The 68,578-nt window shown below is 51.4% G+C and overlaps 3 protein-coding genes and 1 non-coding gene across 4 annotated transcripts; all 4 read left to right on the top strand.

The window, feature by feature from the left end:
* The first annotated feature begins 17,045 nt into the window (after window positions 1-17,045).
* On the top strand, window positions 17,046-21,128 carry LOC142027635 (T-cell activation Rho GTPase-activating protein-like). The gene is made up of 7 exons (XM_075021931.1): window positions 17,046-17,156; window positions 19,127-19,288; window positions 19,373-19,482; window positions 19,613-19,808; window positions 20,036-20,153; window positions 20,307-20,449; window positions 20,895-21,128. Exons 1-7 carry the CDS (start codon window positions 17,046-17,048, stop codon window positions 20,988-20,990), a joined length of 936 nt encoding a protein of 311 aa, XP_074878032.1. The 3' UTR covers window positions 20,991-21,128.
* A 3,271-nt stretch (window positions 21,129-24,399) lies between these two features.
* On the top strand, window positions 24,400-24,493 carry TRNAN-GUU (transfer RNA asparagine (anticodon GUU)). Its single transcript has 2 exons — window positions 24,400-24,437; window positions 24,458-24,493. It is a non-coding gene; the product is annotated as a tRNA-Asn (tRNA).
* Window positions 24,494-29,589: 5,096 nt separating this feature from the next.
* On the top strand, window positions 29,590-39,962 carry LOC142027636 (maestro heat-like repeat-containing protein family member 2B). Its single transcript, XM_075021933.1, has 19 exons — window positions 29,590-29,765; window positions 30,344-30,495; window positions 30,824-30,967; window positions 31,486-31,578; window positions 32,073-32,142; window positions 32,254-32,367; window positions 32,827-32,900; window positions 33,225-33,344; window positions 34,357-34,464; window positions 34,658-35,344; window positions 35,523-35,664; window positions 36,353-36,405; window positions 36,845-36,952; window positions 37,201-37,320; window positions 37,521-37,643; window positions 38,476-38,637; window positions 38,865-38,987; window positions 39,316-39,383; window positions 39,722-39,962. The coding sequence occupies exons 1-19, from the start codon at window positions 29,693-29,695 to the stop codon at window positions 39,927-39,929; spliced, it is 2,742 nt and encodes a 913-aa protein (XP_074878034.1). The 5' UTR covers window positions 29,590-29,692; the 3' UTR covers window positions 39,930-39,962.
* Window positions 39,963-39,980: 18 nt separating this feature from the next.
* Window positions 39,981-47,506, top strand: LOC142027637 (maestro heat-like repeat-containing protein family member 2B). The gene is made up of 11 exons (XM_075021934.1): window positions 39,981-40,058; window positions 40,516-40,620; window positions 40,834-40,957; window positions 41,893-41,999; window positions 42,441-42,593; window positions 43,703-43,848; window positions 44,095-44,257; window positions 44,552-44,727; window positions 45,342-45,479; window positions 45,676-45,787; window positions 45,962-47,506. Exons 1-11 carry the CDS (start codon window positions 39,981-39,983, stop codon window positions 46,010-46,012), a joined length of 1,353 nt encoding a protein of 450 aa, XP_074878035.1. The 3' UTR covers window positions 46,013-47,506.
* Window positions 47,507-68,578: the final 21,072 nt, after the last annotated feature.

The raw sequence follows: 68,578 nt of genomic DNA on the forward strand, positions 1-68,578 counted from the left end.
TCCTCTCTATCCAGCTGGTTGGTTTTCTTCTTCTAGATTCCTAATATGCAGTCTCACAAACAAAAAAACCAAGATCCTTACTTGCTCCGCCCTAACTCTTACTATATGCTGCTGGTGCATCTGAATGAAAATATTTCACTGTATGAAAAACATATTTTTGACAAGCCAACAGCAATTTTTAAAAAAATTATAAATTCTCAGAATAGTAATTTATCCCACAGTTTGGATTTAAAAAATTGAAAAAGATCTCATCTGATGAGGTATTCATTTTAAGCTCACAACTCATGTATCAAATCAGTTTTCATAAATCTGAAAAAAAAAATAAAAATCATCTCTTTGCTGAAAAAAAAATGATAGACTTCAGCTAAAAGAGTTTTTCAGAAAGTCATGTGTGTCTGTAAAGAGATGCTTACAATAAAAGTGCCTCTTAGCTACAGTGGTCTTGTGTACTTAAGCACATCTCCTTTGATTTGCAGCCAATATCCTGATATCAAACCAATTGTCCTTCTATGTTTTTCTTCTACTAAACTGTTGTTTGGTTTTTTTGATGACTGTAAGTAGTAGTGCACGTGACAGAGCTGATAAGGAATCCAAATTTCTGCCAGCCTGTGTCTACATCCTGTTTAAATAACCCCCTGTTAACTCCTATGGAAGCTGACGCAGCTGCAAGGAAGATACTATATAGTTCATTATGCCTTAAAAGACCTCGTCTGACTTGATCAGCTCATCCTAGTAGTACTTCTGGTAGTACTTCTGAAAAATAGCTTTATGGATAAGGACTTCAAAGTCAAGTTCTCAGGAACGTTTTTATTTCAGGAACCTTAATGAAGCATCACAGCTACAGCAGTTGCATGTTTCTGTTCTATCATTTCATTTTCCCATACTTGATGACTGACCACTTGAACAACCACAGTGCATTTAAAATTCATAAATGTATGTTAACATAATACTAGGGATGAAGTTCTTTTGCATGACATTGAGGGCAGAAGACAGGAGCAGAAAAGGGCTTCACAGTTACAAGAAGAACAAGGTTTGGATTAGAAGCAACTCAAGCAGCCTGTTAACTCTTGAAGCACAATTTTTGTGAATTTCCCTTGTCATCACTTCAGAAACACTCTCTAAATTATGAGCACGTGCATGGTTTTGCATTCCCACTTTCTATTACCCATTGATATCAGAAGCTGAATTAAGTCTGACACTTTAACACTAATGGAAGGGATTACCCCATTGCATTTTGTCTAATCTTAATTTTCTTCTGTTTAACTTCAGAGTTAGCTATTCATTTTGCTTTGGTATTATTGTTTCTGGTTTTTGTTGTCTTGTTTACCACTTCCTTTAACTTTGAATTCCCCCTAGGGGTTGATTAGCAATGTGCAATTTAATGGGGAAAATGACTACTTCCTTGCCTTGCAAGATTTAGAAATGGCAATTATAAAAAGTTCCCATTCCAGCTTTTGCTCTGAAACCAAGTCTTTGAAACAAAACTCATACTGCCTATCTTCAGCAATATTGTTTTGTGAGCTCTTCAGCAAGCCATTTCTTATAAAATTCACAGTAAGGACGACATTTTTTGCTTTGTGTCCATACAGGGACACAAATTTGCTTTTCAACTCTCAAAAATTCCACATCTTTACAGATTTTAGACTAATTTCAGGCTGCCTGACTGCCACAGTTTGTGTGCTGCCTGATTTGTTACGTTTGCTGCCAAATCCCCTGTTCAACTACGCTTATACGTCCCAGTAGCATTCTTCATGAGGACACATTGCAGGAGACGAGAAACTTTATTCCTTGCATTACCTCAATTACACATGTCCATCCTTAGGTTCTTTACAATCATATAGTATCTGCAGATATACTGATGATCTGCGTACTGGTATATGCAATGTACATTGTTTCTTTTTATAGCATTAATGATACTCAGCTTATCAGATGGAGAACATTTTCCTACTATGATGACATTTTTTAGTGCATCATAATACTTGTGTGTATCTTTCCACTCTCTTCTAAATATCTCTATGTTTTTTGTTTGAATTTCCTGGTATTTTCACATTTCCTTGAGCTTGTTTGCAGTCATGGTTTGAGACTCTCGAGTTTTAAAAAAACATGAGATCTTGTAATATCTTTCAGGCTCTTGAACAGGAGCCGGATCTCAGGGAGCAGGAATGGATGGACTCTCCAAGGAGATGTGGAAGGTTCATCTGCAATAGTTTGGGAACTCCGATAGGACCCAAAGGGATACTGTAAGGATAGTAAGGATTCTAACATTGTATGTTCACTCTCGAGATCTCCATATGACCTAAATGGACCTAAATTTCAAAACAACTTCTACTATATGAAAATGTTAATACGAGAATGCTCTCAGGGAAGGATCTCCAGTCAGTGAATGTACTGCTGAGATAAAGAACACCATCTGGACTAAAGAGCAACCTGTGAGAGATACTAGGCCACTAGATAGTCTCAACTAACTAAACGGACAAGAGTAATGTCCTGTATGTATCACACAGCTACCACACTCAAAAAGCCCCACAGATAGACTGTATCACTTCCAGATAAATCCCTGATGCTTTTGAGATTGACACTGGTCTAGAGAAGGAAAAGAGTAAATAAAATGGGCTAGGGACTAATCTCTGGTTCGCAGGTTGGCAACACAGCAGTTTCTACTCACTTGCCAGAATTTTTTTTGTCCTCAAAATAGTACAGTAACATCTAAAGTGCCTATTGGGAACAGATCCTAGCATATGCTGTTGACTCAAGCCACTCCTGAGAACTGTCTGGGAGATTACTAGGTTGGAGCAGATCAAAACTATGCCAGAGTATGCTAGCAATAAAAACGCATGGATGACTTCTCAGCAGTGCTCGAGCCCTTGCCATTCACTGTTTCACTCACTTGTAAATACACAAGCTAGGTGACCAAGACTAATGCACTGAAGTTGTCTTACTGAAAACAGCAGTACCAAAACTGTCACTGCTTTTCTAACATACAGCATGATTTCTGTATGCCTGCTATGATGCATGTGCTTATACAAGACTCAGCAGGACTCAGTTGCAGTATCGAAGTCAGACTGAGGAGTCTTTAGAAAAGTATTTCTTGGCACAAATTTCACCTCTTTTTGTATAAGCACTAGCTGGGGTCCCAATTTTCACATGTCAAGACAAGTGCTACTTTTCATATGAAGATTTAAGTCATACAGCCTTATGCAGATCTGGCAAGAAACTATAAATGTAAAGACACAAGAACTGATGAAGCTGAGGTTGACAGGGAACATCCTAGCTAGAATATTATCCAGGGAACTGCTGAAGCTGCCGATCTCTGTCATCTTTTCAAAGTCACATGTAGCACAAAAGAGGGCCTTCTTCAGAAATTAATGGCTCCATAGATAAAACAATGGATTAGATCAGTTTCTCAGGAACTCTTTAAGTTCTCTGTCCTCTGCTCTGATAGGTGTTGATTCAAGATCTCTCTGTACTCAGAAGCTCTACAGTTGGATATCCTGGCAGGAGCAGTGGGGGACAGCAGCCAGGCAGACCAACACCTACTCCTTGTTCTCTCCATTAAGTCAATAAACCTGAAGGAGCATAAAAGTGACTCCTCTGAGAGCAAAACCAGAATGGGATGAAGGGGCCTGAGATTTTTAGAACTGGTCTCCCATATATCAGAACGATGTAGCAGGAAACACTTTCTTTTGATCCCAATTCACAGTTCCTTCATAGCCAGAAGAAATTTCATTACAGGAATTTTCAAACCACTAAACTGGCAAAAAGGCATACAAGCCTTTTTATTCCTTCTTCTCCTTTTATACTTGTTCCATAAAACCATTTCCCACTCTCCAGCTCACGATCTCTCTAAGCAGGAAAGTCCTATCTGCCACACACTTGTCATAACCTAGGTAGGATATGACAAAGTTTCAAATACATCAGTATTTATAAAATTAGAAATGTCAAACTGCAGAAAAGAAAAATAAAAAGGAAAAAAAGGGTGGTGGGGTAAAAATCAGTTTCTACCTTGACTGTTAGGCTCTTAAGCTGCCAGTATTTAACATTAATGTTTCTACTTCAGGCTCATGATTGCTACAGTTCTGCCATTTGTGGATATCAGTGTGAGATTATCTGCCTTTCACCAGCTCAGGCAATCCACTTCTTGATGGATATGATTTTATTTTACCTTTTAATGTTTAAAATGGTGAGAATCCAGCCCTCCAAGCTATCATTACGCTTCTCTTGATTTAAATACAAGAAGTTAGCTCCACTGGTACATTCATCCACAGGAACGTTAGCACTTCCAACTTCATAGACAACCATAAATTATTTCTGTCAACAGCAAATTACTAAACATAGTACAACACTCTATGAAAGACAAAAAGAATGCACACAATCAGCATTTCCCTTTATGACTATGAAAAGCTCTAACAGCAGATAAGCCTGAACTAAACATCAATCAAATCTGGACCCCAAACAGGGTACGGCTTATGATATGTCACACATCTGGACTCGACTATCGAAAGCAATCATGCACTTAGGAAATTTGAGGCTGTTATGCAGAGGTTTAACTAGAGTCTTGGCAACTCAATTTGGGACATGAAAGGTATTTGCACTACAGTACCAGGTGCAGTAAAGGAAACTGGTCTTGCAGTTCGATTCCAACACCACGTCCGCAAACAAAACAAGGCAGCTACGTGTGAGGAACATGGATGGAAATCTCACCTGCCATCCTGAAGTTACGCTGTGGCATTTCGTCACTTCTTGTCACTTTCCTCGGGCTTGGTAAAGCCTTTGCAGAGTCTGAAGCAAAGGCCCATAGCTTCTTCCCGTTTGTAACAGTGGATGCCTGGGTTTTGGCAGGTTGGTTTGCTGTGGGGCACCACTTGTACCCTCGATTTGCCTTCACACATGCGTCCTTGTACTAAAAAAGGAAAATTGCCAGTCATGACGTTATACTATCCACAGGGCAATAGAGTGCACTGCTTGTAAGAGCATTTAATACAGCAAATAATCCTTAAATATCTTGATTTTTTTGACAGTTTAGTCACGTGCTTAGAGTCTGACCGCCAACACAATCTAACAAGAAGAACTATTAAGATAAGTAGAGATGCATTTAAAAAAGTGGGGGTTCTCTTTCCTCTCCTGAGGGTTTATCACCCAGAGCAGGCTGAAGTTCTGGTCCTGCAAACTGCTCCCCAGTGCTTGAATGCTCACTCTGGGAAACAAATTCTTTGGCAGGTCCAATCTTTGTTTACTTTCTAGTTTGAATGAAATGAAAGCAGACGTTTAGCAATAAATGCAGCATGATGCTCCTTACCTCATACTCCTTTTCCTCTAATAGCTCTGTACCTTAGACTAGTTGAGGATATTCTTTCCCAAAGCAGGCACTGAAAACCACTTAACCGTTTAACTGTGAAACACGTTACCACATCAGGTGTGTGCCGTTGGTGGAGCGGAGACTCCCCGGCCACCCAGCGCTGTTTTGCCTGCTTGTTACTTGCTACAATAAACCTTGATTGGATTATCCCCGGGCTGGCGTACAAATTTTCATCATAACTTATAACAATTTGGTGCCGTGACTCGGATAAGGTTAACTTCGTTTGGAATCTAAACTCTGGGGAGGCGCCCCATCCTTGGATGGCCCTGGAGTGGACGATATCCTTTCCAAGACCCTTACCTCCGAACTCTAAATTTGGCAAGCAGGCAAAAGAACACTGCAGTACCCCATAATTTTCGTGCACGAGGATCCGGACGAAGACTCCAGGTTAAGTGAGTATTGAAAGCGTTTCCCGTTCAGTCGGGGTGGGTTTCCCAAAGTGTGCATAAACGAGACGCTCCCGAGAGGAGCGAAGTGAGTGCGGACCCTCTTGTAGTGCGGTTCTCATTTCCCACGAGGGCATGAGCCACGAACGAGGGGCACATGTGTGTGTGTGAGAGAGAGGCACTTCGGAAGATGGGGCAGAAGAAAAGCAAGCCTTCTGACTCCATGGTGGGTTCCCCGGGGTGTAGGTCGCCTGGGAAGAGGGATGACTCCATAGGGAATCCTAAGGTCAGTCTCCCTATGATACCGCCAGATAGTCCTTTAGGGTAATGATTGCCCATTGGGATGACTGGCTGCCCAGACAGGGCAAAAGCAGAGAGAAAATGATATATTAATGCATACAGGGGTGGGGTGGTAAACAAATCAGAGGAGATCAGGTATTTCGGCCTGTTTTGGGGACGTTTGACGATTGGATATGTCAAGCCTTAAACATATATGTAAATTCTAAGGAACCCTTGAGTTTAGAAGAGAGTGAATATGCTCATTTATGGATAAAATTAGATACCCAAATCCATGTATTTGCTCTAAGTGAAAAGAACCATAAAAAAAAAAAAAAAAAAGAACTAAAAACCCCGAAGAACTTCCCACACCTCCTCCCCGTTATGTTCCCCCTACACTCGCACCTGACCCAACCCCCCCCTTCCTCCTCTTCCCCGACAGCCCCAGCCCCAAACTTAGACCCTCCGAGTTCCCCTGAGGAGAACAGGGGAATAACGAGGAGTCAGACCAGAAAGAAAAGCAGTTAGAAGAAAGATTATACCCCTTGAGAGAAATAGCTATAGGGGGTCCACAGCCTGGCATGGGATTTGTGTCAGTACCTTTGAATTCCGGAGATGTAAGGGAATTCAAGAAGGAGATGGGGAACCTTTTAGAAGGCCCCTTGGGAGTATCCGAAAGGTTGGACCAGTTTTTGGGTCCTAATATATATATACCTGGGAAGAGTTACAGGCAATTTTAAGTATACTATTCACAACAGAGGAAAGGGAAATGATTCGAAGAGCAGGAATGAGAGTTTGGGATCAGCAGCACCAACACGGTCCAGGCGCAGATATTAAATGGCCACTACAGCGGCCAAACTGGGATAACCAAAATGCAGAACATAGAACTCATATGGCAGATCTGCGCATTATAATTGTTCAAGGCATTAAGGAATCTGTTCCTCGAGGACAGAATATTAATAAAGCATTTAGTGAACACCAGAAGAAAGATGAGACCCCCACTAAATGCTTAAAGAAGATTAGGGGGGTCAGGGGATCTATTTGCTGGGGACCCCTAAGAAAACAGAGCCCTTGATAAAATTAAAATTACGTCCCCAGCATCAAGAAGTAGAGTTCCTTGTGGACTCTGGGGCAGAGAGATCTAGTGTCCAGTTAGTGCCCCGAAGATGCACACTGTCCTCGGAGAAATTACAAGTAATAGGAGCAAAAAGGGAACCGTTTCAGGTACCACTAATAAAGGGAGTAAAAATAGAAGCTCCATCTCGACTTGGAATAGGATCCTTTTTGTTGGTACCTGAAGCAGAATCTAATTTACTGGGAAGAGATTTAATGATTGAATTGGAAATTAATTTGGAAATAAAAACCAAAGAAATAGCAGTAAAATTGTGTGTCTTGACAACGGAGGATGAAGCTAAAATTAACCCCAAAGTGTGGTACGCTCCAGAGTCAGTAGGACGATTAAACATTGCTCCATTTGAAGTCACTATTAAGAACACGGAAATTCCAATTAGAGTCAAACAATATCCCATGGCACAAGAAGGTAGACATGGATTACAGCCTGTAATCGAAAGGTTGTTACAGCAGGGATTATTAGAACCTTGCATGTCACCACACAATACCCCCATTCTGCCCATAGAGAAGTCAGATGGCTCCTATCGCTTAGTTCAAGATTTAAGGGAAGTAAACAAAAGAACTGTTACCAGGTTTCCAGTCGTAGCTAATCCGTATACGTTGTTGAGCCAACTCTCCCTGGAATTGAAGTGGTACAGTGTTATAGACTTGAAAGATGCCTTCTGGGCTTGCCCCTTGAAGGAGGAATGTAGAAATTATTTTGCCTTTGAATGGGAAGATCCAGAAACCCACCAGAAACAACAATTAAGGTGGACTGTACTTCCACAAGGATTTACAGAATCACCAAATTTGTTTGGGCAAGCTCTGGAACAAGTACTAGAAACTTTTGAATCAACCTCAGAGGTAACTTTAGTGCAGTATGTAGATGATCTGTTGTTAGCTGGGGAAGATCAAGAGACTGTTAGAAATGAGAGCATTAGATTATTGAACTTTTTAAGCCTGAAGGGGTTCAAGGTTTCAAAGTCTAAATTACAGTTTACTGAAGAGGAAGTAAAATACTTAGGACACTGGCTGAGTAAGGGAACTAAGAAATTAGATCCTGAACGAGTGAATGGTATCTTATCCCTCCAGGCACCAACAAGCAAGAGACAGATAAGGCAGTTGTTAGGACTTTTAGGGTACTGTAGACAAGGGATTGAAAATTACAGCAACAAAGTGAAGTTTTTGTATCAGAAATTAGTAGGAGTAAGATTAATAAAACGGACTCAGAAGGATGAACAGAGTCTAGAAAGCCTCAAAGCTGACCTTGTAAATGCTCCGGTATTAAGTTTACCCGATACTAAACGACCGTTTTATTTGTTTGTGAATGCAGAAGGAGGAACAGCCTTTGGGGTATTAACCCAAGAATGGGCTGGAAGAAAGAAACCTGTAGGTTATTTTTCCAAATTATTAGATCCAGTTAGTAGGGGATGGCCTACTTGCCTACAAGCTATAGTAGAAGAAACATTTGACTAAATTAATCATTGAAACTAAAATGAACCGGATAAAATGTTTACCATTAGCACTATTAAATGTAAGGACGCAACCCAGAGCAAACACTGGGATCTCTCCTTTTGAAATGTTATAGGGGATGCCCTATGACCTAGAAATGCCGATTGAACACCCAAAGATAGAAGAAAAATTCTTACAGGAGTATATCATTAAACTCATGAAGAGACGGCAAGAACTAATAAAGAAGGGACTGATAGTGCAGAGGCCACCATTAGATATTGCAATACACAAAATTATGCCTGGAGATAAGGTATTGATCAAAACTTGGAAAGAATCATCTCTAACTCCCTGTTGGGAGGGACCGTTTCTTGTTCTGCTTACTACAGATCCTGCAGTCCGGACTGCCAAAGAGCATGGACTCGTGCAAGCAGAATCAAAAGACCAATGCAGAATTCTCACTGGGAGGCGACCAGAGACCCTGACAGCTTGAAAATTAAGTTCCGAAGAAAAGCGGATGAGTGAGACTATCTTTTGTAAAGATCCTCACTGTATATGTTATCCCTTTGTATGTTACAGGTGTAAACTCTGTAGAGAAAAGTGGTGCACACATTGCTCCTATGGGTATTCCCCTCTAGTGGTATTTGCCACGAATGTTATTATTACAAACGGGAATTAACTGAGCAAGCATTACGTGTGGGAGTATCAACCGGGAAAATTACAAAGGACTCCAAAGAGTGGTGGGATATTTTTGCTAAAGGCATAAACCCTGAGAGGTGTTGTCTTTACGCCAACGAGCCGTGTTCAACGAAGGCTGAAATACTGCCAATATCTTGCAGACGAACAGTGGTCAGAGTGGGGTGGGGAGCTTAGAAAGTGAAGGATAAAAACTGGGACGCATATAAGTCAAAGCGAATCAAATATAAAGGAGGTTCCCCTGAAGAATACGACTGCTGCCGAGAAGATGGTACACCTCACTGCTCTAAGCAACAGAGTAGGCAGAGAAGAAGGCAGAGACGTACTGCTGTTCGGATTAAAGTTGATGAACCACCTCCAGAGAAGGCTCACGGAGCCTCTTGACTTATTACTCCCAAACAAAACGTCCTCAGAGCTTCCCCGAAGTCTCCCATCTCTCACCAGGGGTAAAGACAAAAACCAAAATGATTATCAACAACCTCGGAATACCTGTCGCAAGGGTAAGGGTACACCACTTTTCTTGAACTTAAGATTAAGCATTTGGATGATAAGACTGTTACTAATGCTGATAGGGATAACCCAGGGTAAAGGGAACCCCCACCAACCTTATAAATGGACGCTCTATAGGTGGGAGGATCAAATGATATTACAGCAAGTAATTGCTACCGGGGCCCCAAGTTTTAATCAATCTTTATGTCAACTCGTACCCAGAGACCCATGTCTACATAACTTAGGCTTTTAGTTTTGTCCTAGTTCTCATAATGTTAATATTAACCTTTGCACCTTGTATATTGAATAGAATTACTGGATTGATAAAAAATCGATTAGAAGCTGTACACCTAATGTTGATAAGAAGACACTATAAGCACCTAGAAGAAGACGAAATTGTTAAAGAAACTCCCCTTCTCTCCCTAGCTCGAGAAGCTCTTGCCCAGTTTGAGGAACAAAATAAGAAAAACAAAAAGGGGGAATTGTAATAAACTTTGCATAACCAATTTGTTCACCAAACCTGTTGATTGTTAAAATATATTGATCTCTACAACTTAGTAACTAAGCTGCTTTTAACTGTAATAACCACAGTAACAAGTGCAGAAACTAGATATTGAGCTAAGTAAGCAGGATGAGCCAGTCTTGATTACCTTATCCTATAGCTCCTCAAGAGCAGTTTTCTGAGAAAATAAGGAACTGGTCCCAGAAACCGGCCAAGGCCGATTCCGTGGCTTGGATAGATAAACTTGAGGGAGTGTCCCCTTGGAACTAATCGTAATACCTCTCGGAACTAATTGTAATACCTCTTGGAATTAATTTTAATGCAAAGCGGGAATAGGTCATGCATATGTATAGGCGTACCTGCAACTCCCATACATATGTAACACTTAACTGTTTAACTGTCAAACACGTTACCACATCAGGTGTGTGCCGTTGGTGGAGCGGAGACTCCCCGGCCACCCAGCGCTGTTTTGCCTGCTTGTTGCTTGCTACAATAAACCTGGATTGGTTTATCCCCGGGCTGGCATACAAATTTTCGTCGTAACTTATAACAAAGACGCAGCGTGCCTTGTGGCAGGATCACCATCGCAAGTGTATCGCTTGCATTCATCTCCATCTTAATCTGCCGGCTGGCACTTGCTCCCTCCAGGCTGTAGCCGGGATAAAAGCGATGCAGTTTACAAGAAGCACAGCACCGTGTGAGCCCGCTGTGTATTTATAAAAACGGCTACAAATACTAAAGCTCTGCAGGGACCGCTGACCCACACAGAGGCTGTGTTTTCTGAAGAGGGAGTCTGTGTGAAACCCACAAACCCAGGACTGCGACCCCCCTCACCCTGCCCCTTCTCTCCTTCCCTCAGCCGGGCCCGGCTCCCACACCCCCACGCCCGCCCAAGGGCCTCGCTCGCCTCACGGGCAGCCCCAGCCCTCACCTCAGCCGGGCCGCAGCTGGAGCAGAGACTGCAGAGACCAACATGGCCGCCCGGCAGCCCCGTGCCCCAGGACTACAGCTCCCAGCATGCCCCGGGAACCACCAGGGCCCCCGGCAGCCCCGTGCCCCAGGACTACAGCTCCCAGCATGCCCCGGGGCGCTCCTTCCTGCTGCCTGACCCTGCAGGGACACCGGCCCCGGCCCGGCCCCGGCCCCCGCAGGCCTCATGGCCGCCTGCCTGGGGGAGGACGAGGGCGAGGGCGAGGACGAGGATGAGGACAAGGAGGAGGGGAAGGACAAAGGGGCAGGACGATGAAGCCCCGTGGGGCAGGAACCTGTGAGTCAGGTTCCCTTCTGCACTCAGCATGAAAGGCCTTGTGAGATATTGTCCTGACACAAAGAACCCCAAACATTCATGAAATGCAAATCAGACCCATACCCCCAATCCCACATGTAATGAGGTAAGAGAGATTTTACAATAGCCAATATATTTTCAGCCTGTATCTCAAGATAAGATGATAGCTTTTTCACAGACTTTGAGCAATACAAAAACCAGGACTAAAACACCCTACCAAACACCACAAGATCCAAGATAAAAATCACAATTTTTGCTGGGTAACATCAGCACCACCTTTTTTCTTTCCTTCTTGAAAGACTTCCATTCCTCTACCGATTTTAGTATTTTCCCGTGAAACAAAAGTGTTCTAGATGCTTGTCTTATAAAAAGGCTTTAGTGAATAACTCTAGTTTTAAAGATTACAACCAAATGATCTTTTTCTTCTTTCCTGCTGAGATTCCTGACTTTTGTAAGCCTCTGGATTTCACCTCTACTGCAGGAGAACAATAAAAAACGTCTTGCTTATGAGTTTTTAAAATGTGAAATGCAAGTACAAGATGAATAGAATTTTGAACACACACTATTACACTATGAGCGATTACCCACAAAAAGTAGGGAACACATACAAATGCTTAGGCGTTTAAGATGATTGCTACCCCTGTCTCACAAAGCCGTTTTTTTCCTGCTGCTTTATTCCACATTCCCTTGGTTGTAAGTTAGTTCGGTGCATCCTTCTTTTCACTGTAGCTGTTTTCTTCCTTCAGAAATGAAGGGGAAAAACCTATGTATGTTCTTTCTGTTTATCCATCGGTAACATACCTATAGCTCCTCTGCTAATTTTTTTTAAACTTTTTGTGCCTTGAATTCACTTAAAGTGTATATTCCATATAAACCCCATTTTCCCTTTATAAACTATAAATAACTGCTATATCAAATCTTGTTGACTGGATATATGGATTTCTGATATTTTGGTTTATGAAACAAAAGCAGCCACCTGAAAACTTCACAGTGTTTCATGTCTAATTGCCTGAGTTATTTAACTGTCACCTCACTTCACTTGCTTCAGGAATGATACGTGAGGATGTACTTACTGATTAAAATGACAATTAAGGTAGGTTACCATCACATATCTGTACGAAACTTTGAACATGCTGTGTTTCTCAGCTTTTACAAATGCTGCTATATTTACATGCAACATAGCTGAAATTTGACCATGAAAAATGTATCCCTCACACATAACAATACAAAGTGTTGAGTGAGGCACATTAAAACAAAGATGTGTTCACCTAATTCTAACGTCTTTATAGTTTAAAAATCACCTACTAAAAAGCTATGAATGTTTTGCCTGTGAATACAAGAATTAGCTGCTTTTTTTTCCTCCAAAGAAAGCAACAGGCCTGCCTGCCAGTTTCCCGGCAATTGCAGTTGGTATTTGAACAAGCTTTCTCCTTCTGAATACAAAAGAACAATTAACTTGAAATCTAGAAGTGAGACTAGAGTAAGGGGGTATATACCCACTACAATCTATTGCAAAGCCATCTGCAAGGTTCCACATGAGATGATTGTTTTGTACAGAACAAAAAATAAATAAACAAAAAAGCACACGCAGCATTCACTTCACCTCCAGACTTCTAAATGAAAAGATGTATGTAACCTGGGATGCAGTGAACTATCTAAGGGAAATCGGGCCTGATAATCAACCTCTTTCATGTTTGTCTTACAAAAGCAAGGCTTATCTTTCTATTTGTTTGACAGACCCCAATTAGAATGAGTCCCGATTTTAACATGAGTTCTGCAGAACAAAACTCCAGGTAGTTGGGTGTTTGTATTGCAATTCTCACTCCAGATCAGCCCTCTTCTATTTATTGAGGAGCAGGTGCTGAGAGAGAAAGCAAAATGTATTGCCTTGTTTGGAACAACAACATCGTCCTTAGCAATGATGTACCTTCATGAGTAAATTGACTCATGTGGGTAACTTCTAACTTGGCTGCATAATTATGCAAGCAACTTCATGGGATTAGTGGCATAAGTAAGTGCTCACTAGAGTAACAAAAAGGGCTTCATACATTAACATTGTTTTTCTTTCCCTTCAATGTAAGGCTCCTGTAACTTGTAATGCAACACAACTGCAAGCAAACATCAAGAAAAAAAAACCAAAACAAACAAACAAACCCAAATATGGGCTAACTTAACAGAACATGCAGGCAGTAAAACTTCTTACTCAGAATCATCCTGGCAAGACGGCCATTCTGTAGGATGAGCTAGCATGAACTGTCCAAAGAGTAACCGCAGTGTGCACTGTTGCTATCCTAGCAGGAACTCTGCTGCACACAGTGAATTTTTCCTGCTGGAAAATGTCAATTGTATCCCAAAACATGGTGTTTTCATTTTGTTTTTTTCCTTCATGGATGTGTAAGTACTTTACCAAAAAAAACCTGTACTCAGTAGTTTATCGTATTTAGTTCACATCCCACATTTCTCATGTCGTTAGAGCTTATGGGACTGTTATTTACTCACAAAAGCCTACTGAAGTGATGTTAACCTGTACACTGTAGTGCATTGCTTCTACTTCTGAAGACAAAGTCCAAATAAAAGGCAGGAATGCCCTTCATTGCAGAGGAAAAAATACAGCTGCCACAGTGATTCCTTCTGTTGCTCCTGATGCTGTATATATTAACATCAACATCTGCTGACATTGGCAAAGAGCAACATGGAACTAGACTTACCATCAAGAAATCATGTTTTTGTGTGATAAATAGGCAGCAGCAGCTGTTTTTACAGCTGGGAGATTTCATCTAACTGTGGGACCAGACACAGTCACTTCTTGGACATTCCAGATTGTCTTGAACAGTGCTAGAATGAACAGAGAACAGAAAGAAATGCTGAAATTGCAACTTTTCTTATGGTAAATTGCAGTATTATTGGCATTCTTCTGAGTCTTCTTCCACGTGCTGCCCAATTCTTTTTTTGTGTGCTGTACTATGAGAATGTCTTCAAGGCACCTTGATAAAGGACATGCTCAGGACTACACTTCTCTCAGATTCTGTGCTTGACTGCTTCCTCTGTGTTCCCGACCAGTTAAGTTCTCAAGGTTATACCCCAGCTTCATCCCACTGGCCCAGAATAGGAGAACCACAAATTACAGTAACTTTTCTGGGTATGACGGGAACAGGCAGCCCCACGCTCACCGTGCAGCTCATCTCCACACATTTTCTTGACACGCTTTTCTGACTGCAGCACCATGAGCGCTTGGAAAGCCTCTCCTGCTTGTTTTGCCTGCCAACAAACCACTTCAAAGACTTCAGCCCTCTGTTGTCTGCTCACATGCTACCCCACGGGATGGCCACGTGCTTGTACCTGTAATGCACTCACAGAAGAGGATCGAGAGGGCTGTGAAAGTGGTACCAGCTGCAGGTGAAATGACTTACGTAAGGGATTTTTCTATTTGGAGAAGATCATAAAACAATAATATTTTGGGCTACCAATAAAAAGACAGTTTTGTGATAAAATAGGAAGTTTTAGGCTCCCTTCCTCCCTCCAAACAGTGAGCAGCAGCCTCTAGACAGGAGCATGGAATAGTCGTGACCAGAGTCAGCATTGCATCACATGGACCTGGTCTAAAATAGCTCTAACAAAATCCCAGCCTCAGAGGAGAAAGCAGCAGCAGCAGCAGCAAAGATAAATCCTGTGATTATAACCAGAGTGAAGTTGTAAAGTCAGTATCTCTCTTCAGGAAAGTGACCATTAAGACTATGGCTTCAGTTTCTGTCCTGGGGCCTTTTCAAGCTGGTTAGGTCATTGTTTTAGAAGTTTGAGGTTTATTCAGGAAGAGATCAATTCACGAATGGATCATATATTTTAGCTGATCAAGAGAATAAGTGGCACATGGCTATGTCTGTTAGTGTGTGAGCCCATGTCCGTAGAAGCCCCGTCGACAGCTTCACCAAGATTACCTTCTCACAAGGCCATTCTTCAATGACCTTCAGACGGTTCAAAATACACAGCCTATCTTAATGCCACTATCCAGGAGAGGATGTTTGTCCCAGCTAGTGTTGCATGGTCTGAGAGCTGTCTTTCTCAGGGACGAATCGTCTAGGGTGAAAGTGTTTTTCGTCTTAATGAGGGCAGAGCAAAAGTGTGATGCTGCACAGACTCTCCCTCTCGTGGGGAGGGAGGTCCATATTGGTGTCTGGGTCCAGACCATGACATTCCCTTTCTCTTGCAGTGTGAAGTGTTGAGGCACACAGAGCAATGCAGAAAGCACAAAACACCAAGTTACCGTTACCAAGTTGGAAACTGTATCTGCACCCTATCAGCATGGTCATCTTCTTTCTCACTGTCCCATGCCAAGAGAGAGCCTCCCCAATTTGACCACTGCTTTGGCTAGAGAAAACCCACACAATTCTAATCCTCATCGCAGTGGCACAGGGAGATGTGCATGAAGGGCGGGAATGGGAAGGGTGCTACATAGACAAGCAAGGGGAATCCAGGGATAGCCACACACTTCTGACTAAGACACAGTGGCTTAGGGAAATGCACAGTTCTGGGGCATGAAGGTCCTAGCAAGAAAGACTGCAGAAGTCCCAAGCCCTTCCCCTCTGCTCTGTCGAGCCCTGGGCTCCCCAGTGCCAGGCAGAGACGGCCACATTGGAAAGAACTCTCCCCCCAGTGCCCCTCCCACTTTCCGTTGGGCTTAGAATGTTGGTCGTTGGGCTTAGAATGTTGGTCGTTGGGCTTAGAATGTTGGTCGCTGGGCTCGGAATGTTGGTCAGTTGGAGCCCACGGCCGCCAGAGACAGCAGCACGGAGCTGTGCTGGCACGCAGGAGCGCTGGGAGGAGGCAGGATCTGACCGAGCGGCACCGAACCGGCACCGGCACCTCGCCTCCCATCCCCGCTGTCGCCGACTGGCCCGCGTCCTCGGTCCACGGCGAGGGTCCTCCTCTCCCGGGCAGGATGGGCCAGGCCAACTGCTGCTGCGGCTCCAGGTGAGCTCTCCCTGTGCCTCGGGGGCACGGCCGGGACCCGCGGTGGCAGCGGCCTTTCTCATGCCCGCCGCTCTCTGCTCTGCAGGGAGGCTCTCGCCGACGCCGAGGCGGTGCTGAGCGCGGACGTGCGGCTGACCCGGGGCCGCAAGAGGAGCGAGAGACGCCTTCTCCTCCTCCAGGAGGAACTGGTGATCGCCAAGTTGCAGTAAGACCCTCAGAGCCCAGCTGCCTTTCCCCCAGCCCTGGCCCTGGCCCCAGCCCCGGGACACCCCGGCCCCAGCCCCAGGCCCCGGCCCCTTGGTGCTGGATGCGCCCATCGATGTCTGTCCCAAGGGCAGGTGGGGGACAGGGCTCGGCCCGGGGGGACCCCGAGGAGGACACCCCCAGCTCACCGCCTGCCTCTCCTCTCTGCTCTCTGCAGACGCGGCACCAGCCTGCGCCCACAGCTCCGCCTGGCCCTGGACCAGCTGTGGGTGCTGAGCGGCGGAAAGGAGGCGGCGGGGGACGAGGAAGAGGAGGAAGGCGGCGATGAGGACAGGACCTCCATCCTCCTCGTCTGGCCCAGCGGCTCCTGCGTCGCCACTTTCGGGTGAGTGCCACGGCCAGGCGGGAGACGTTCCCAAGCACACCCGCACCATCGTGAGAACGGCCTCTGCCCTGCGTGCAGAGCCTGGGCAGGGATCGAGCAGCACGCCGGCAGGGAGGGATGGGGGCATGGGCAGGTCCCGCATCCCCTTTGGGTCCCCAGAAGGGGAGGGCGAAAGCAGCTGCTCTGGCAGGACATGAGGAGCCAGGGCTCGGGCAGCGCCTCTGTCCTGCCCCACGGGGCTTCGTCCCGCTCCGGCGTCCTTCCCCACGGGGCAGGGCTGCGCAGGCACCCGCCTCTGCCCACGGGCTGGGAGCAGCAGGGCCTGCAGGGCCTGACGCTGGTTCTCCTCTCTTTCTGCAGCTCCCGGGCGCTGAAGGAGCTGTGGGTGGGCACGCTCCTGGGGTAAGCCGCGGGGATGCTGCAGGTGCAGCTGGACGGGGGAACGCAGCTCCTCAGCTGGGGAGAGGTGCCCCCGTGGCTGCCGGCAGCTCTCGCTCGGGCAGAGCTGCCGCAGGAGGGAGAAGAGGCAGCTTGGGGCTCAGCCAGCTCTCTCCCTGTCCCTTCCCGGTGCACAGGATACCAGAAGGAGCCAAAAGAGCCCGGGTGACGCCTGTCCCGTCCATCAGGCTCCTGGAGAAGGAGCTGGGCCGCCGCCACACCGTGAGTGCCTGCCCGGTCTGGGCTCTGCCCCTGAGCCCTGGTCCTCCAGCCGAGCGAGCGGCAGAGGCATCGCTGCTCACCTGCCTCCGCTCCTTCTCTCTTGCCCAGTGGAGGACATTAAGCGCCGGGAGCCTGGAGAGGCTGATGGAGGGCCAGGCCGAGGTGAGAAGGGCTGCCTTTCGCCCGCCTCTGGCTGTGCCGGCACGTGCGGCCAGTGGGGTGAGGGATGGAGGGAAGGGTGGTGCCGCTCGGGGAGCGGAGAGGGTTGGGGAGCCGCCGGGAATGCCGGCACATCCTGGCCGGCGGTGCTGGGGGGAAACCTGCCCCGCGGGGCAGAGAGCCCGGGAGGGCAGAGGGTCCCGGCTCTGCCACGCTCAGGCTGCCGGTGCCGGCTGGCAGCTCGCCGGCGGCCCTTTGCGCCGCGGGGCTGCTCTCTGAGCGCAGCCTGGTTCTTGCAGGCTGGTCCCAAGCAAGGGCCTCCGACGGTCCCGCCGAGCAGCGGAGGGGGACTTTGCCACGCACCGGGTGAGTTTCGGGAAGAACGGTAAGCTCCTGCAAGCGCTGGAGCTGTGCTCACTTGTCCCTCGAGTGTCGCCATGCAGGTTGGGCAGCCCGAGGCAGGATGTCACCTCCAGGAGGAAGGAAGGACGGACACCCGCTGGGCAGCGGCCGCTGGACGTGGTTCTGCGGGGACACGGAGCCTCTGCTGCTGCCCACAGCTTGGAGGAGGACAGGGCGAGGGCTGGGCCAGGCTCTCCTCTCCTGGTGGCGTGCCGGCTCTCAGGAGCCTCCCAACTGGAGCTGCTGAGCCGGAGCTCGGAGGTCCAGCTGCTGGCTCCCTGCCCGTCCTGCTGCACCGCTCAGCACCACGCTGCGGGCAGGGCAGGCCCCGGGAGCGCTGGCCCGGCGGTCTCCGTTGACGGGCTCTTGCTCGGCTTTCCTTTGCAGCAGGAGGGAGCAGCAGCAGGAGGAGGAAGAGGAGGGGGCTGCCCTGGCCCTTTGCTCATCGGAGGACCCCGGCCGCTGCCCAGGCGCCAGGGCAGGTGGGCTCTGGCTGCAGCAGGGCGCTCTTTGGCCAGCCCCTGGCAGCCCTCTGCGGGGAGGACGGCTCCCTGCCCCGGCCCATCCAGGTAAGCCAGCCTGGCCGGGGGGGTCCCCAGCCCTCCAGATGCTCCCTAGAGGCGGTAGGAGCCCTCCCTCCGGCTGCTCCACAGGGGACACGGGTGTCCCCAGGAGCTCCGGGGATGGCGGCTTGGGCTCTTCACCCCCAGCAAGGAGCCCGCTCTGGGGCAGTGCTCTGGCCACCGCTGTCGGAAGGCAGCTCCTCGGCCAAGCAACTGTCCTCCTGCCTCTCCTGCAGGAGCTGCTGGCTGTCCTGCGCCAGGAAGGACCGTCGACGGAGGGGATATTCCGCAAAGCTGCCAGCGGGACGGAACTTCGGGAGCTGCGGGAGGCCCTGGACCGCGACGCCGATGTCGACCTGGGCAACCAGCCTGCACTCCTGCTGGCCGCCGTCTTGAAGGTGAGCGCTTCTGACCTGCGGCTGGAGGAGCTCCTGGCCGGCCTGGAAACTTCAAAGGCTCACCCAGAGCCCTTGGCATTGCAGGACTTCCTCCGAAGCATCCCCGACAAGCTGCTGGTGACCCACCTCTACGAGGACTGGATGGCAGCCATGGAGAGGACCAGCAAGGAGGAGAAGGTCTCCGAGCTGAAAGCGTAAGTGCGGGCAGCAGCCTGCCTGAGAGCACCTGGAAAGCTGGGCAACTCAGCCGCTGGCTCCCCCCTGCCTTGGACAACAGGCCTGGGCAAAATCTGCTTTGTCAACCTAGTGTCCCTGTTTCCTCAGGGTGGCCGAGAAGTTGCCTGCAGCCAACCTCTTCCTCCTCAAGCGGCTGCTGTCCCTCCTCCAGCACATCGGCCGCAACGCAGCCACCAGCAGGATGAGCTGCAGCAACCTGGCCATCTGCCTTGGGCCAAACCTGCTGAGCCCACCCGACGAGGACCTGCTCCCGCTCCAGGCCATGCTGGAGGTGACCGAGAAGGTGCGCTGTGTTGGCAAGCCGGCTGCAGCCTTGCCGGCCTATCCGAGCTTGGCTGCTCAGAGGTCCCTGGCTGCCTCCTCCCTTGAGCAAATGCCGGTGGGGTGGCTGCCTGCAAAGGCAGCCCCGCAGCCACAGCCATCTGTGCAGAGGCAAGGGTCGGGAGTGGGAAAGGCTGCTTGGGACAACTTCAGGCAGCTGGGTTGAGAGCAAGGGTTTGATGTGTGCAGGTGAACACGCTGGCGCTGTTTATGATTGAAAATTGCGGCGACATTGTTGGGGAGGAGGTGGCTGGCCGCTCCTGTCCATCAGCTGGGGAGTCGCCAGCCCCCACGGACGGAGCCACAGGTATGAGGAGGAACTGAGGGCTGTCCCAGGCTGGGGCTTGGGATACCAGAAACCTCAACGTCAAGAAGAAAACCGGTGTAGGGCTTGGGGTGGGTTTTGCTTTAGGTGTGCTACTTCCAAGGCGTCACTGCAGCACATGGTTTTGCTTTCTAGACCTGCCTTTGGAAGAGCAAAGTGGCCCTGCAGGCAGAGGAGACCAGGGCCACCAGGCAGAAGCCATTCTGCATGCATCCCCCTCTCTGGGTGTCCTCAAAGGAGCTGGGGGAGACATGGTGGCGGAGTCCAAAACGACAGAGGTATGTCAGCTCTGCTCCACAAGCACCGTGACAGTGTCTCTCGGGTAGGAGGGTAGTTTCTGAGGAGGCCAAGTAGCTGCTGGGCCTCCTCCGGCCAGCCGATGGCTTGTGTGTTTGGGGTTCCTCCTCCTCCCCCACGGAATCATACGTTGTATGGAAAACTGGAAAGGTCCTTTCTCAAATGCATTAAGCATGTGCTTAATCCAACCAAATACCTACAAAAAGACAGCGGGGAGTAGCTGTCAACTTGAGAGGGCTTTTGCTCGGATCCTACTTCATCACAGTTTCATCAAGTCTGTTTTGGGGCAGGTGGACTGTGCAAAATGTGGATGGATGATGCAAAGCAGCATCTTCCCCAGAGAGCTAAGGTGGTAATTTGGCAAGCAGTCCCTTACTACTCCAGGCCGTCCCTTGCCACCCCTGAACTCCAACAATTCTGGTTTAGGCACCTCCAGCTTTGCCTCCAGCCACCCTCGAGAGCACGGCAGAGCCCCTGCTACGCCCGCAACAACTGGGCAGCCTTTCAGAGGAAAGAAGGTAAAACGAGTCACTTTGGGTTAAAATCAGAACTGTCTCCGCTGGATCGTGGCCTTACCTATCTAAGCACACTGTGGGATGGAAAGGTTTGCAGGCTCTCCTCGGGACAAGGAAAAGAGAAGGAACCGAAGGAGGAAACAGGCCTGGGGAGATGAAAGCTGTGCAGAAAAAAAGAGGAGGAAGAGAGAAAACAGATTGGGGGATCGCAAACGGAAAAGATGCAGGAAGGTCCGGCAGGTCAAGAAGCCCAGGTGTGTACCAGGCTCTGCTGCCCATCCAACTCTCAGCACTGCTCTAAGTCAGGCCAACCCGCTGGCAAGGCACGGCGAGGGATGGTGCTGCGCAGGGTCTGGCAAGAACCCCGTGGCCGCTCCCCAGGGGCTCCCCATCGAGCCCTGCTGCGTGGCACAGGGGCCCTGTGCATCTCTGCGCGCGCACAGCTCTCTAAGGGCATTCCCCGTGGGGATAAGGCGCCAGAGCCCTCCCCTCGGCAATGCCAGCCGTAGCTCGCTCTCTTCTGGGCTATGAGCAATTCCTCGTCAACGGTGTTCCCCAGAGAGAGGGCAACCAAACCCTGCCTCTTCCTGGCGCTGTGCATTCAGCAGCGCTCTCTGACTCTGTCCTTGTAGGTGCCGTTTTCCTGTTACTGGCTGAACCCCTGTGAGCCCTGGGCCCGCCCCCCACCGCAGTTAATGTTCTCAATAAAACGGTTTTTCTCTCTTCTGACTGTGTCCGCCATCGGCTGTTCTGGAGCGGGCAGCTGCTGTTTGAGGATGACCCCTCGGGGAGGAGTTTGGGATTGTGCCTTGTCCCAGCATCCTTGCCGGCGCGCATGAGGGCTGGGTTCAGGTGCTTTAGGAGTGAAAGCAAGGCACAGAGTTGCACAGGAGGGTGGAGGTTGGAAGGGAGCTGTGGAGGTCGTCCAAGCCCTCTGCTCAAGCAGGCTCCCTTAGAGCAGGTTGCCCAGGACCACGTCCTGGTGCGTTTGGGCTACCTCGGAGGAGCAGCCCCATGAGCTCCGAGCGAGGGCAAGATGTAGGCAGACACGGTGGCCAGGAAGGGCTGAAGGTCCGTATGCAGCCACCGTCACCTGCAGCTTGCTGCTCCCTGCGGCCATCACCCTTGCACAGCGAGTGCCGGGCAGTTTCTGCAGAATCCCCTCGCTCATGGCAACGGTATAAACCCAACCGCCGTGCTGGGCGGTAGGAATGCGTCAGCTCGCCCCAAAAAGCTTTGGAAGGGGCTCCAACAGCAGCCGGACTGCTGAGGCTTTTGTGCGCCCCGGTGTGATACAGGGGATGCCTGCACCCTGAGGGAGGAGGAAGGATGAGCACTCTCCCCGTCCGTCCGTCCGTGGGTAGGTAACTCTTTTGCTCACAGGTTGTGGTGGTTTAAGCCTGGCCGGTGGCTGAGCACCACACAGCCACTCGCTCCCTGCCCCCCAGGGGGATGGCGGGGGAGAATCGGAAGGGTGAGAGCCCCGACCGTATCGCCACAGCAGGCTTCGCCCTCCCGGTGTCCCATCACGCTGGGACCCCCCACAGCACTGCCCAGTGACACACTGGGGGGAGTAGGGGGCACTGGGGGGAACCGAGGGGGTCACAGGAGGTTACAGGTGTGTGGGCAGGGGGCGGAAGGGGGGCACTGGGGGACGAGTGGGGAATGGCGGGGGGACCTTAAAGGGTCAGCAGCGGCACAGGGGCCGAGCAGAGGGACGGAGAGTAGCATCTGGCTGGCCCATCGGACCCCTGCCCGTTAACCCAGGCCCCACTGGTGCTGTTCCTCACCCCCAGCGAGCCTCCGCACATCTGCAGGGGGCAGGGGCAGCTCCACACAGGGAGGCCACCAGCAGAGACGTGGTTTTGTCCCTTGGGCTGCTGTGCACGCTGGCCCGGCTGCGAGCCCACGTGAGCCTCAGCCCCCTGTCCCGCGGGTCCCACCACACGCGCGTGACCCAAACGGAACGCTCTGCAAAGTTCGCTCAAAGGAAGCACGTGCTTCCGCCTTGCCCAGTCCTTCCTAAAGGTGTTCCTTGGTAAAGGTGAGGATGTAAGCGGGAACGGAGCCCCTTTCTGGGTTGAACAGCAGGCTGAGGGGGGCTCCTGCTGTGGCGGGGGCACCGGCAAGGGCCAAGCTGGCCAGTCTTCCTTCGTCCCGGTCTTCAGAGGTGGCAACCTCCTGCGTGCTCTGGGCTGGCACAGCCTTGCCCGTGACCCAGGGGAAGTTTCCCTCTCCCCGAGTCCAGAGTCCTGCCCCATACACGGCACCCTGGGGCAAAGGGCAGAGGAACCAAGAGGTTCCCCTCCTTCGCAGGGTCCCCAGCGTCAGCTGTAGCATCGCGCCTATCCTTTGTAGTGCCCAGAGCCTCCTGTTTCGGGCCGAAATCCTCGGTTTTCGGGTCCAAACCCGCCTTTGATGACCCCCAGCCTTTCCTCAGGGCCCACAGCTCCATGCTGAGGCTCTCAGCCCTAAAGGTGGAGTTCGTTGCCTGGCAACCTCCACCCAGCAGTCCCTGGGGAGTCAGTGGGCCCAGGACAGCCAATCGCATTTGAGGAGGCGGGGGCAAGGCATGTGATCGATAGGTAACCCACCAGTCAAGCTTCGAGGCCTGCAGGAGAGGTGGCAAGAGGGGAAAAAGCCGGGCTCCCTGCCGGGTGTGTGTGGGGGGGGGGGTGTTGGTTGGAGGCGGGGCATGCCCGCTCCACCAATCACAGCTGGCAAGAGCAAAGCAGAGATGACTGATGAGCCGCCTGACCCATCACTGGATGGGAGGAGCGATCTCATGCAGCCAATCGGAGGAAACATCGCCTCAGGGAAGGGCGGGCCCCAAAGCAGGGCACAGTGGCAGCCGAGGGGACCGATCCTCCGAGGCAGCACCGCCTGAAGGGAGGAGACTGGCAGCCCTCCCCAGCTGTGCTGACCCATGGGAGAAGAAGGTGGGGCCTTCTCCTGGGGCCAGGAGTTTCCTCTAGGCACCTGCAGTGCCGAGGGCTCCGGCAGTCCTGGGAGCTGAGTGTGCCAGGCGCAGGGCAAGCGGCTGAGCTGGGCGTTCTCCAGCGGCAGGCATTTGGACGAGGGGGGCTCGGCGGGAACCCGTCTTGCCCTCCCGCTTCTTCTTGTGCTTCTTGAAGTGGAAGCACTTGTGCAAGGCTCCAGGAGGAGTTCATTTGGTGCCCGCCCTTGCTAATTGCAGGTGGGTGGTCTGCAGCGGGCAGGGAATGGGACAGGACTGCTCGCAGGAATGCCGTGGGAGGGGAGGTCCGTCGCTCAGGGAGACAAGGATGAAGGGTGGGCATTGAGGGTTGTGGTGCTTCTCTTCCCAGGTCACTATTACGCGTGAGGAAGCTCTGCTTCCCTGGCAGTGGCCGAACATCTGCCTGCCCTTGGGAAGCCCTGAGGAGCTCCCTTCGGGAGTCTCTGTGGCGCAATTGGTTAGCGCATTTGGCTGTTAACCGAAAGATTTGGCTGTTAACCGAAAGGTTGGTGGTTCGAGCCCACCCAGGGACACCTCTCCCCTCTTGCCTGCCTATGCCACAGTGTTCTAGCCTTGTTTAAGGTCCCTTCCAACCCAAAGCATCGTATGGCTCTCGAAAAAAACACAGGCTCTTCAGTCCCCTCAGCAAAGCCAGAGGAAGGAAAGAAAACTGATAGCACCAGTTCCTTATTCTGATTTGCCTGCCCAGCTTGGGGAGCAGGGCTTAGCTCCCACCTGAGCTCAAGCCACCACATAATTTGCCTTAGTTCTACTTTCTCTAAAGACACTAACAGTAGCGTGCTCTACAAACATTTCTCCTTCTTCTTGATGGTCCTAAGACTCATTTCTTTACTCTTAGTAAACTTAATTGCTTTAATGTTCTGCCTTTCACCTGACTTGATCCCCATCCACTGCTGCTTGTTCTTCTCCAGACTCCTGCCTTCAGGCACAAGGGCCTGGGACACCCCACCCGTATCAGTCCCCTGCCGAAGGAAAAGTCTTCTCTTCTGAGAGAGAAAAGAAGTCCCAGTCTTCCCAGGGACAGAGCTGGGAAGGGCTGTCTGGAGCAAGTCTTTGCTAAAACTGTTTGAGGACCATGAGCAAATTCAAGGGATGGAAAATCCTGCATTTCTGGGCCTGGGGGGTCCCCAGGGTGCTGCTGCGTCCCCAGCACATGTCCCCATGTCACCGGAGCCCTCTGTGAGGTCACAGTGGTTGGGCTCTACATCTTCCTCCTGGGGCTGGCGCTGCCCCAGTTGCTCATGGCTTTTGCCTGGAGGAGCAGCGTGTCGATCCGTGGGATCCTGCTGCCCATGCGGAGGATGAGAGCGCTCAGAGGTGAGGGGCTGGTGGGAGGCTGGGGTCTGATACGTGCTGGAGGCAGTGTCTGTCCCAGCCGGGTGCTGGGGGCTGCGTCCCATCACCTCTCATCCTGCTGCCAGGCACGTCCCAGAGGGTCCTGGATCCATCCTCTCCCTGCCCTCCGTGAGGCAGCTGGGGACCGCTCAGAGGTGACTTGGGCTGGCCGGCTCTTGTCAGGGCTGCCCAGCCCCAGCCCTGCCGGCCTCTCCTTGCGGAGCCCGTGTCCGTCCCCTGGCCAGCTCAGGGCCCCTGTGCTGGACTCACTCCAGCGCATCGCTGCCGTTCTGTCACTGAGGAGCCCAGGATGGGCCCAGTCCCCCAGGGTGGTCTTCCCACTGCCGCGGTGAGGGGAAGACTCCCTCCCCTCATCCCACTGACTTCCCTCTTGCCAGTACAGCCCAGCACAGGCTGGTAGTGCTGGGGCAGTCTGGGAAGATCCTCACCCCTCCCTGGCGCGAAGCCCTGCAGCCAGCAAAGCCATTTCTTTCTTTTCTTGCAGCTCTCTGCTCATGCGTGCGTTCCCAGTCCAGACCTGCGCGTTCTGAGGACAGAGGCGGTGTGACGGGGACTGTCCCTGCGGCCGTCACTACCTTTGTGGCCGTCGGGACTTCTCTGCTAAAGCGACTGCAAGACCATGAGGTGAGGTGGGGGTTGAGGGCTCCCCTCCATGCCCCTGGCTTCCCCGGGTGCCGTGGCAGAGGGGCGTCTCACCTGACAGCACCTCTGCCCTCCTGCAGGCGCTTTGTCCCCAGGCGCCGATCCTGCTGCTCAAGCTGGACTAATGCCATTGCTCCCCACTCCTTTCCCCGGGAGCTCCCAGTGCTGGGGCTCCTGCCCGTGCGAGGAGCAACACTGGGCCCCAAGGCGCAGGGTGCTCACGGCTTCCCCTCCTCGGGGCATGGTCTCGTTCCCATGCCTTCCCCTTTGCCACGGTCCATTTGGATCTCTCAAATGTACAGGACAACATACGCTGTGATTTCAACTTTATTTCATGAGCTCAGTAAGAAATACAATGAAAAAACATGACAGGGGCTCAATTCCCTTCTCCCAGACTCGTCTATCACCTGAATTCACTCCTTCACCAGTCAAGTCATAAGGTTTCATAACTTATAATCTGTAACTCTTAATATCGTGCACCTATGAGCAAAAAAAAGAATTTTTTTGCTATGAACCTATGAGCCAACCGAGAGAGCGCTCACCCTTCCTCCTCCATCACGGTGTGGGCGTCCCCTGTGTCGCACCGGGAAGCATGAAAGCCTCAGCAGTTCAGCTGCTGTTGGATCTGCTTCAAAAGCTTTTTGAGTAAGCTGATGTTTTATACCCTCCAGCTTGGAGGCTGGGTCTATACCATTTCCTTACGTTAGTGGATTCTGAGGAAACTGCCAGACAAAAGGTAATGGCTGCCGGAGACAGCCATCCGCAGCTGGTAATGGCTGCATCATGGCCCTTTAGCTCTCTCTGGCCACGCGTCCTGCCTACGCGGTGCTCTCGCTTTGACCTAATGGTGCTGCTCCCAGCATACACCAGGCCTTAGCAGGAGCTGGGTTAGCCAAAATCTAGGCAGGAGTTGAGTGAACAGTCACACCCTTCCTTGTCCGGCACTTTCCCCCTGACCTCCGCCATCCCCCGTTTTCAGGAGTGACCGCCCAGGCTCCCATGTGGCCTTTTGCCCCGGTGGAGTCGATCTCCCTGTCTGACTCTCTGCTCGTGTCAGAGGCACCGCGGAAGATCCTGCTGTTCCCCGTGGCTGTCCTGACCGATGCCTGCAACTCGTCCCTCGTGCCCGTGTCACGCAGATGATATGGGGGGCAGCAGGTCTCTGTCGTGGCTCCCTGGGAACAAGGGCAAAGCAAGTCCCATCACTCCCCTTTGTGGTCCGTCCCCAGGGTGACCGAGTGGAGACGTACCGGGAGCTGGAGAGCGTCTTGTGGGGAGACGACGGCTGTTTGACGAGTGGCGTTGTGAACCGCCTGATAGCAGAGGCGTTGAGTGACATGCGAGCAGCCCAGGTGAGCTTGTTCTCTTTCAAGGCCACCCAAGCAGCCTGCCTCTGCCCCTGGTTTTGGGGGAAATACAGAGTGGCGCAGAGATGTTCCTCGGTTGTTCAGACCCAGCAGAGGTCCTAAGGGAGAGGCTCTGGGGACTCGTCGTGACAGGGAATTTGGAGAGGGGAGTGTTGTGTTAAAGGGTAAAGACTTTGGGCAGAAAATAACCCCCCTTGCGTTCCAGCTTGTCTTTAGATGTCCGAGGGGCTGGGGGCGGCTAGGCTTAGATTCTGGGTGATGCCCAATTCAGCACTGTAAGTCCGGTCGCGTTCAATATGTTGAACTAACACGATTACGGACGCACAAATAGCGCACTGTACTTTCAGTTTAGTGGCATTCAATGAACTATCACAGCCAGACTTAAGGAGCTTGGTTGCGTTCAATGAACTATCACGGCTAGATTTTAATGAATAGTACAGTTTATTAAAGCAACAGGAGTACAGGTTCTTTTGGATTGCCGATGATAAATACACTGTCTGCAAGGCACGTGCAAATAATAATACAGTCGACTACAAGCGCATTAAATTATGGAAGGAAAAGAGCTCTAAAGAATTCTAAGTTTCCCGGGAAAGCACTCGGTACAGCCGAGTGTTCGAATCTCACCCAAGAGGTGTCCCTCTGGGGGGAAGAGAGGTTCAGCCTGTCGACTGACCCCAGAAGGCAGTGATGTCCTCCCAACTTGTCCACGACGGTATCTTCCCTAATAGTCACCCTTTCTTTGGGCCTTTTTACACTATTTTCCTATTTAGGTGGAGCTCGAGTGACTCCAGTCATGCATGCCTTTACTTTGATTGGTATTAAGTTCTCTCGCTTTGCTTTTAAAAGGACATGCTAGAAAAAAATTCAGAGCGCAGGCTCAGTGAGGGGTGGTTGCACTTTGGAGGCGGGTAGCTTTTGGGATGGAGGTGTGTTTTGGTATTCTAATGAGCAAAGTTCACCCAGAGGACGTGATGTTGCGTGTCAGTACCCCAGGACAGGGCACTTAGGAGATAAATCAGAAGTAGGGCAGTAGATCGACAGAACCCCCATGATTTTACCTCCTTGCTTCCGTGGATTCAATGCAGGGACCTACCCTTCCTATCGTTCCAGTTCCCTATCCCTGCGATAACATCACAGAGACTGGCCGTGGCGTCTCCGCTCCACTCCACCCTCCGTGTTACTTCTCTTAGGGTCAGCACACCAAACTGCCTTGGTGTTGCTAACATCTAAGGTTGCAGGTTACATTGCACAGAGAATTATTAGGGAACCAATTCCTTGCGTGTCCACTGCATTCCACCCTGGAGGTTTTGCCTTCCCTCAAGGGGGTGCGGGGAACATACTGATAAGTCGCTTCTAGCAGTCACTCCACAGGGAGGCAGGGAACTGTGCAGAGAAGCGGACTCGGGGCTGTTTCTAACTGAGCGACAGCTGGGTTCAAGCTCAACACTGTTTGTCCTGCTTTGAGGAAGGGCCGTGGCAACCCACCAGCCCCACGGAGAGGTCCCAGGGGGGTCCTGAGTCTGTGGCAGTTTGATCCTGGCATCTGCATGGAGAGGGAGAGGGGGCAGCAGCACAGGGCTGTTCTGGGGCAAAGCCTCCCTCATCTCGCCAGGGAACTGCTCGCCTATCCCAGGGTACAAGAGGCAGCAGCCGCTCGGCCCCGAGCACAGCTGTCCCGAGGGGTCTTGCAGAGGAGATGGGGTCATTCAGCCTGCCCTAGTGCCTCAGCCTTTTTCTCCGGAGTGTTTAACCTGTGACGCTTTTGCAGGGTGTGACAGGTGACGTGAAGATGGCCGCTAGTGACGTCCTGGTAGCTCTGGCCCGCTCCCACTTCCACTTTGTCATGTCCGAGCTCCAGAGCCACCTGAAGGCCATGAGGAAGGTCCCTGATGAGATTGTGCTCCTCACCTTGGGCAAAATGGCCCGCAGACATGGTATGGCACCCTGGGCCTTGGGTAGAGATCTGTGATAACAAGGAGAAGGGATCCTCCCCCTCCCTAAACGCCCTGTGTTGAACTGGGGGGCTACGGAGTTGCCGTGCCTCCTTGCTCCGCGCCAGGGCCAGTTGGCAGCTCTGCCTTATCAGCCCGATCCCAGTTCCCAAAGGGTGGGAACCTGTTGGAGACAAACCCGCGGGGTCTTGGCCCCCCACCGTCCTCCCCGTTTCCCCAAAGGGCTTCCCCCCGGGGAAGGCAGCCCGTCCCACACCCTCCGGCACGTCCTGCGTGGCCCAGCAGCCCCAGCCCTGGCAGGGATGGACCCCAGTCTCCCGTGTCTCTCACCGACCCTCTCGGTCCCTCTGTCCCTGCCTCCTCTGCAGCCCTGCGGTGCATCCCCTTTGTGGGAATGACGCTGCTCGCCCTGCGCACCGTGCTGACCCAGGTGGGGAGCGGCGAGGTCCTGCATGCCATCTGCAGTGGTGAGTGTCGGCTCCTTGGCTGGGGTCTTAGGGGCAGGGGCGGCCTTCGATGCCTCCATGTGATCTCAGAGGGAACGTGGTGGGTGTGAGCCCGGGGCAATCCCAAACTGCAGCGAGTGTGTAGGAGGAGCGGGGGAAGGCCAGGAGGTTTCTGTGGGCGGGACGCGGCAGCGCTGCACGGAGAAACTCCTGGGTCCCTTCCCACGGTTTCTGTTCCCCCGCTTCCCTCTGGGATTAAACTCCCTACTCTGAAAGGGCGAGTATGAGGGAAGGGAAGGGAAAAGGGAAGGGAAAAGGGAAGGGAAGGGAAAAGGGAAGGGAAGGGTGTGCAGTTGGAAATGCTGGAGGGGAAGGGGCCGTTGAGGAGGAGAAGGTGCGATGGGTGTGAGGAGGAGAGAAACGGTGGGGTGTTTGAACCCAGGCACCTCAAGAGCACAGATTGCCCTTGGATCCAGGTCCAGATCCAGGGAAGCCCTGCTGAGCCTGGGACCGTCCTTAAAGCAGGCTTGGGCGTGAACGCAAGGTACCGTCCCTGCTGCAGACTCTCACATGCTCCCTTTTCCTTTGTCCTGGTGCAGTCCTGGAGCAATGGTCGAAAGGAGTCAGTACATACCTCTGCAGCTGGGAGCAATGCCCCTTCCCTCGCAAGGGGGTAGCACAGTTCTGTGAAGCCATTTACCCGGTCTTCCGCTATGTGGTGGCAAATTGGCTGGACTGCAAGGAGGAAGAGGTGAGAAGTGCTGCTTTCCACGCCCGGGGCTGCAGCAGGGATGTCCATGGCGCTGGGTCCGTCTGTGCCCAGTGGGGTGCGAGCAGAGGGCCGAGGGGAAGGGGGCTTCCCGACGGGAAGCAGCCGAGCCTTGGGGCCTTTCTGCAGGGAGGGCTGGGGTAGCAGGGTGGGGAAGTGCTCTCTCTCCTCTGGAGCGAGCCCTTCTTCTGCAGGGCAGAAGGGAAAGGGAAACCCCTCCCAGTGGGAAGGGCAGACCGGTGTTCAGGGGATGCTGAGCACTAGGCAGACCTTCAGCCCTCCAAGCGGAGCCTCTCCCTTCCCTCTTCAGGACAAGCAGGCTGTCCTCGGGGCAGTGGCTGCCATGCTGGGGGTCCTTCTGCATGAGGAGCAGCACCGAGAGCAGACCTGGGAGCAGCTCCTCTGGCTCCTGCAGCAATACCAGGAGGTCCGAGACAACTCCCGGCTCACCGAGGTGAGATGTTGCGCAGGGCCTGGCGTGGCTGCTGGGGTGGGTCTGCGCGAGTGCTAAGAGGCACTGGGGAGCTGTGGGGTGCCAGGAGGAGCTGGGAAGCCCTTAGAGAAGGAACAGGAAGAGCAGAGGAGGCCTGAGGTTTCCTGGGCTCTTTGGGCAGAAAAGGAGAAACCCGGGGCAGGGCGGGAGGGAGGCAAGAGTCCCTGGGGCTCATCTGCTCAGGAAGGGAGGCACTGCCAGCTCCCTGGGGCTCTGTGTGCAGGAAGAGCTTTGCCCGAATGCCCAGGGCCATGTCCAGTCCCATGCGGCGACTGGCGAGGTCTGATGAGTGGGAAACTGAGTTGTCAAGCCCGGGCTCCGTTCCGAGGAAAGAGACCCTCTTGATGCTGCTCTGCTCGTCAGGCTTTTCCCTGGGAGCTGATGTTAGGGGCTCCCCTTATCCCAGACGTGCTGGGTTTCTCCATTCCCAAGTGCCTTTAGGTGGCTTGAGCCTCCTCTTCCCCCCCGTTCTCTTGTAGAGCCTCAGCTATGTCCTGGAGATCCTGGAGGGAGTTCAGACCCCAATGCCGCAGGGCACGGCTCTTGCCATCAGCACCGCTGTGCGCCGCCAGGTAAGGGGAGCCCTGCGCCCTGCCGCAAGCCTGGGGCCTGCACCCATGATTGCCACGGAAGGGAAGGACCTGCCGGCTGGCAGGGCAGAGCAGGGCGTTCCTCCACTGGGACCTTCCTGCAGGCCTGGAGCATGCCAGGACTTCGATCCAGGTGCCATCTTAAGGCTGCAGGAGGCCTGATCCTGGCTGTTTGGAACGGGCCTGAGCGGCAGCCCGGTTCCCACAGCCATTTCCCTCTCGGCCAAGTCGCAGGAGGACTCTGGAGCGCCAGCACCCTGAGGGCAGCCTTTCAGCGCTGCTCAGCCTCAGCTCCTGGGCAGCCTGGGCTGCCGCAAACCTCTGTGTGTGCCCGGGGCCACCGTGGGGTGGGCTGGGTTTCGGCTGTGGGTCCCATGCCCAGAGTGCCCAGGGAGAGGAGAACGGAGAGCGCCATTACTTTTCGGTCCCTCTCAGCACTGATGCCGCTTTCTCTAAAATGGATCTTGCTCCCACAGCTCCCTGATGTGACCGAGGAGGCTGGCCCGGCCCAGAAGGCAGTGCTGTCCCGCTGCATCATGCTGCAGGGTAAGGAGAGGAGACTGGGCGATGGCCCGCCGTGCCGTGGCAGCTCTCTCCCTGTCCTTGGCTGTTGGGGACAGCTGCCTGCTGATGCAGAATGCGATTTCTTCCCCGCAGCACGAATGCGCCCCGAGGAGACAGGCATGTTTCTGCACTCCCAGCTGAGCGGTGGGAGTGAGGCCGGTCGCGTGGCAGCCCTGGGCCTGCTGGGAGCGCTGGCCCGCGCTGACGGTCAGTGCCACAGACCAGGGACGCAAGGCAGGGGTTGGGGCTGCTGGGCTGACAGCAGGAACGGGCCGAAAGTGGTGCACCTGCACCCAAAGGGAGCTGCGAAGAGCGGGTCCCCCAGCCGAGCTGACGCCCCGCAGCAGGGCTCTCCCCCGGCAGTTAGAAATGCCGGCACACCAGGGACGGCGCTCCACGGGCGTGTAACACAGGCAGGCTGGTGGGCGGGCAGGTGGGCTGCTTTGCACAGGAGCTGCTCGTACCCGTGCTGTTTCTCTTGTTCTCTCTGTTGCCATAGCCTTCGGTCCCTGTAAAATAGCCTCTGGAAGTGGGGTTGCTCCGACTACGCCGCTGCTTCCCGTGAAGCCAGTCAGGCCCCGCTCTTCTGTCCCATTGGAAGCTTCAGGGGATCCCTTCTGCCACTGGGGCTCTGCCTCAATGCACACCTCTCCGTATCTCTTCCAGCACCTGCGGTGAGAGAGAAGCTGCCCCAGCTGGTGGAGGCCATGCGCTCCTTGTGCAGTGACCCCAGTGCCCAGGTGAACTGGTTTGGGAAGAGAGGGTGCCACCAGGGGAGGCAGAGAAACCCTTTCCCTTGGGACAGAGCCAGAGGGCCTGGGGAAGTGCTGGCGCGTTGCCCAGGTGGTGGCTGATGGCTCCTCCCTGGGGAGAGCTGGCAGGGCAGAGCGGGGAGGTCTCTGGGCTCTGCGGGGCAAATGCCCGTCCAGCCTGGTGCTGAAGCCCAGCCCTGACGCCAGGAGCGAAAGCTTCTGCCGTGGCCTTGCCACCTCTCTGCGAGCCACAAAGGCGCAAACTCTTTGGGTTTTGAACAGGAGGGTCATAACCACACTCTCCCCTGGCAGGTGCGGAGGGCAGTTCTGGAGTTCAGCAGGGAGCTGCTCAGCTCCGGATCCCAGAGCTGCTGGCCATGGGATGTGGTGGGGCACATCTTCAGCGAGTTCAGCCGGACCTCGGGCACACTGGTAAGGGCAGAGCAGGACACCCAGGGCTGGTTGTTTTGACCAGTGCCTGGACCGTGCTGAGGGCTCCTGCCGGCGGCCTTGGCCTTGGAGAGCTCCATGCTGCAGAGCCATCGGCGCTGGCACTGCCGTCAGAGCCGCTTCCGAATGGCCGTTCCTCGTGGGTGTCTGTGCCGATGTTGGTGGAGATGTCAGTGGATGATGTGGGTTTACACCTCGGCATGCCACCCAGCACTGTGGTGCCGAGCTGTGCCCACGGGCGCCTTCGGCAAAGCCGCCTTGCAAAGGGAGCGTCTTGTAGGGGCAGGACATCTTCCGTCCTTAAATGCTGATGGACGGTGAGCAAAACACAGCCAGTGCGGACAGGTGGGCCTGGCTAGAGGAGCTTTCTGTGGTGTTCTCGTGCTCTGGCCCTCCAAAGCACACCCTGCCCACCCAGTAACAGTCTGGGGGCCCACATCCCTTCTGGCAAGGGGACGGGCCGTTTGGCAGTCCCTGTGGTGAGCGTTTCCCAGCATTCAGCTGGGTGCCCAGGAGGTGAAAGCTGGGGATGGCCGAGCCTCCCGCTGACTCGCCGAGGACATTCCCTCTGGCCGCACCTTCCCTCTAGCTGGGAGATCCATGTGCGTCACTCTGAGGCTCGGGGAGGCTCTGCTTTGGGAGCAGGGCAAAGGAAAGGGCTTCTGGGTGCTCCTCCACATCTGTCGGGCTGGGTGTGCTGCCTCCAGGGCTGGCACTGAGCACAGCCTTGCTGAAGGGCACGTTCCTCACCTCTGCTTTGGTGGCACGACAGCAGCATTTGGGCCCCAGGGGACGGAGTCGGCAAGCAGCGGCACTGTCTGCTCCCAGGCTTCCCAGTCCTTCCCAGGGTCTGGGACCCGGTCCTCGAGCTGGGTCCGTCTGGCCATCGGGAGGGGGGCAGGCACAGGAGCAAGAAGAGCACTGGTGAGGGGTGCCTGAGCCTCATCAGTTGGGAGCTGAAGGTAATTGGGGGTTTGCCAACTCTGTCTTACAGGTGGCAGGAGGCCTTTTTGCCTGGGAAAACCCAGAGGATGGAGCAATTCGAGCCCTGTGCCTGGACATCGTGGGCTCACTGGACGTCACTCTGAGAGGGATGACCAAAGTAAGTTGCCCTCTGTCCTGCTGCTGTGGCCGCTTCTTGCCTTCAGGACATTTTTCCGTGTGCTCCCCCATGCCCTGAACCTGTCCCCTCCTGCGCTGAAGCGCACCAGGCTCAGTGAAATGCAGACCGTCCTTTTCGTCTTCGCGCTGAGCGGAAATGCCAGTGTGGCGAATTGCCCGGTTCTTCTCTGCAGCTCCTGTGGCCGAGGCTGCTGCAGTACGTGGTGCCAGCCCAGTACAGCGGCATGCTGATCCCGCTCTCCCGCTGCCTCCGAGCCCTGGTTGAGAGACGGGAGAGAGCGGGGTGCGAGGAGGAGGAGGAGGAGCCGGATGCCATGGACTCCCAGGAGCAAGGTAGGAGCCCCAGCGAGTGCTGCTGCTGGGTTTGGCCAGGGGTCAGGCCAGCCCGCGTCTCCCTGCGCCCCACCAGCCCTGAGCAGGAGCCCAGGAAAAGCAAAGGGCAGAGACAGGCTCTGCTGCTGGGCACGAGGGGCTCTGCCCTGCGTGGCCCCTTGCCCGGCGCAGAGGCCTGGCTCTCCTGCTCGCAGCGCTCTCCTGGTGAGCCGGGGCTCGCTCCTGGCCGTGCTGGAGCTGCCTTCATCTCCTGCTGGGCAGCCCTGGGGAGCCCCCCAGCCAGCGCTATTGCAGCGCAGCTGCTCTCAGCCCTCAGCCCTGTGTGGGGCTATCGGAGGCGTGAGGCTCGTCGGCTCACCCAGCCTTTCTGCCTCCCCACAGCCCGGCTGCCGGCTCCCCAGGCCCTGCTGGCTCGACTGCTGGTGAGTAGCGGGGCCCTGGGGAAAGAGCTTTTCTGGCCAGGGGTGGTGGGAGATCCCGGGGTAGAGATGCTGTTGAGGCCAGCGCCGGGAGCCCCCAAGGAGGAGGCAGCATGCCCGAGCCCATCAGGGATCCCACTCCGTTCTCAGGGCTGGCAGCACCCTGGGTGAAGCCGTCGGCTGCCTGCTGCCAGCCAAGCGGCACCGAGCTCCCTCCCGAGCTCCCTCCTGGGAGAAGCTGTGGCTCTGGCGGCAGGAGCGACCCTTCTCTCCTGCCCTCCTCTAGGTGGTGGCGGCAGCTCCTTACCCGAGCCGCGAACGCGCAGTCGCTGCCTTGCAGCTGCTGCAGGCCCTCCACGGCAGGATCCACAGAGGCTTGGGGGCGGCGTGGGCGACCGAGATCCCCCTCCTGCTGCAGTACCTGGAAGGTAAAGTGCGGGTGGGGAGGGAGAGGCTGGAGGGGAGGGAGGGGGGCAGGAAAACGCAGCTGCCTGGCGCGACGGAGGGCAATTGTCCCCAGTTCCCCAGCACTTGCTCTGCTGCCTTTCCCCTTCCAGGGAGCCGGTGCTGAGGCTGGGGGCAGCTGTCCCCTGGCATCAGTTCGGCCCAGGGGATGGAGGGGGCCGTTGATGTCCCCTCGGAGGGCAGGTGTTGGCATCACCCAAGGATGGTGTCTGGGAGAGGGACGTGACTGGTGCTCCTGGAGGGGGTGCAGCCCTCGGCTTTGGAGGACCAAGTCCCCAGGCCAGGCGAGGTTTGCAGCAGCTGTCCTCGGCAGTAGCCTGGGAGAAGGGCTGGAAATGGGCAAAAGGCAATGGGTGGCTCGGGAGAAAATGTGTGTTGGGACTGGGTGGTTGGAGTTGTTGTGGGAGCTGCAGTCGCTCAGTGGGAATCTGCTGCGGCCAGTGCGTCCTTCCCCAGATTGAGTCAATGCCTCTGACGACCGCCCCTGGGATCCCTCCTGTGTCTTTGGCCTCGCAAGGGCTTTCGCGTAGGCCCTCTCTAGCCTGATGGCCTGGGACTTTTGGGAGGTCGGACTGCAGAGGAGAGCGCCAGACTCGTCTTTGGTGTGAGCTTAAATAGCTGCGAGAGCTTTTGCTTCCTCTTGCTTCCTAGGCAGAACTGAGAGCTCCCTGGCCTCTGCAGAGTGGGAGCGCCGTGTGCTTAAGGTATAGCATCCTTGCGGGGGGTGTCACAAATCGAGGGGGGAGAAGAGGCAGCAAAGTTGTGGGAGGAAGCTCGGGGCTGCTTGTGTAGGCACCAGGAGGTGGGGGCACCTCCTGAGCACCCTGCGCCTCCCCCGGCAGTAGGTGCCTGCCCACTCAAGAGGAGCTGCTGCCTGCACACGTGCCACGGCTGATGGCTAATGCCCTCTAACGCTGTGGCACGCGCCTTAGCGCTGCCTCCTCCTCTAAGTCCGGCCTGCCGGGGGGTCTCACATGAGGCGTTAGGAGAAGAGGGAAGCTGGTGAAAAGAGGCTTGGGTGGGGTGAGGGAGGAGACTGCCGTTCCCGGCAGCTCTCCCCCGCAGCATCCCGGGACACGTGAGCGTGGAAAGGGCCCTGGCCAAGGTCTGGGGAACACTCGCTTCCTTTCCCGTTCACACCAGTTTCTGCGAGCGTCGCTGGAGCCCGTGGAGGACAAGGCCTGGACCGTAGGCCTGAGCCAGGAGCTGAGCCAGCGGCTGGGCAGCTCTGCTGCCGGCTCCTGGGAGGAGGTGTGTGTCCTGCCCGGCACTGGGGCTGGAGCTGGCGCTGGTGCTCTGCCCACGCAGGCAGATTTCACTGCTTTCCTTTCCCTCGTCCCCAAAAGGCGTTTCCCCTGGGCTGCCCCAGCGGCTGGCCACAGCCTGGCATCGTGGCCGGCTCTGCCTGCTCCCGGAGGTGGTGGGGTCCATCTGGGGCCAGCCCTCTCCTGACGGGTCGGGCCATGACTGCATCTCGGGCTCGGCTTCTTCTCTTTCAGCTTTTCCTGTACAAGGCTCTTGGGACGGTGCTGGCAGCTTGTCAGGACCTCAGACACGTCCAAGGGCAGGTGCTGAGGTTCCTCCAGGAGACAAACCCTGTGGAGCTGTCTGAGGCCAAGGTGAGGTGATGCTCCTGTCCTGAGCAGCCCCTGGATTTTCCTGGGGGAGAGGGAGGGCTGCTCCTGGCCCAGCTCCAGACCTCCTTCCTTTCCCCGTTGCTGCTGTTTCCGGCTTGCTGCAACGTCCTGCCCGGCCACGGTCGCTGGCCACGGCTGAATGCCTGGACTGGAACCGACTCCCCGTTTCTCCGTGGTTGCAGGGAATGATTTCTGTTGTGTCCCACGCTGCCGAGAGCCACTTCCACCTGGTCTTGGGCACGGTGACTATGTTCTCTGCCGCTTTCACCAGAGACTGGTCCCGCCAGGCTTCCACGGGCTGGGAGGTAAAGGAACGAGGGGCTTGCTGGTTGGCTTTCCTTTTTTGGCCTTCTTTCCACTTCTACGCCTGCAGCAGCCACCCTGTGGCAGCTGCCTTGAGATTAACCTTCTTGGAAGAGCTACCCGAGACCTGTGTTTCAGAGGGGACATCCTGGCCTTGGGGCCCCTGAGGGGTCTCTGGAGAGGATGGGGTTTGGCACCTGGTGGATCAGAGCCACCCAGCTGGGGCAGCTGCAGCAGTTGCTTGCTTGCTTGCTTGCTCGCAGCCACATTGCCCTGACTTAACTTCAGCAGGAGCTGGTGACAAGGGGGTGGGCACAGTGTGACACTCTGCCCCTTCCTCAAAGCTGAGGGCTGGGAGCAGGAGCCTGGTGAGGTCTCGTTGGCTCTGCTCCCCACCTGGGGGCTGTGGGGAAGCCTTTCTGGGCAGGGCAGGGCCCTGCAGAGAGAGCAGTGCAGCCTGGCCTGGGGAGGTGAGCAGACCGGGCTCATCTGCGCCACTGACCCGCACAGGCTGCACGGCTCTGAGCAGGACCGTGACAGGCTATGTCGGGTACCTGTCCGCAGAAAGGTTCCAGACAGCTCCCCGGCCTCTCGAGTCAGTGGTATAACAGCCAGCAGCGTGTGTGATGCTGGCTGCACCTCCTCCCTCTCCGAGAGAGAGAACTCAAGCTGCGGGGTGGGAACAACTCCCAGCCCCAGCACTCGCAGCTCGGGGAGCTGCTGGGAGGTGCTGGGGGAAACAAAGAGCTGGCGAGGGTGCGGGGCAGGGCCTGCCGCAGGAGCCCGCCGCAGGAGTCCCGGGGCTGATGTCTCAGGGCATCTCTGTCGACACAGGTACAGCGGCGGCAGAAGATGGAGCGAACCCGGACCATTCGTGCTGCTCTCATGCGCACCTACAGCGGCATTGCGCTGCATGCCCCCAAGGAGCAGCTGCTCACCTGTGTGGATAAAGAAATCATGGGCAACATCCTGAGGCTCTCCAGAGATAAAGAGAGGGTAGGAGCACAGGGCGCGTAGGGTGGGGATGCCCGGGTGCCCCAGCTCCGGCCCCTCGGGGCTGGGGTGTACCGAGATGGGCGGTCTCTTCCTAAAGACCTCCCAAGGAGGGGTTTGTCCTCAGTGTCCAGATGCAAGCCCTCTGTGGCTTCTCCCTGCCCGTGCTCCTCTTCCACCTCTCAGCCCTTCAAAGAGTTCAAGGGGTGCTTTGCTCTCTTTGGCCTCAGGACTTGCAGCTCAAGCTCGCCCTGGTGCAGAGCATCACCGAGGTCAGTTGTGCCATCCAGGCTGTGGGCGACTGCGGCAGCTTTGAGCTCTCCTTAAAGCAGGAGGCGATGCGGACCCTGCTGGTGAGTGTCCGTAGCTGGAGCCGTCACACGGGGGAGTTTTAGGCTGTGCCGTCAGCCTGGTTTCCCCAGAGGCATGATGGCCTCTCGGCTTCACGCGAGCTCCTGGAGCTGTGTCCGCAGCTGGTGGGGCCCTTGGGTGCTGGTACTGGGTGGCTGTGGCTGAGGAGCAGGGTCCCTCCTGCAGTGCCTTTGTGCCTTTGGGGTTCCGTGGGGGAGATGGGGCAGCGTCTGCCCAAGCCTGGCAGCAGAGCCTGTCCCCGGGGCGGCGGGAGGGCTGTCCCGTGTCCCTGCCCGCTGCCAACTCTGCACTTGTCTCTGGGACTTGCAGGACTGGATAAAGAGGGAGCCCTGGGACTCCCTGGTGTATGGAGTGTTTCAGGCCCTGGAGGAGTTGAGGTGAGGTCTGTTCCCCAGGCTCTGGGCACTCCCAGTGTGCCCCAGCCCAGCTTGAGCATGGGGCCAGGAGCTGCTGGGGCTGTGGAGTGTTCCCCATTCCAGGTGTCTCCCAGAAGAAGGGAGCCCCAGGGGTTCCTTAACCTGGGGGGGGTGGGGGGGTTGCCTGCTGCCTGGGAGGAGGTAGGAATTGCTGGAGCTGAAGGCAGTGCTCGCTGGCATGGGCTGGGGGGGTTGGATTTGGGGCCCTCGATTAGGAGGGACTCAGTTGTGGTTTAAACCACCCTGGAGAGGGCTAGTAAATCCCCTTTCTGTTTTGTCTCCCTTCTTCCTCTGGCCAGCAAGCTGAGGCCGCCTCTGAGCGGGAAGGAAAATGGCAACCTGCTGGCAGTGTGCTGCCAGAGTGTTTTGTCCCATCCTTCCGAGGAGCAGATGAAAAAGGGAAGGAAGAGTGTGAGGGCAGCTGTGAACATGGAGGTACCCACCGGCCAGTGCCTGCCCACCTCTGGGTCAGGATCCCACCTCAGCACGCCCTGGCAGCCCCCATGATGCATAGCCTCAGCTCTCCTTTGCTGCTTTTAGCTTCTGCACAGGAGAGGCATGGAAGATCTGGGCCACCTCATAGAAACCCTTCTGGAGGCTGAGGCGGCCTCTGCCTGCTTTTGCAAAGTGTTCCACGTGAGTAGCCACGGGGCAACAGGGAAAGCGTTGCCAGGGCAGAGAATCGAGACCTTAGTGGGTGATAGGAGGTGGATACCTTTCCTCCAGACAAATGGGGCTTTGGCTCCTTGCTCTGGGGCTGTGCATCTGGCCGGGGCTGGGGGTCAGGAGTGCCTGGCCACTGCAGCCTCAGGACAGGCAGCGAAGTGGGCCCTGGTGGAGGGAAAGCCAAGAGCCAGCCCTGAGCTGGGCGAGAGCAGCCCTGGGGGGAAGGCCGGAGCAGGGAGACGCCAGCAGGGAAGCAAGACCTGACACAGGGCAGAGGCGGCTGCATAGCGCGAGGCGGTGAAGGCTGCAGGGCCGGTGCTTGGTGGGGCGGGGGATGCGCCAGGAAGGGGCCAGAGAAGAAGGGAGAGGGAGAGGGATCTCGGGGAGAGAAAGATTCCTGTTGCGAGAGAGATGCCCCCTGCCCCAGGTCCTGAAGGGCTGGCTCACCTCAGCCAAAGAATGGGAGCGGGAGAGAGCCCTGCGGGTTTGCACCCATGTGCTGGGCGCTTGCAAGGAGCGATGTGAGCTCACGGTGAGTAGGGACCCTCCGCGTGCCCTGGTGCCCCATTCCCACCATTCGTGGCCCTGGAAAGGAGCCCTGCCCAGCTGGGTGCTGGCTTTCGGGGGCCCTGGGATTATGGGGCAGCCCTTCTGCCTGGTCGCTGCCCAGGGAGCAGGCTGGGCAGTAGAGGCGAGCGGGCGCTGGGACTGCCTGCAACCTTTTTCCTGCTGCTGTCCCCTGCAGAGAGGATGTCCCTACAAGCAGTTCGGCTCCCTGGTGGGACTGCTGGGGTCTCTGACCAGCGACTGCCTGGACACGTGCCACCAGAGGGCATGGGTCTGCCTTGGCTACCTTCTCCAAATGCAAGGTGAGGAGAGCAGGCGCTTCCCAGCCTTGCTCAGCCCGATCCTCCCTCCCTCCCTTCCTGGCCTGGCGCCACCGGGGTCCCGTGGAGGGAAGGGGGAGGCAACGTGCTGGGCTGGTTTTGTGCCCCCACCCTGTTAGCCCTCTGCCCCCCTGCCCATCTCAGGAAGGATCCCTGAGAGAGTGTTGCCGAGTCCCACCTCCCCGGGGCGTGCGTGAGGTTGGGTGGTCAGGGCCATCCCTCACTGCTGTCTGAGAGCAGGACGTCGTCACCAATGCTGGGGACTGTCCCCCTCCACGTCTGTCCCTCTCCACGGTCCAGGCAGGAGAGACAGAGGGTGGTCAGACAACTCGCTCGGATGAGGTCCCCGACGTTTCAGAGGGTGCCTTCCCCCTCGCTCCCTGCCTTCAGCCTGGAGAGACAGGCAGCTACCCAGGCAGTCTCCAAAGTCATCCCTGGCAGGGAAGAAATCTCCTGGGGAGCACAAGAGAGGAAGCCAATTTGCTGCCCAGAGCAAACTGGGCAGGGAGGAGGGATCTGAGCTGCAGGCCCAGAGCGTGCTGCAAAGGGTTGTGTTTGCACCCTTTCCTCTTCAGGCAGCAGGGTCTGCCTGTGCTGAGGAAGTCACAGGGAGGTTTCCTGCCTCCCAGAGACGATGGCGGCCTGTGTGGGAATAGGGGACGCAGCTGCTAGGAGCAGAGGCTGCTGAAACCCTGAAGCCCCAGCAAAAGGTTTAAGGAGGAAGAGGGCTCTTTCCAGCCCGGGGTTTGTCAGCCATTTATCAGGCTCAGGAAATCCCGCTGCCCCAAGTTCAGGAGGGCCCTGGCTTTCCCTGTGGCCTTCCCTGCCACCACGGGGGTTCTCCTTTATTGGTATCTGGGGCCAGAGGTTGGCTTTCTGTAGACGTGACTCCTCTTCTCTCCTGCTGTTTGTTCCAGCCAAGAGCATGAAGGTGCCGCAGGCAGATGAGATCCGGTGCCTTTGTGAGGAGCTGAACAGCCCGGACACCGAGACTTTTGCGGAGACCTGTACCCAAATAACAAAGGTAACTGGCCCCGAAACAGTGGGGTGGGGGCCCAGCTCCTGGGCTCCTGCACGTCTCCCTGCTCCCCTCCAGAGTCTCTGTCTCCAGAGCGGGCTGTCCAGGACAGCTGTTGTTAGCAAGTAGCAGGAGGCTCTGAGGCAAGACCGTCCTTTAAGGCACGCTGGAGCAGACACCGTGATGTGTGCGTTTGCACACACGTGTGCGTGCGTGAGTGCTCTTGTCAGAATACCAATTTGGTATATAAGCAAACAACAAGGGGGTAGACACTTCCAAATCGGTTAGCTGCACCAGATGTAAACAGCACTGTAGGCACAGCAGGAGGGCCAAGAGACTGGCCCCTCCGTGACTGCTGAACTAACAGTCCCGTCAAGTTGCCTTTCCTTTCCGAATCGCTGGGGCAGAGCTGTGATGCGGGCTCTCCTGTTCCTGACTTCTCTCCAGGCTGTTTGCAGGTGCATCCCTGCAGCACAGGCTGTGGACTTTCTGACTGCCATCCTGGACAGCTTGCTGCATGTCATGCCCCCACGTGCAAGAGCAGTGAGAAAGTGGGTGTTCATCTTCCTGGTGGAATGCAGAGAGGAGATAGTCCAGGAGGTAAAGGAGAGCTTTTTTTCCATTAGACTTCGTCTTTTCTCCTGTTGGCTGTTGCACTGCACCCTGTGCAGTTGGCATGGGCTCAAGAAATGCCGCCTGTGTGCCGAGCCAAGGGGCTCCTGATGGTCCGAGTCGTGCATTAGCACCCGCTGCTGGCGCCTGCTCCGGCTGGTGACAAGGCTATGGGCACTTCTTGTCCAAAGGCTGCCATTGGTCCGGGTCCTTCCCATGAGTGAGGCACTGGGAGGCACCAGCCTTGCCATTCCTCCCCTTCCTCTGGGGTCACTGTCAGTCCTCCCTGCCCTGGGACCCACCTCACCCTTCTCTTTCTTCACTGGTCCCCAATTCCATCTACTCTGAGCTTTGCTGGGCACGCTAGGTTTTCCACAGGTTGCATAGTTGTTCATTGCTCTCACTGCTTTCCCCGACTGTGGTGTTACCCAGCCTGTGAGGTGCCCTTCCTTTAGCCACTAGTTGCTGCCCATCTGTAGCCTGGGAGCCTCTGGCCTCGTGCTGTGCCTGCCCTTTCAAGGCTCCTGTTCTCCTCCGCTCACGCTCTGCTGCGCTCCGCTTGGGCTCTAGGGCCACCAGTGGCTCAAGCAGTGCAGACTAACTCAGTCTCAGGAGGGTAGAGGCAAGGAAAAGCGTCCCTGGAGAACGGGGTTCCTCTGGAAGGAGACACGTGCGCTTGCAGAGGCCCTGCAAGGCATCTGCGGGGTCTCAAAGAGCGTGTTTGGTCGTGGTCTTGCATCGCTACGGACACATGGGGAGAGTTAGCCAAGCGCTGAGCGTGAAATGGGTCCGTGTCCTCTGTGTGCACACAGGGCACGCAGCCGCTCATGGGGTTGGGCCTGGGCACATGCAGCGACCGAGGCTGTGCATGTGAGCGTGTGCATGCGTGTGCGTGTGTGCATGCAGGTGCACGATTGCCAAGAGCACACTGGGCTCCAGATGTGAGCCAGGGTCAGGCAGGGTGGAAGGCGTGAGGTTTCGAGCTGGATCTGGACTCTGTGTCGAGGCAGCAGGCATCGCTCATGTGCCGAATGACTCTGCCTGGGCCCCACAGGAGGGGGTAAAGGAGCCCTTCTTTCTCCTCTTCTTCCATTCAGGTGCCAAAAATCCTGAACACCCTTTACAGCTACATGCAGCAGAGCACCCACAGGCCCTTCCTGCTCCGTGCAGTGTTTCTCCTCACCCGCTTTCACCAGGAGCCTGTAATCAGCAGTCTCCTCCAGAAGAGTCTGCTCATGGACAGGTACGGGCACTACCCACCTCCCCACTGTAGTCAAACAGGGACCCTGCAGCTTCCTTGCCCTGGGGGGGTCCGGTTGAGAAGCAGGTCTTTTTTTTCTGCCCAAGCAGTCTGGAGTGTTGCAAGACTGCGTGCTTGTGTCTCTGCTGTGAGTGGGGCATTGTAAGCCGCACTGCAGGTGAGGAGGTTTGAGGGCACCGCAGGACCGCAAGGATACGGGCTCAGGGGTGAACGTCTCTTCCCTTGCAGTGACACGGTGGAGCTGTGGAGGAGCCTGGGGAGAAGCATCCTTGGGATTCAGATCCTGAGGTGCTTAGTGGAGAAATTAAACAGAGCAGGAAACGACCGCCTGGGGACGGACCCCTCCCCTTGTGAGCAGCACAGCTGTCAGACTGCTCTGGAGACTCTGACGGTACGTTCAACGGCAGACACCTTTCTGCAGCTCGGCATCTGCTTGCTAACTCACGCTTGGGCGCAAGGGAGTCAGGTGCCCTTTGCGGGTGCCCGTGGAGATTCGCAGGGCGCTGTGCTGGGCCGGCCTCAAGGAGTGTGGGGAGCCAGGGCAGTTTGGTACTCCTGAGCCACAAGGCTGTCGCAGAAGTGACAAGTGCGGACAGTGACCCCCCACCCTGGGCAGGCGGGGGAACCAGGCTGGTGGGAAAAGGCCTTCCCTGAACAGGTGGTTCTTGGTCATGTTTCTCTGCAGATCACCCGTGCCATCTCCGAGGTGGTGTTTGCCCTGAGGAGCACGGAGGAGCTCAGGCGACTGCTTCCCCACCTCCTTCCCAGCCTGCTCAGGTGGGCCAGTGAAATGCTGGGTGGGGAGAGGCAGCTTTTGCTCATGACCAGCTGGAAACAACTGCATGTGGAGAAGCCGTGCAGGTAAAGAGCCGAAGGGGCAGATGGAGGGGCTGGCTTCAGTTCCCCGTGCCAAGGCATGTGCCTTTGTGGGGTTGAGGGAGGGCTTCGCCTGCCCCACTTCCTAGATGTGGAAAGCGGTCGTCGCGGTTGGTTTTACTTCTGTTCCTTCGTGGAGCAACTCCAGCTCCCAGGCAGGAAGGTCTTACGCAGCTCATACTGCGGATGGCCGTCCTCTTGCCTCCTGCATACCCTTGTGTGCACAATAGCATTGCACTCCCTCAACGGACCCCCGCTGGAGCAGTGACTCTTGCGGGCACTGGTGTCATTCTTGGCCAAAGGCTGGTGGGAAGAGGTATGAGGTGTTGGCCTTGGTTGACACCTAGCGTGGAGTCAGTCTAGAGGCGTGGGTTTTCTTCTGCTTCGGTGGGTCTGGGGCATGAAGAAAATGCCAGTGTCGTTAGCTGCAGTCTGGAAGGCTGTGAAGCATCATTCCAGGGGTATTTAGCTCTGCTGCAGATCAGTCTTCCCCGAACCTGCTGCGATTTGAGAGTTCTTGGGGTTTCTGGCGGTGGTGCTCTTTGGACTTGTTTTGTTTGATTGGGTTTGTTTATTTTGCACTTTGTTTCTTTTGCCAGGATTTTCCTTTCAGCTATAAAGTTGGTGCTGGGCAAATGCATGGCGCAGAAATGGACGCAGCTGCTCGAGATTTGGGGAGTGTGGGCTCGCCTGGAAGTCCCCGTGGCTCACCCTGAGGGGGTGCGTCTCCTGACCAGGTAAGAGCCCCAGGGATGCATCTGGCCAACTCCTGCAGGGCTGTGCCCAGGGAAATGGCCGCTGGGACCCTCCCGGCGTGCCCGGGAAGCCGTCGGGAGCTGAAGAATAGTGTCTGCATCAGCGCAAGTGAATTTTGGAGGCCCGGCCTGTGGCCTTCCTGGGTAACTGTGTCCCTCGCTTGTGACCCCTGCGCAGTGTCCTGCTCAACGCTGGAGTCGTCTCCCCCTGTCTGGTGAAGAACCTCTTGCCGTGGCTGAATTCCTGCTCAGTTCAGCTGCGGATGACAGCTACAGCTTTCTTTGCTGAGGTAAGGCAGGAGATGGGGAAGGAAGGGGTCAGAGGACTTTTACCGAGATACTGCTGCTTGGGATGTCTTTTTTTGTGGGAAGATCCCTGGCGAACGGGTCCCTGGAGCGGGGTGGCCAGGGGAGCACCTGGCCGGGACCAGGTCCCCACGGCGCTGCCTGTGGTGTTGTTCCAGATCTCTCGGGACCGCAGGACGACAGGGACCTCCGAGCGAGGCAGGCACTAGAGCAATCCCTCCGCAATACCTGGCCCCAGCCAGCACCACGGAGTTAATTAAAGCTCATCAAAAGACACCGAAAGGGGAGTGTATCTGTTCTTTCCCTAATAGCACCCTGGCAGCTGGTGAGACAACGTGTGGGTGACACCGAGGCTGGGGGCTGCCAGCTGTGGGGCCCCTCTCAGATCTTCCCGGGCTGGGGACAATGGAGTCATGCCAGGACAGAGCCCAGAGCAGGGGTCTCCCCGTGGGGTCCTGGGGCCTTGGCGTGCCCTCCCACTGCCCATGGGGATCCCCTCGCCACCCCTCCCACCGCGGCACGACCACCTCCAGCACCAGCCCGCGCTGGTGCAGGGAACAGCCCGCGAGAGCCCCGACCGTATCGCCACAGCAGGCTTCGCCCTCCCGGTGTCCCATCACGCTGGGACCCCCCACAGCACTGCCCAGTGACACACTGGGGGGAGTAGGGGGCACTGGGGGGAACCGAGGGGGTCACAGGAGGTTACAGGTGTGTGGGCAGGGGGCGGAAGGGGGGCACTGGGGGACGAGTGGGGAATGGCGGGGGGACCTTAAAGGGTCAGCAGCGGCACAGGGGCCGAGCAGAGGGACGGAGAGTAGCATCTGGCTGGCCCATCGGACCCCTGCCCGTTAACCCAGGCCCCACTGGTGCTGTTCCTCACCCCCAGCGAGCCTCCGCACATCTGCAGGGGGCAGGGGCAGCTCCACACAGGGAGGCCACCAGCAGAGACGTGGTTTTGTCCCTTGGGCTGCTGTGCACGCTGGCCCGGCTGCGAGCCCACGTGAGCCTCAGCCCCCTGTCCCGCGGGTCCCACCACACGCGCGTGACCCAAACGGAACGCTCTGCAAAGTTCGCTCAAAGGAAGCACGTGCTTCCGCCTTGCCCAGTCCTTCCTAAAGGTGTTCCTTGGTAAAGGTGAGGATGTAAGCGGGAACGGAGCCCCTTTCTGGGTTGAACAGCAGGCTGAGGGGGGCTCCTGCTGTGGCGGGGGCACCGGCAAGGGCCAAGCTGGCCAGTCTTCCTTCGTCCCGGTCTTCAGAGGTGGCAACCTCCTGCGTGCTCTGGGCTGGCACAGCCTTGCCCGTGAGCCAGAGGAAGCTTCCCTCTCCCCGAGTCCAGAGTCCTGCCCCATACACGGCACCCTGGGGCAAAGGGCAGAGGAACCAAGAGGTTCCCCTCCTTCGCAGGGTCCCCAGCGTCAGCTGTAGCATCGCGCCTATCCTTTGTAGTGCCCAGAGCCTCCTGTTTCGGGCCGAAATCCTCGGTTTTCGGGTCCAAACCCGCCTTTGATGACCCCCAGCCTTTCCTCAGGGCCCACAGCTCCATGCTGAGGCTCTCAGCCCTAAAGGTGGAGTTCGTTGCCTGGCAACCTCCACCCAGCAGTCCCTGGGGAGTCAGTGGGCCCAGGACAGCCAATCGCATTTGAGGAGGCGGGGGCAAGGCATGTGATCGATAGGTAACCCACCAGTCAAGCTTCGAGGCCTGCAGGAGAGGTGGCAAGAGGGGAAAAAGCCGGGCTCCCTGCCGGGTGTGTGTGGGGGGGGGGGTGTTGGTTGGAGGCGGGGCATGCCCGCTCCACCAATCACAGCTGGCAAGAGCAAAGCAGAGATGACTGATGAGCCGCCTGACCCATCACTGGATGGGAGGAGCGATCTCATGCAGCCAATCGGAGGAAACATCGCCTCAGGGAAGGGCGGGCCCCAAAGCAGGGCACAGTGGCAGCCGAGGGGAGCGATCCTCCGAGGCAGCACCGCCTGAAGGGAGGAGACTGGCAGCCCTCCCCAGCTGTGCTGACCCATGGGAGAAGAAGGTGGGGCCTTCTCCTGGGGCCAGGAGTTTCCTCTAGGCACCTGCAGTGCCGAGGGCTCCGGCAGTCCTGGGAGCTGAGTGTGCCAGGCGCAGGGCAAGCGGCTGAGCTGGGCGTTCTCCAGCGGCAGGCATTTGGACGAGGGGGGCTCGGCGGGAACCCGTCTTGCCCTCCCGCTTCTTCTTGTGCTTCTTGAAGTGGAAGCACTTGTGCAAGGCTCCAGGAGGAGTTCATTTGGTGCCCGCCCTTGCTAATTGCAGGTGGGTGGTCTGCAGCGGGCAGGGAATGGGACAGGACTGCTCGCAGGAATGCCGTGGGAGGGGAGGTCCGTCGCTCAGGGAGACAAGGATGAAGGGTGGGCATTGAGGGTTGTGGTGCTTCTCTTCCCAGGTCACCATTACGCGTGAGGAAGCTCTGCTTCCCTGGCAGTGGCCGAACATCTGCCTGCCCTCGGGAAGCCAAAGGCAGAAATCAAGCAAGCAGTCGGGATGGAGTTGCAGGAATAGTCGCCACCTGTCGACCCCAGCTGTCGCCCCAGTTCATTCTCTGTGTGGAGAGGCAGTTCAGGGTGCCAGGAAAAGGTAATTTAAGGGATCTCCACTGCTTATCGGTTCTGCTGACTCTCATGACTTTACTGGCATTGTGGCATTTGGTGCTAATGCCAAAGCTCTTGGGGAAATCTGTGTCAGGGTATTGGCATCTCTTAGGGTTGTGATCCTGTGGTAGGGGGGAAAGCTAAAAAAATGAGACACAACTGTAAGTAAAGAAGCAACATTGAGGGGGGGGGGGGGGAAATACATTTTCCCAAAACACTTTTGAGGTTTAGGGATTTGGTTTGAGAACTCTTGTTTTGGTGACACACTTGCTAATAAGTCCAAAAAGAGATTTATCTTTGCTTTCATTGAGATTTTGACTTGAGTGCAGTTAGTGATCTGCTGAAACCTTAAATCACTCCTGTCATCTGACCAATTCTCTGTTTTGTCTCTACTACTGAGCTGATTTTCTTTTCTCAAATGTGGCATAAAATTTGTATGTACTTCCTGGAAATTGAAAGATTTAACAGTGCTTTGTGGAGTGCTATTCAGTCGATGGGCGCATGGCACACAAGAATTTAGGGGTAAAAGTTCTTTTAGAGGTTCTGAGGGTTATGGTCCTGCTGAAAGATTAGTGAGAAATTCAGCTACACAGTTGTCAGGACTCATAAAACTTGCCAAGACTGCAAATATGTGATGTCTGGGCTTTGGTGTTGACTAAGCACAGTGCAAACACAGGTGGATACAAAAGCTGGAAACAAGAGCTTAGGCATAAAAGAACCAAACCAAACCAAAACCCAAGATGATGGAAGAGAGAAAAATGTCCTGCCAAAAATACTCCTTTAATTATTCACCAACAGAAAAGACAACTTCCAGAAGAGATTGTCTTCCTGGATGCAACTGTGAGAAGAAACCTAATTACTGAACTAAAATAGTACACATATTGTAGGATGATAATAATGCATTAAGTATAAAATAAATAAAAAGGCAGAAGAAGCCATGCTGTATTTCCTTCAGATTGTGGATTGCCTCTCTTCCAAAGATACTAGATGTTTATCTGCCCAGTACTAACAGCACTTAAATATTATTTGCTGTTTGTAAATGAAGTATTTGAATTGGAAGTAAAGGCTTAAGATTATGAAGCTTTTCACTGCCAACAAAATGTCTAGGTGCTGAAGGAGCTGGCTGCTTGCTGGTCCCAGGGTGCAGGTAAAGCTACTTTCTGATTATCAGAGATGAATCAGAATCTCGGACATTGCCTGACTCTTCATCATCTCGGTATCGTGCTGAATATCAGTAGCAGGCAGGGAAGGGGGTTCTTGTGTCCCTGTCTGAGATGCCAAATTGTGATTTCTGCTCTCTGTCCCAGGTACGTGCCTGTGCAGGCAGCTAGATGGGAGCTTTCCCTCTGCAGAGCACGGCTCTCTGCGGTTTGCAGAGAATAATGTTTTCTACAGCCTTGTTTTCAGCTTTAGGCAGGTCTGGCTTCATTTTTCGGGGGAGGCAAGAAGGCTTGCCTTCTGGGAGTGTGTTTCACCACTGTCCCATTTTTGCTGAGGTCCATGAGTGTCCCTAGTTGTGAGTAAAGGAGCCCTGGTGGGACTGTGGGCTGGAGATGTGCTGCTTTTTGCCCCTTCTGCCCCTCCTCTGAAGATCTGATAGCAGAAGTGTCTTTGAGACAGGTTTTTTGACCTGCTTCAATGCAGTAATGGATTACTGAGAAGCAGCAGTACCAGGGAGTATGAATGCAATTTTCTCTTGCATGATTTGGCTGAAGGTCAGAAATGTGCTTCACTGAATAGGAACATTGTTGATTAAAATGGCATGACTGTTGATGCCATATTACAGCGGTATCTTGCAGTGTTGGAAGCTCAAATCTATCTTTTCGTGTTAACTTAAAGCTTAAACTCTGAGAAGACTGTAGGAATTTAAAAATCACCCTCTGCAACCTATGCAGACCTTGAGGTATGAGCCAGACTGAGAGGAGTGAAGAAAATGTGTTCATGCTTTTTTATCCAGCTGAAAGAGCTCTGTATAGCTTTAAATGCTGTTGCATCTCATTTTTAGTTGAATATAAGCAGATGGTAATAGATTAGGTGTCAGATATCTTGTGAGGGCAACTACCTGGCAATGACATATTATTAACAGTAGTTTAAATGATTGCACTTGTTTCAGAACAAAGAGTGGAGTTCTGTCTATTTTTAATCTGAGTTTCTGAACTATCTGATTGGAACTTAGTACTGGGGAGGCCTTCAATACAATTTTTTTTATGATGATCACTAGGGTGTGATGGTTGTCGGTTATTTTTAGGTGGTGTGGTCAAATCAGAGGTGTTGAAAGCTTACCCCTCATCTAATTGGGGTGGGTTTTGTTTGTTTTCGGTGCTTATTTCTTTTGGAAAAGCTGAAGATTAAAATCTCTCTGTATATACCCATGCACCCCTTCTCCATGGTGTTTACATAAATGTTTAGGCTGTTTTCCAGGCTGTTTCCTTCGTGCAAGACTGGTTGGAATCCCCTTAAAACACCCTTTTACCCAGCACCTGCGAGGGAGGACCACAGTGTTTGGGGACCTCGGTGGTCCCAGTGCCTGAGGATGGTGTGTGCACACACACACACATTTGTCTGGGGTGTTCCTGCAGCTCCCTGGGACTGGGCTGTAGCCAGGGCCAGGGTTTGTGAAACCCCTTGTCTGAAGATTTCTTGGGACCACAGCACCCACAAGGGCAGGAGCAGAGGGACAGGGAAGAGAAGCATTTAGCAATATTTAGCAGGGGCTCTCACCAAACCAGGCTGATCCACTCTCCAGCTTCTCCCTTAACTTGGGGGGAATCTGCTACCACAGATGTTTCTGGCGTTTGCCACATCGGGAGGATTGTCAGTGGGCTGCACTGGGAGCAGGTTATGGGAAATAAGAGCCTGTAATGGTCAGACTACAATGCTGGGAGATTTTTACAGTAATGCCCGTGCTGCAAGAATCCAAAGGTCAGAGAGGAAAATTGCAATACCAACTTCAATTAGTGACTAAGAAAGGGAATGACTTTCATGATGTGTCAGACTGTGCCTCTAAGCCCTATGAGAAGCTGCCACCCTTCTCCGATGACAGGTAGCGTCGTGGCAGTGGCTACTGCTGGGCCAGGAGCAGCAGGCAGATGCTGCGCAATAAAATGAGAGCAGAGAGCAGGCAGGCTTGGTCTGTGAAGGATCTGCTATCCCATAATTCATTCCCTGCCCTTATTCACTGGAGGCTGAATGTGAGGATCTTTGTTCACTGGGGTTTTTTTGTTTTGGTTTTGTGGTTTGTGGGGTTTTTTTTTTTTCTCTTTCTTTTGGTTTGGTTTGTGGTTTGTGGTTTTTTTTTTTAGGGGAGTTTAGGAGAACTGACTATGGGCAGCAGAGAAGATCTGGTGATTCAAAGGATCTTTTTTCAGTTGTTCATGCTAGAAAGTTCTTGGGGTTTTTTGTTTTGTTTTTTTGTTTGCTTCTTCCTGCTGCCACTGAACACCTCTGGGATCCATTACATTTTACGGGGATTGTTGCTTTGGAAGATGGCAGGAGGTCCTGTGGCCCTTTCTGCCAGCCAGCCCTGCAGGAGCAGGGAAGCTCTGCTGGGAGGAGGCCAAGGAAGGGTGTCAACAGCTGCTGTAGAAATCCAGACGAGCAGTTCAGGTACATAGGAGGGATCAGGGGTACAGTCCAAAGGAGCCACGCAGGGATGTGCTTGAATGATGACTGTTCCCTCCCACCCCAGTGCTATGAAGGACATTTGTGCCCAGGTCTTGTACCAAGGGACTGTCATACCCTCGTGTACGGGGACCCCTCGTACACGCACCCTGGCACGATTAACTTTGCACAATCTTGGCCCCCTTCCCTGTCTTCAGGGGAACCCGAACTAGTAAAACGTTTTTGGCTTGTTTTTCTTCCTTGCATGGTGAGGATGGACCATGGCAGCATGATGTCCTTACAGTGTCACTTGGTGGGGAGACTTGGACTTGTCCTCTACAGGCTGGACACTAACTGTCCAAATGACTTCCTAGAGCTGGCTGCAACAAAGAAATGCAGTGTCATGCTAAGGAGGAAATGACAGCTGGATAGCTCCCTCCCAGAAGCTATAGCAAAAGAAGAGAATGAGAAAAATGAGGGATAATTGTTCCTGACAATGGTGTCTTTTAAAATCAAAATAGAGATTTTTTTTTTCCTTCAAAATAGAGATTTTTTTTTCCTTCAAAATAGAGATTTTTTTTCCTTCAAAATAGAGATTTTTTTCCTTCAAAATAGAGATTTTTTTTTCCTTCAAAATAGAGATTTTTTTTTCCTTCAAAATAGAGATATTTTTTTTTCCTTCAAAATAGAGATATTTTTTTTTTCCTTCAAAATAGAGATATTTTTTTTTTCCTTCAAAATAGAGATATTTTTTTTTTCCTTCAAAATAGAGATTTTTTTTTTTTCCTTCAAAATAGAGATTTTTTTTTTTCCTTCAAAATTTCTCAGGAATTTTTTGGTGATGTTGGACTCTCCAGTGCAGAATGATCTGAACACCGCTGCAGTGTCCTGATGACAGGACTTTTCCAAGCACTCAGCTTTAGAAATAGTCTATGGAAAGATGTCCATGTCCTGGGCATGAGATTTAAAAAAAAAAAAACAAAACCCAAATTAAGAAAATAAAATTTGAGCGGAAAGTCCTCCTTTCTCCCCAGTGCAATAATTCTTCATGGCACTTGGAATCATGCTCAAAAATGTTGAATCTCTTCCCCTTAAGTTTGAAAGATGGAAGAAAAATTTGAAAATAAACATGGAAGAACACCTGGTCTGCAGGAAAGTTTTTGTGGGGAAAAAAGTTATCAAAAGCAGCTTGGTGATGTGATTTTTTTATTATTTATTTATTTTTTTTCCTATTGCCATTTAGGTCAGAGGGACTAATTTGTATGATTTTCTTAAGAATGCTTTCATGTGTAAAATTTAGATCTCATAAATCAAGACTCAAACAGGACAATAGTAAGGATGGAAATGTTTTCTTTACTGGCATACTGGGGACAGACTTTATAGTAGAGAGTGTTGCAATAGGACAAGGGGTAATGGTTTTACACTAAAAAAGGGTAGATTCAGACTAGATATAAGGAAGAAATTTTTTACAGTGAGAGTAGTGAAACACTGGCACAGGTTGCCCAGAGAGGTGGTAGATGCCCCATCCCTGGAAACTTCAAGGTCAGGTTGGACAGGGCTCTGAGCAACCTGACCTAGTTGAAGATGCCTGTGCTCATTGCGGGGGGGGGGGCGGGTTGGACTAGATGACATTTGAAGGCCCCTTCTAAGCCAAACTATTCTATGATTCTACGCTAACAAGTTTGGAACAATGTCATCCAGTTCTGGGCTCAGCAGAGAGGAGTGAAACATCACTGGAGTCAGGGTGCCACTTGTTTCTATTAAACATTTTGTTAGAATCTTTCTTTTCTTACTGTAGTTTTGTACAGGCATTCATCTGCCTTTTCCAGTGTTTAATATTCACATGCTGGAAGAGTAATTTAAATGGGTAATAGATACAGAGTGTAACCATTAAATCTAGTTCATAACAATGCAAACTATTGGATGGCAACAATTGCAAATATATGCCTGGCTTTGCAGGATGCCAACTCGTTGGCTTGGGACACAGAGCTCACCTTAAGTGACAATAAACATTTTATATTTAGATGTTCATTGCTGAGCCAGATGAACACAAAGAGCTGCAGCGTTTCATTTTTTTTTTTCTTTTTGTTTTATGTAGGGGCCTTATGCGGACTGACGGCAGTCCCGGAGAGAGATCCAGCCTCGCTCGAGTGGAGTACACCTGCAGCTTTTAATCAGAAACGACAGCTATAAAGCAGCACTATGTGCAATACCTCTGAGACCTGTACCCTTGCTGGTGCTCACACTTGCATGGAGGAGGAGGTGAGCAGGATGCCTAGCAATAAGAGAATGATAGCATTTGAAATTTCTGGAAGAAAAAGAGTTATTTCTGTCTGTTTTCTTCATTCCTGTCTTTTCTGCTCCTTCTGATAAGCAGTGTGGCTATGTTGTCGGAAGGATAAGCTGAGAAGTGGGTTAAATGAGAAGGTTTTCCTCTGGGGGGAAAAATCTGGAAGTGGCTTGGACCCATATTTTGTAGCTAAATGGATTGTAGCTGTAAAAACGTGCCGTAGCTAGACGATGAGTAAGGCTGTGTCACAAACTGGAAAAGTTGTGGCTGACTGAGGAAATCTGGAGGGGTTTTTGTGCTTGTGGAGTGTCTGTTTTTTAAGAGCTTCTGGAGAGCTGGATAGCTTCAAGAGTAATGTCAAGTCGTTTTGGGGTCCAAAAAAATGCTGAATTGCTGCAGGAGGAGTGTATGGGGTTTGCTGAATCTGAAATAGCTTGTGAGCACCACTGGAGGCACAGTGTTGTGGGGACACCCCCAGAGGTGCAGTGCCCTGGGCAGTGGGGTAAGGGTGTACTTGTGTGGCTGTCACCTTAGCCTGTTTGTAATTCTGTGCTTGTGTGGGAGCTGCCTGTGTCTAGGTGAACAGTACCTCAGTCACACCTTCCTTCTCATACTGTTTTAATGCTACCGTATTTTAATTTGTCTCCCATTATTAATTAATGGATTGACTCCCCTTCAAAGCAGGTTACTGCTTTTTTCCAAGTGCTGAACTGAAAATGGTGACCAAGTCCTGCATACAATGATACTTTCTGCTAGAAAGTCATTGGAATGATTCAGGCACCCACTTTGGTGCTCATCCATTAGGGGAGGACTTCACGTGTGCTGTACTTTGGGAAATGAGTGTGCATTTATTTCTCCATTTAACTGGATTTTTGTGTGAGTGAGATTTGTTAATATTGTTGTATCACTGATTTTGCTGGCTTGCCGTGGAAATCTTCCCCAAAAGAGTTAACAGCTATTTCTAAACAAGATCCTCCAGACCAGATACATCCTGAACAGCTGAGTTGACCTGGGAAGTGGTTGTAGCCTCAGGTGGAGTTGCCATTACAATCACAATAACTGAGCTATCATATAATCAAATTCTCCAGCTCCCTGAATTGCTGATCTCACTTCTAAGCTTTCTGTAAGTGGAACTTCTGAGTCCTTGATGTAAGAAAAGCCTCGGCAGCTTTTAGTTATCTTTTTGGCATTTTCCATCAAAATTTCTGACTAAACTTCACAGCTTCCAGCTGCCTACTTGGCAGTAGGTTTAGGGAGCTGAGCCAGCACTAATGCCAACCCCATGGGGGTCTGCGCTTGCCCTCGGGCTGTGATGGCTGGTGTGATGCTGGTGGTGCATCTGGTGCAGAAAAGGAGCCTTCCCACAGACACAGGAATAAGGCACGAGTCAGCTGGCACGCTCAGCTCATGCTGCTGTAAATAAGCTGAAGTTTTTTGAAGGCTGGCCTCAAAGTGACAGCCTTTCCATTGTCACAGGAACTTGAAAGTCAATAGTAAAGATTGTAAAGTAACAAAAGTCCATGATAAAGATTTCATCTTTGAAGACCGCAAACAGCAACCCGCGTGAGGAGTACCTGCTCTAGCCTGAAGTTATTGAAGAGAAAAGAGAAAATGTGTTAGTTAGCATTCAGAGGGTAACAATTTTCTGATTTATATTGATTGCATGAGCTAAAACCAAGAAGTACTGAATGCTTATCTGGGAAGTACAGCAGAAAATTGAACTTAAAGGGGATTTGGAGAATGTCTGTTGGAAGAAAAAAATTCTCTTTTATCTATGCAATTTCCTGAAAATAAAAGTACCCACACTCCATATTCCTTAATCTTTTATTCCTCTTTTCATTTCTACTAGTTGTGAAAACTAGAAGACAAACTAATTTGTTATCCTTGTTTAGCCAAAATGATTTCCTAGAGGAAAGAAATATTAAGAAATGTCTAATGTGCAAAACCAGCAGGATTTCTTGCAAACTAGGACAGGGTTTATCAGGCATAGCATACACATGGCCATTTCACCCTCCCAGGGTTTAACAGAGGGCTGAGATTTACCTGAACTCAAAGTTGAATCAGGAGAAATGGATTTGCCCCAAACCAGGAAACAAGGTTTGTAGTTGTCTCAATAGATACAGTGTGATATAGCCCAGGGGAGGTGGAAAACACTGCAATGGTTTCTGCTGATGTTATATGGAAGGAAAAAGAAAAGCAAGCTGAGAGAAAACCTATCAGATAAGGGAAATATCCAGTCATGATCCTACTGTTTGCAGTAGGGTAAACTGCAGCTACTCAGAACAAACATAAAAGTCAGAAACCTATGGAAGAGATGAGATCATCCAAAGGTTAGGTACAAAACCAAAGCAGCTTCAGTGTATTGACATAAGCAGTCCTCATATTGAATGTTAAAACATTTCTCTTCTATCAGCTCAGTGCTAAACAGAAGCTGTAAAATGAAATGATAAAGTGAATCAGATAGAGCAATGTATGTTTGGCTGCTTATTGCTGACAACTGGCCCTGGCAAAAGCTGAAATGGTTTTGTGGGTATCAGCAGGCTGCTGCATTCCTACAGTATTTGCAGTTAATGAGATTATTGGGTTGTTGTGTGATGTATAAAAAAAGCTAATATTCTGTCTACAATGCCAAGATGTCTGGGCAAGTCAGAGACATGGAAAGATAAGAGTGAAGTTATGGGACTCATATATTGGGATGTATATTTCAGATATTTTATCCATTTTCTCTACTGCTTGCAGAGAATAGAGATGATTTATTATGAGGTCCAAAAATGCCATTAGTATGCTACATTTGAAATGCATGCCCTAATCTTATTTACCATTGTCCTGTGTGAGGAATTTTAATTATTCTCTAAGGTTTAAAGGAAAAATACCTCCTGGAAGAAAAAAGGAATAATGCTGCAGTAAACTGGCTTTCTCCAGTGTAAGCTTTCAGCCGTAACAGAAGAGAAAATGTGGAAGTGTGTTAGCAACATTCATTTTTCACTACATTACCTTGTGGAAGCAGTATACAAGAGCTATTAATATTTTATTACAGATATCTGTAACTGTGTTTGCAGTTGACTGATCTGACTGTATGATAAGAATTAAGTTGGCAAACAGGTATTTCTCAAGTACAGTCCTGTCTTTTTGTTTGTTTGTTTTCATGGCCAATTGTTAAGCTGTATCAACCAAGCCACTATGTTGTTATGCAGGGTTTTCCATTTCACACCACGCCTTTTCATGCACACGTTGCATGTGGTGAGGTGCTCAGAACAGAGAGAAACCTGCAGCCCAACACGGATGATGATCTCCTCTGCCTGCACTCCTCTCAGAAGCGATGGCATATAGATGTAGTACTCTTACTGAATACATAGTGGCTGGGTTGGTGTGGTGTTTGGGGTTTTTTTGTTGGTTTTTTTTTTTGTTGGGTTGTCATGTCCCCCCCCCCTGCCCCCCCCCCTCCGGTTGCTTGGCTTTTTTGCAGTACTATGTTATAGGCCTGATCCAGCTGAAAATTCCCCCCAACAAAAAGTCTGCTTTTTGTCATCATTTTATAGATGAGCTGAAACCAAAAGATACTGAATACTCAGGTCCTGTTCAATACTTGCTCAAGGCTGGCATGCTGCCACAGAGCACAGCAGGGCTGGGAAGCGGAGCTGGCTCTGGGGCAGCCAGGGGGACCATGGGGGCAGAGATGCTCTCTTGTGTGGGGCACCCTTTGGCTCTCTGATCTGACCTTGCAGATGGAGGGTGGGTTTCTGTGTGTGTGTGTGTTGGGTTCCCTTTTTTTTTTTCCAAAATTATACAAACTTAGGATAGATAACTAGATAAATTCATGTGTGTAGCTATGTTCGAGTCAGTGGGAGAAGGAAGAGCTCTTTTGTTGAGTCTAGAGCTGGTATTTGCTAAGAGTAACTATGGTGGTGCAATTATGAAATTTTATTGTTAACTGACTGTACCATATGCACGTTTTTGTTTTTATTATGCTAATAATTTTCACTGTTTTGAGCTATCTTCTACGCAATTTTCTGGTTCAAAAAATTTCCCCAAACAAGCATTTAATAATTTTTTTTCCACTACCTTCTTGAATCTCTATATAGGAAGAACCACGTAATTTTTTTTTTTTTTTTTTTTTTTAGCGTTCAATCTCAAGCCCCTGGGATACAGTTAATATCTCTGGCTCTGTATCACTGCTTTTCCAAGGATGTGAGTACTAGATGGCTTGTTTGAAAAACAGCAGCTGACAACTGCACTTAGTTTCAGACAGCCTTAAACTTTTGTTCCTCATTTACTTGAGTCTGTCGAAGATGCATTTGATACGGAATACCTAATTCTGGTACAATCCTGTTCTTGTAAGGTTTAGAATGTACTGACACAGAGACTTTGTCACGTACGTAATGAGTTATTCTGATAATAATAGAAGAAAATTACTTGGAAAGAAATGCCACATGTACGTGCTTAGAAATTCTTGTATTAAATTGAGTCCAATTTGTTATAAGTTTCAAATGTCAAAGAAAATAAAATCAGCAAACCCAGATATATGCGTATTTTCCACAGGGCTGAACAAAACCATCATAGAAACTTTGGAACAGAGTTTTGTGTTTGGACACCTTTCTATTGTACTGTCTCTTCTCTGTCAATGTTGGGCCATTCTTCTCTCATAGCTGAAGTTCACTGAGATGAGAAGGTTGAGAGCACTCTGCTCTTGTATAGCCACTTTTTTTCTCAGTATGTGTAATGGTCCCCAGAATGAATCCTAATAGCGTGATAATCTTGCTCTGAGCTCAGAGGTGAATTTTGGTCTTAAGTCGGATTTACCTAGCTTTCTTTGAATACTCAGGATGTGGAGAAAAATGCTGTCCTGGTGTCAGCTGGGATAGAGTTAATTGTCTTCCTAGTAGCTGGTACAGTGCTATGTTTTGAGTTCAGTATGCAAAGAATGTTGATAACACACTGATGTTTTCAGTTGTTGCCAAGGAGTGTTTAGACTAAAGTCAAGGATTTTTCAGCTTCTCATGCCCAGCCAGCAAGAAAGCTGGAGGGACACAAGAAGTTGGGAGGGGACACAGGCAGGGCAGCTGACCCAAACTGGCCAAAGGAATATTCCATAGCATGGGACGTCACATCTAGTATAGGAACTGGGGGGAGTGGGGGTGGGGGGATCGCCGCTTGGGGACTAACTGGGCATCGGTCGGCGGGTGGTGAGCAATTGCACTGTGCATCATTTGTATATTCCAATCCTTTTACTACTGTTGTCATTTTATTAGTGTTATCATTATCATTATTAGTTTCTTCTTTTCTGTTCTATTAAACCGTTCTTATCTCAACCCATGAGTTTTACTTCTTTTCCCAATTTTCTCCCCCATCCCACTGGGTGGGGGGGGAGTGAGTGAGCAGCCACGTGGTGCCTAGTTGCTGGCTAGGGTTAAACCATGACAAATGCCTATCACAAGGTAAGAAATAACATATTAAGGGACCTTGAACCTGCACTTAGTAGCCGGATAAATTCCTTCTAACTGGTCCAGCTGAGGGGAGAGGGGGTCCCTTGCATGAATGAGGGTGGCAGAAGGTCTCTGATTTGCCTTAAAACCTGCTTCCTTGCCTATAGGCTCACAGAGGAAAGAGGAGTTAAGTTCTGAGAAAAGACAGCAGCAACCCATCATGCCTGGTGGGACCTTGTAAAGCAATTTACAGCCTTTGGCTGTCCGCTTTTTCACCATTAGAGAAATGCTATTTTCTTTTATTTCACCTTTATGTTTTGCAATGCGTGTTCCACTGTTCACTGCAGAAAATTATCAAACGTGTGTACAAGAGAGTCTGTATTAATACCTGGGCGGGAGATGGGGTTTTGTGGGCTTTTGGACCTCTCTAGGAGTAACTTGGAGCATCCAGGGCAGGCAGGGAGATGGGTTTATATTTTCAGTGAGTGCATCTGTTTGTGTAGGGAGCAAGTTCCCTGGGTGCAATTTTGGTGCTGGCTGTGGGAGCCAAGGGCCTGTCCTGGGAGCTGGACTTCTCCTAGGGCCAGCCCTGGGCCACTGCCAGCCGTGATTTGGGCATTGGAGAGATGCGGAGCAAGCACCTGAGCTAGGCTGTGGGTGTACAGAGCCTCAGCGGTGTCCCCCATGGTTTGGTGCTGGCGAGGAAGGGTGGCAACTCCCTGTGCTGCTACAATTGGGGTTGCATGTGGAGAAGCCTGGGGGTGTGCTGCCTGCCGTCCCATGGCGGGGGGGTCAGCCTGCTGCTGGCAGCAGGATGGGGCACCCCGGCTCACTTGTTGCATCTTCCATCCAGATGAACACCGTGTGGCCAAGGTGTGTGACTCGGTTTACAGGAGGTTAAAACTGTGGTGTGTGCAGCACGCTGGCATTGTTTCTTTTTTGCACATTGCAGCAGTATATTGTGCAAGTGAGTTACCAAAATATCCTGGAGCCCACCCACAACTTCAGCTGAGAATGGATTGTGTTCATCAGCTTTTTTTTTTTTTTTTTCTTTCTTCATTCCACTGAGTCTACTCCCCCACAATTTAGTGAAGCAGGGATGTGCCTTTCTCCCCTGGCATAATGCAGCATGGCTCAGGAATATAGAACCAATTTGTCTGCGTGACAATATGAAAACTCAATAGAATTACAAAAATAGAGTTATTATTTTTTTAATCCCCCCACCCCCACCCCGCAACGCGAGTGTGTATTATACTTTTCTCCTCATCTGGTTAAATACGCACAACTCACATAAATGACCCTCAACATGAAGTGAGAGTTGTTTCCTTTAGGCATGGAATTATTCATTTTTAACTTGATACTGGTGCATCAAATTGCATGCAATTTAAGGGTTGATAAGGTATTTATGTTTTTCCTTTAGACTGTAAATGAAACAGAGTTTTCAGACACATTAACTTCTTTAAAAAACAATTCTCTGTGAATTTTGCGTTTTTGAAGTATGCCAGAAAATTTCTTCTCAAAACAGACACTATGTAATACTTGCTTCTAGAAATCAAATTACATATTGGGAAGGTATAATAACAATTGCAACACACAAAGGCAGCACTTAATATTTTCCTAGTCTCACCTACCATTGATGATGACAACCTTTGTTTTTCCCCTTGGGAGTACAATTCATGGTGACCTTGTGACACCATTTTTTTTCTGGGCTGTCATAGAGGAAGAAATTGTGTCATCTGACGGAGGTGCTTCAGAACTTCTCCAAATCCAAATACTGTCCAGGCAAAGGTTTTGTTCTGTTATCTCCCTTTCTCCTCAGCCACCCTCAATCCATGTTGTACTTGTGCATGAATTACGTCCAGTTTGCAAAAATATTGACTGCTACAGAATAGCCCTAGTTAGTAAGCAGAACCACTAGGCCAGAGAGAACTGGGATTTTCCCCCCCCTTCTCCGTAGTGTTGATAAGTTATCGATTCCAATTCCAGCTGTATAAGGTGATTTTCTGCAGGTTTTTTTCATGCATCAGTCTGAGCTCAGGTCCCAAGGCCAATAATTTCCTGCTTTGCCATCTGTCAGTGTCAGTAGCCATAAAGATACAGTTTTTGGGGGTAGCTATTCACAGGGGCCATGGTGGCAGATGTGGAGGGCTGTGCTGTGTCCCCCAGGGTGGATCCTGCCCTCTGCTTGAACGGTTACAGCTGCAGAGGCTGTTCCTCCCTGCTGCCTTGCAAATGCCATCTGACCTTGCCTGCAGGATGTCTGCCAATAGTTTGGGTTTGAGTATTTTAAATGGTCCTCTGGTTTGCCCAGTATGTCGTTTCCTTTATTGGCGGGCTGCCGCATTCCCCTGTACCGCTCCTAGTATGGTGACTTCTCAGGATTTGACCCAGAGCATGCGTATTTATTCTTCTGTCAGCACCTCCTGTTCGACTCTGTTCGAATTTGACGAAGCAGAGCTTGCTGCTCATTATCAGGACAGCAGAGGGAAAGACTTGCCACAGAAAGCCCTTGTGGTGCAAAGCTAGTGGAGTTGAGCATCCTCTCCTGCCTTCTCTCAGTTTGCCACTCCTTCTGGCATTGCAAAAGGGCAAATCCCCTTTGTGGTCCCACATGTATGTAAGACCTATGACCTGAGCCATAGAGAACCGCACAAAGAAATAACCTGGGTGCTAAGCTGCTTCCCAAGAGTCAGATCCTCTCCAGAGGGGTTTCCACAGCCTTCCACTTGCCTCACTGCTGCGAGCAGTACACTTGTTCCCAGGTAAAAACCCTTTTGCCATTTTGCATTTGTGGAGTCCACCAGATTCAGATTCAGGAGGACTCTACGCATGGCAGTATTGGCATGTGAAGGCAGGACAGACCTCCCTATGGCCTCCTGAAGATGCAACAACAAAATATCCCAAGCAGCAGAGTTGCACTTTTGCATCACCTGTTGGGAAAGCTGTTACCTGTAAAGGTTGTAACTATAGTGCACATTAGGGCTGTGAGTTTTTCTATGCTGTACAGATAACGTCTGGGAGCTATCACTGCAATGAATATGAAAGTGCAGCATAGTGCTTGGCCTCTCAGCTGAGCTGTTGAATTTGTAGTCCCACAGCAGGCAGCAACAGTAAAAATGGGGGGTTTGTGCCATTGACAGTGGCAGTGATTTCTCATCCCTTGGACTCAATAAAAACCTGACACTTCCTTCACTGACATAGTTAATATTTTCTCAATAGCATGTCAGCGTGCATGTGATCAGAATCTGGCTCCTCTGACTTAGAAACTGGACCGTTTCAGCAGCAAATTTTGCTAGGCAGCCATCCAGTTGACCTAAACCATTTTTAACATGGTAATTTAGAGGCAAAAGGCAGTTCTATATACTTTGCTACATCCTGAATCATCTGTGCTTGTTCTCCCTGTAGTTGCACTACGTCATTTTAGTAGACGTATTATAGCTGAAGCATTTACACTCAGCTCCAAAAGCTCTTTGAATATTCTTCTAAGAAAAGGCTGCTTTATAGGAAAATAGAGCACAAATTATTACCAGTCTGGAGCTGACATGGAGATTTGGCACTCCAGCTGGAGTGCTTTCTTTCAAGAGGTATTTCTATAAATTCTGCCCTGTTCCTGATGAACAGGCAGTCTCTGTTGTCAGTGTCAAACTGTACACTTGTCAGACGTGATAAAGACAAAGGAATATATACAGTGTGCGCTGGCTGATTGCACATTGTCTGGAGCTGTAGAATTTTCCTACACTGTTACTGCTTTCAGGTGATTTATTTGTGCAATTTCTTGGGGAAAGTCATCTGCAGGTTTCAAAATGCATAGTGTTATGATCTTAGGGATTTATTCTCACTGTGTAAATGGGGACTATCAGTGTCATCTGTGAAACTACACTAAGATAGTATGGAAAAGTAATCAAGACCACTTTTAGAACAGGGACCTCAGCAGAATGACTGCAGGTTTATATTAACACGCCTGGCATATAATGATGTGACTGGAGAGCAGTTGATAGTCTATCTAAGAAGTAGTACTACTTTTGGATAAAAATTATTGAACATTAGGGGCAATGAACAGAAGGTTTTAGAGGTGTAGTGTGTAGAATTTCCCACATCTCTTGAAAATAAATGTCTTATTTTCATGCTAAGTACTGTCTTTTTCATCTTCTACAGGAAATACTTCAACTCTGATGGAAATAAGTAGGGAAGATAATTGTAGTTTCTTACTCATTTTTGCCCTCAGAGGAAGGAGACCAACTTTTCTTTTAAGACTCTTCTTACTGTAATTGAACCAGGGTAATTACTATGCAAACAATACCTACTTTTCTCATAGCTTCAGGAAATTTGTGATCTCATTATTTGTTTGCTTGTTTGTTTTCCACTGCCTGCAAATCACTACCTAGATAAAGTAAAGATTAGCCTGGTGAGCCCTGCCATAGTTTGGACAATACGTTCCATCTGCAGAGTGGTGAGGTCTTGGCTGCAGGAAAGGCTGGGCAGTTTAAGATGCCAGCTTGTTGCTCTCTGATAATTTGTTAGTCCTTGGCTGTGAGGAATAAGCACCTTTCTGGCTGATGTGGTGGAACAGACCATGGCTCAAGCTCTCTTCTGTTGGCTGGAAGAAACCATAAGGTATTTGCTATATTAATGTGTTTTTTCTTTATGCTGAAATTGCGTGCACTGGTGTTGAAATTTTTCCTTAAACAAAACTGATAGTGACTTGTTGTCCAGCTTTTGTATAATGGTGAAACTCTCCAAAATCAATAGACTTTTCTCTGGGCTGTGTGATGGAAAGCATTTCTAGACATAAAACAGCAGTGCTTAGTGTGGACAAAAAAATCCTTCCATTTGCAGGGCATGCGTAGAGGTAAAGACAGTGAAATAAATCACCAGTGTAACATGGACACATTGGAATAAGTTAATTCTTTTCTCTGTCAGTCTGTAGCCTAGAAATACGATGCCGTGATATGAGGAAGCAACTTCTTGTAGTTTTCCAAAACAGTGGTTTGAGTTTTGTGTTTCTCAGAAGTCCAGCTGCAAGCTCTGCCCTTGAGCTGCCAGCAAGGCTATTGTGGGGAGCAGCTCCTGTGGCTCGCTGGACCCTGGCTGTCTTGGTACTGGCTCCTTCAGAGGAACCAACTCCACATTAAACATGCTGCAGCTGTGGCAGATGACCTTCCCTTGCTGCTACCTTTCTTTTAAGGTGGACAGCATTGCTGGAGTGCTTTTTTTCCAGCTGACACAGCATGTTTTATTTACTGTAGGAAGCAGAAATATCTATGTCACTTTTGGTCTGACTACACATTCCCCCCCCTCTTTTGTTTTATTGCCTTGTTGGTCATGGAAGTGCAACCTCCTATTGTTTTGTCTTTGTTGCTCTATAAATTACTGAATATTGCCATGTTTCATCAGTTCAGAGCCAGGCAGTTGTTGCGGTTGTAGCAAGCAGATGTTCTGCACTTTTATATCCTTTACTTTCAATGTACAGATCATATTTTCTGCTGATCATAAAAAAAAAATGACAGGGGCACATGGGATTCTTTGGATGCTGAATATACATGACTGTTTTGATCCAGGTAGTGAATTCAAACAGAAATATTCTATTTATGAAGGAATCAACTGCTAAAGTACTAGCACTGGTGCCCAGTTTGGGGTCATGGTAAAACTGCAGAAGCAGAGCCCCCAGGAGAGCTCTGTCACTTACTGTCAAGTTCCTGAAACTAAATGAAGTCCAAATAACTAGCATTTAGTATTACTTAATATTTCTTTTCATCAGATCTGGCAGTATCTCTTCCAGTCCTACAGGTTTCTGAAATGCTGTAAAGAAATTAACTGAGCCAAAGAAATAGCTTTACTTTATAAAAACTGAAGGTGTGAATATCCTTTAGTTTTGCACTACTATATGCACAAGATCTTTCTGCTCCTTAGTGCCTCCACAGATAATTTCTCAGCTGAGGCCCTCTCATTAACCCCCTAGGAAAGGATGAGGCCTTGAACTCCTACTTGCTGACCAGAGCAACCAGAAGTCTTACAAATAATGGGCAAAATGCGTTGTGTCCTTCGTAAGTACCTGCTAGTGTTGAGCATATGCTGGTGAGTTCAGCTTGGATAGGAGATATCCTTTAGCTATATACCGCTGTGTCTTCTCTGTCACTCTATGTTTTCTGCACCTAACATCCCCCTCTGTTTCCCCAAGGTGAGAAATTATTTTTCTTTACACATTCCCAAGTGTGCTGATCCCCAGCTCAGCTTGTCTGTAGTGAATCGATATTTGTGAGAGACAAAGCAAATGCCATCTTATATTACATGTGTACTAAAGAGAGAGAGAACAAGAAAGAAGCAGTATCTCCATATCTGTATTACTCTCACTCAAACCACAGACTTCTCGACCAGTTCAAGTCCCATCTCAAATGAGGAATGGACAGCTTATAAACTGTCTGCATCAAACTTATTTGCTGTGACTTGGTCCTTCCACAGGGAGCTAGTTTGGTCCTTCCTAACAACAGACAGAGTTGCAGAGAACTCGGCGTTTCCCTTGACTGAGTTGCTAAGTTTCAGTCTACCTGTATCATCAGAAATGTCCATCCTCTTTACTTTAGCAACTCTAAGCTTACTTTTTGAGTGACTAAAAAGCCCACTTTAGCACATTTTATATGCTCTCCAGTCCCTCAGGCTTCTCAGTTAGCAATTCCTTCCATACCCTTTTTCTTAACCAGTATAATTTTGCAGACTCCTCCACAGAAAATATGATCTCACTGTAATCTCCTATACCTTAAAATAAACCATAACCCATCAGTCCATTTCCCTCTCTCCATCCTCTCTTCTTTTGCCCTAAAGCTTAATGAACTGCTTTCTGGTGTCTTATTATAGATACTTCCCAGTTTATCCTTATTTCTGCACTGAAATGCCTTCAGTAGTGACAGACCTTTGCTGGAGGTCTAACGGCATTTTCCTTTTTTCTGGTGATGTGCTATCTCTGGAAATCTCATATATGGACTCAGATTCAGGGATCTGTGCGCACTCAGCAAATGCAAGCTAAGCTTGTAGCATTTTGGACAACTCTTTGGAAATTCAGTTAACAAAATTCAGTCTCTTGCCCTTTCCTTGCTAAAGGTCACTTTCTCTCTTTTTTTTTTTTTTCTTCTCCAGGCACTGAAGACAAGACCACCCAGTGTCTTTGTCACGGCTCAGCCTGCAATGTGAGTGTTGTTTCAGTGTGTCGTCCTCACACCCTACTTCCAGGGCATCTGTGTTTTGCTGTTCTGTTCTGTGCAGCAGCATCTCTGTGTCCGCACAACTAAAATTCTGACTCAGGTTTCATCACCTCATGTTTGGAGTTACTTAGAACACTCACACTACATTTATATTTGTTTAAAATGCTGCACCTGAGATTCACTTCTTGCCTTGTTAATTTAAGTACTTCATCACTCTTCTTGCCTCTCTCCACTGGCTTGCTTTCCTCCCCGTATACACTGTAGCTCTTCACTTTTTAAGACCCTTCCAGGCCTGCCCCATGAGGCTATGAAGCTGTTAACTCTTGTTTCTGCCCGGAAGATGATGCCAGTCTTTTTCACCCTCCTGCTTCACCTTTCCTTATGTTTCTTGCCAGGAGTGGGCAAAGTTCCTTGTAACCCCAGGAGGACAACTCGGTTGGGTGCCTCCTAGGCTAGCCTTGAAATTCCCTTTAGCAGTGATGCCTGTGTGACAGCAGACGCCCCAGTGCGCTGCCTTGTTCTGGCTTGTGTTTGTGCCCCGGTGCTGCTGTCTTCTAGGAAGTGGTATTTGAGGGGACAGAGCCCGCCTTGCTTTTGTCACCCAAAAAGGAAGCCTTGGTAGCAGTGCACTGCTATAATATGAACAATGCAGCTTACTCGTTATGAAGAGTCTGGGTTATCTATATGCATAAGCTTCTCCTAAACAAATTGTTTAGACTGAAAGTATCTACATTTTAGAAATGTAATTCTATAAATCAAATTGTTTTCACCGATCACACTTCCCTTTTATTGCTGTTTGTTATTTGAGGGCATATGATAGCTTTCTGTAAAATGTCGCCTTAATTGCCTTCTGGATATACCCTATAAATCCTGACAAATACTTTTAAAAGCGAAAACAAAGGCATATTTTTCTTCTGTCAGAGCTTGCTCAACAAACCGCCTGTACCTTTTCCATGGGGCCTTGCAAAATGGTGTTATGTCAAGAAGAATAATGCTATTTAATTTATGAACCATTAATATTTATTGCACATGCAATCACTGGCATTTTGTGTGTGAGAGCTGGGCAGCAGCTAATAAAATTGGGAAGAGGCTGTATATTTACCAGGACTACCCAGATAATTCATATAGGATAATTTTTGATTAATTTATTTCTTTGTGTTGACCAATTTCCTGGTAGCGGCCAACGAGTTGTTTGGGGTTTTTTTGGGTTTTTTTAAACTTATTTGCTAGCTCATAATGAATTGCTCAATAATTACTACAAATAATTCAAGTCCTTTGTTATTAGGGATTTGTAAGTGTGTTGAGGAAACTTGCTTATACCACTATACAATTAACAATCGGATCTCAGTCTTATTTCTGAGCGGAGATCTGCTTATTTCTCACAAAGATCAGGACTGGGGACTCCTTATACTGTATTTTGTATCAGTGCATCTGGAGACCCTGCTGTGTAATGCTGCTGCCCCAAACCACACATCCGATTGCCCCGTGCGAGGAATTGGTTTTGCAAAACCTTGTACCGGTGCTTAGCTTTACAATGAGTCCCCCTGCAAACTGTGTGTGGAATACTGCCCCAAAAGAGGGCTCTGGTGCCACAGTATCATCTTTTGAAAACAGTAGCATTAGTTTGGGGGAAGAAATTAGATAC

Source organism: Buteo buteo, unplaced genomic scaffold (assembly GCF_964188355.1).
Source record: "Buteo buteo unplaced genomic scaffold, bButBut1.hap1.1 HAP1_SCAFFOLD_45, whole genome shotgun sequence".
Lineage (NCBI taxonomy): Eukaryota > Metazoa > Chordata > Aves > Accipitriformes > Accipitridae > Buteo > Buteo buteo.

Excerpts from the sequence above, each read along its gene's own strand:
- LOC142027635 (XM_075021931.1), top strand. The coding sequence starts at position 17,046 with ATGAGGACAGGACCTCCATCCTCCTCGTCTGGCCCAGCGGCTCCTGCG. Across the intron at positions 17,157-19,126 it reads CCAAGCACACCCGCACCATC|GAGCTGCTGGCTGTCCTGCG; the intron begins GTGAGAACGGCC and ends CCTCTCCTGCAG. Across the intron at positions 20,154-20,306 it reads CCCCACGGACGGAGCCACAG|ACCTGCCTTTGGAAGAGCAA; the intron begins GTATGAGGAGGA and ends TTTGCTTTCTAG.
- LOC142027636 (XM_075021933.1), top strand. The coding sequence starts at position 29,693 with ATGACGCTGCTCGCCCTGCGCACCGTGCTGACCCAGGTGGGGAGCGGC. Across the intron at positions 32,143-32,253 it reads CCGCTGCATCATGCTGCAGG|CACGAATGCGCCCCGAGGAG; the intron begins GTAAGGAGAGGA and ends TCTTCCCCGCAG. Across the intron at positions 36,406-36,844 it reads GGGAGCGCCGTGTGCTTAAG|TTTCTGCGAGCGTCGCTGGA; the intron begins GTATAGCATCCT and ends CGTTCACACCAG.
- LOC142027637 (XM_075021934.1), top strand. The coding sequence starts at position 39,981 with ATGGAAGATCTGGGCCACCTCATAGAAACCCTTCTGGAGGCTGAGGCG. Across the intron at positions 40,059-40,515 it reads GCTTTTGCAAAGTGTTCCAC|GTCCTGAAGGGCTGGCTCAC; the intron begins GTGAGTAGCCAC and ends CCCCTGCCCCAG. Across the intron at positions 40,621-40,833 it reads AGGAGCGATGTGAGCTCACG|AGAGGATGTCCCTACAAGCA; the intron begins GTGAGTAGGGAC and ends TGTCCCCTGCAG.